We start from the raw sequence: 72,089 nt of genomic DNA on the forward strand, positions 1-72,089 counted from the left end.
ATTTTGCAACCATGAGAGGATAAACCTAGGAAAAGATCAACATGTTGAGTATAGTAAAGCAGAAACTGGGGTCTTGATGTCATTGTTGAACCACTGAATTAACCAACCCTGAAACTGTCCTACCTCTAGGTTTTTTATTATGTGAGATAATAAATCCTTCCTTATTTAAAAGACTTACAGTTTGTTTCCTGTGAACCCAAAGCATCCTCAATGACATGGTGCTATCCCTATCAGCATATATCCCAGGTTCTAAATTTTCAATAATAAGCTTATTTCACCAGCAGCAGCATCAAGCTCTTATCAGTTCCCAGTTATCTGTAGGAACACTGTGCAGCTCTTTGATAAGCTCAAGCTGATTTATCATCATACTCCATGCTGCCACATCAGCCTTAGCAGAACTAGATATATGAAGTTTACGTGGTCAGAAAATCCAACCTCAGTCGTGGTGAAAGAAGGCTTTGAGGCTGTTCAGATTCAGCACTTAAAGATTCTCTATTTCCCCTCAGCCACCCACAACATGCCTACAGTGAAGTGCCTCTCTAATTTTAAGAGAAGCCCCATACAGTGCTCCTAAAGTCACAGGCAAAGGGGCATCAGAAGCTTAAAGGAGTAGAGCTACGGAAATCATGAAATAGCTTGACAGAAAAAAAAAAAGAACTTTGTCTATTAAAAAAAAATGGCTATAATTTTGGACTTTTAATCTTATAAACTAAGATATGTCTTGTACTTAAATTATATGGCAAAATAAAAAAGCTACAAAAGATACAAAAATACATCCAGATAGAAATGTATATAAATTGGAAAAATAGTATTTGGTCCTATTATGGTTTATCATAATAAATGGTTTATTTATGATGGTTCATCATAAATTCTCATCTAAAATCTTTTTATAGAAAAGATTTTAAACGATTAAATGTCTAAAATGTCAACTAACACACACTTTCCAGAAGTTGTCATGCACAGCTGCATGCTTGTTATATAAAATCTTCCAAAAGAAAATCTTGTATCATTCTTATTACCCAGGACTCTCAGAGGTAATATATCTCTCCTGATGATCAGTGAGTGTGCCTTCTCTGAACCCCATTTCAGACTTGCTTTAAAAATGCCCTTTCACTTACTCCTTCTTGTATGACAGTACCTTAAAAGAGCTCTAAATAAACTTTCTACCTTGGCAGGGGAAAAGTACACGGCAAGTTTTTGTCCCAAGTTTGATATGCCTTAGCAGGACTTAGCATAAGAAGGACATAGGACCAGATTCCCAACTAGATGGGGCAAACCACTTTGTTTATACCTTTACAACATAGTTTTCCATGTACTTCTAAAACCTGAGCTTGAGGATACCTTTTTTTTTTTTTTTTTTTGCGGTACGCGGGCCTCTCACTGTTGTGGCCTCTCCTGTTGCGGAGCACAGGCTCTGGATGCGCAGGCTCAGCGGCCATGGCTCATGGGCCCAGCCGCCCCACGGCATGTGGGATCTTCCCGGACTGGGCACGAACCCATGTCCCCTGCATCAGCAGGCGGACTCTCAACCACTGCGCCACCAGGGAAGCCCTGAGAATATCTTAATAGAAATCTCCAAAACTGGGGCTTCCCTAGTGGCGCAGTGGTTAAAAATCTGCCTGCCAATGCAGGGGACATGGGTTTGAGCCCTGGTCTGGGAAGATCCCACATGCCGCGGAGCAACTAAGCCCGTGCGCCACAAATACTGAGCCCACGTGCCATAACTACTGAAGCCCACGCACCTAAAGCCTGTGCTCTGCAACAAGAGAAGCCACCACAATGAGAAGCCCACGCACCCCAACAAAGAGTAGCCCCCACTCGCTGCAACTAGAGAAAGCCTGTGCACAGCACAAAGACCCAGCAGCCAAAAATAAATAATTAATTAATTGATTAATTTTAAAGAAAAAAGACATCTCCAAAACTGAAAAGCAAAAAGAACAAAGACTGAAAACAAATAGAAGAGACTATCCAAGGACTGTGGGACAACTAAAAAGGTATAACATATGTGTGATGGGAATACCAGAAGGAGAAGAAAGAGAAAAGAAGCAGTATATGAAACAATGATAGAATTTCCCCAAATTAATGTCAGAAACAATGATAGAATTTCCCCAAATTAATGTCAGACACAGATTCAGGAAGCTCAGGGGACACCAAGAAGGATAAATATCAACAAAAAAACAAAAACTCCACATAGGCATTTCATTTTCAAACTACAGAAAATCAAAGATAAAGAAAAAAATCCTGAAAGAAGCCAGAGAGAAAAGACACCTTACCTACAGAGGAAAAAAGATAAGAATTACACCCAACTTCTTCTCAAAAACCATGCAAGCAACAAAGAGGGGAATGAAATATTTAAAGTGTTGAGAGAAAATACAGACAACCTAGCAACCTGTATCCTAAGAAATTATCCCTCAAAAATGAAAGAGAAACAAAGACTTTTTCAGACAAACAAAAATTGGGGGGAATTTGTTGCCACAGACCTGCCTTTCAAGAAACATTATATGAAGTTCTTCAGAGAGAATGAAAATATATAGGTCAGAAACTTGGATCTACATAAAGAAAGGAAGAGCATAAAAGAAGAAGTAAGTGAAGGTGATATAAGAACTTTTATTTTCCTTAATTAATCCAACAAATAAGTCTGTTCAGAATAATAATAGCAACAATGTATTTGACTATGTATGCTTATGTATATCATATATATATGCTTGTGTATGCTTATATAAAAGTGAAATGAAGTACAGCAATAATACGAGGGATGAGAGGGAGAAAATAGGATTATTTTGTTATTATAAGGTACTCACACTACCCATGAAGTGTTATAGTGTTATTTGAAAGTGGACTTGGATTAGCTGTGAATGTATACTGCAAACTCTACGGGAATCACTAAAAAAAGAAGTATCACTGATATGCTAAGAAAGGAGATAAAATGGAGTCATATAAAAATGCTCAATTAAAACCACAAAAGGCAGAAAAAGAGTAGAAAATAAAAATAGGAACAAAGGGCTTTCCTGCTGGCGCAATGGTTGAGAGTCCACCTGCCGATGCAAGGGACGCAGGTTCGTGCCCTGGTCCAGGAGGATCCCACATGCCGCGGAGCGGCTGGGCCCATGAGCCATGGCCGCTGAGCCTGCGCGCCCAAAGCCTGTGCTCCGCAACAGGAGAGGCCACAACAGTGAGAGGCCTGCGTACCGCAAAAAAAAAAAAAAAAAATAGGAACAAAGAACAAGAGCAATAAATTTTTAAAAAGTAACAAATATGGTAGATATTAATCCAACTATATCAATAATCACTTTGAACGTTAATGGTCTAAATGCACCAATTAGAAGACAGAGATTGTCAGAATGGTTCAAAAACAAGACCAACTAAATGTTGTCAAAAAAAACCCCACCTTAAATATAAAGACATATACAAATTAAAAGTAATTGGATGGGGCTTCCCTGGTGGCGCAGTGGTTGAGAGTCTGCCTGCTGACACAGACGACGCGGGTTCGTGCCCCGGTCCGGGAAGATCCCACATGCCACGGAGCGGCTGGGCCCGTGAGCCATGGCCGCGGAGCCTATGCGTCCAGAGCCTGTGCTCCACAACGGGAGAGGCCACAACAGTAAGAGGCCTGTGTTCTGCAAAAAAAAAAAAAAAAAAAGTAAATGGATGGAGAAAAATATACCATGCTAACACTAATCAAAAGACAGCAGAATAAACAAATGGGACCTAATGAAACTTAAAAGTTTTTGCACAGCAAAGGAAACCATAAACAAGATGAAAAGACAACCCTCAGAATGGGAGAAAATATTTGCAAATGAAGCAACTGACAAAGGATTAATCTCCAAAATTTACAAGCAGCTCATGCAACTCAATATCAAAAAAACAAACAACCCAATCCAAAAATGGGCAGAACACCTAAACAGACATTTCTCCAAAGAAGATATACAGATTGCCAACAAACACATAAAAGAATGCTCAACACCATTAATCATTAGAGAAATGCAAATCAAAACTACAATGAGATATCATCTCACACCAGTCAGAATGGCCATCATCAAAAAATCTACAAACAATAAATGCTGGAGAGGGTGTGGAGAAAAGGGAACCCTCTTGCACTGTTGGAGGGAATGTATATTGATAGAGGCACTATGGAGAACAGTATGGAGGTTCCTTAAAAAACTACAAATAGAACTACCATATGACCCAGCAATCCCACTACTGGGCATATACCCTGAGAAAATCATAATTCAAAAAGAGTCATGTACCAAAATGTTCATTGCAGCTCTATTTACAATAGCCAGGACATGGAAGCAACCTAAGTTTCCATTAACAGATGAATGGATAAATTAGATGTGGCACATATATACAATGGAATATTACTCAGCCATAAAAAGAAACAAAATTGAGTTATTTGTAGTGAGGGGGATGGACCTAGAGTCTGTCATACAGAGTGAAGTAAGTCAGAAAGAGTAAGACAAATACCGTATGCTAACACATATATATGGAATCTAAGAAAAAAAAAAAAAAGGTCATGAAGAACCTCGGGGCAAGACGGGAATAAAGACACAGACCTACTAGAGAATGGACTTGAGGATATGAGGAGGGGGAAGGGTAAGCTGTGACAAAGTGAGAGAGTGGCATGGACATATAAACACTACCAAACGTAAAATAGATAGCTAGTGGGAAGCAGCTGCACAGCACAGGGAGATCAGCTCGGTGTTTTGTGACCACCTAGAGGGCTGGTATAGGGAGGGTGGGAGGGAGGGAGATGCAAGAGGGAAGAGATATGGGAACATATGTATATGTATAACTGATTCACTTTGTTATAAAGCAGAAACTAACACACCATTGTAAAGCAATTATACTCCAATAAAGACGTTAAAAAATAAATAGATAAATAAATAAATGAATGAATGAATGAATGGTTAAAAAAAAGGAAGAAAGCAGGAATAGCTATATTAATTTCAGGCAGAGCAGACTTCAAAGCAACGAAAGTAAGCAGAGATAAAGTAGAGCATTACATTTAATAAAGGGGTCAATTCTCCAAGAAGACATAACAATCTTTAACATGTATATTCGTAACAACAGAATATCAAACTACATGAAGCAAGAACTGAGCAAGGAGAAACAGATAAACCCACTATCACTATTGGAAACTTCAACACCCCTCTATCAGAAATGGACAGATCCAGCAGGCAGAAAAACATAGTTGAACTCCATAACACCATCAATCACCTGGATGTAACAGACATCTATAGATTATTTCATCCAATAACAGCAAAATACACATTCTTCTTAATCTCACATAGATTATTCACCAAGACAGATCACATTATGTGCCATAAAAAGGCAAACAGTCTTAATCTGGAGTGAGTGACCCCATCCAGAGGATTATGTTCCATTCCCAGCCCTGCGTTTCATGAAGGACCTCCATAAACTAAGTCAGTCCAGAAAAAGACTGACAGTGACTAGAACACTGAGAGAAACATAAGGAGAAATGAAGTATCTGATATGCTTAGTATGCAGAAGAGAAAACTTAGAAGTTATAGGATGGTTAATTGTCTTCAAATATTTTTGGAATGGGTCGACAGAAAACATGTTGCATGTCAAAGGAAGAACTCTGGCTGCCAACGAGAGGAATGAAGTTTCATCTTGACATGGAGAAGTTTCTTACAAACTTTACTTTCCAGCCAAGGGATGATGGCCTCACCCACATATGGCCAACAGCGGGCACTCCAGCACCACAAGGGCTCGATGGAAGTCGAGTGACCATCAGTCAGCAAGCCCTTGAGAGACATTTCTGCAGCTGGGGCCAGAAAAAAACCAGATGATTTTCAAGAGCTCCTTCCACAGTTAGACTTGGGTTTTGTTCCCAAGTGATGTGACCATGAATTCTGAGACTGATTTTACCTCACAGATCATATACCATCTCTTTGGGTCATTTAAAATAAATGACCTGAGCAGAAGCAAAAAGAACTACAATTCTGCAGCCTGTGGAACAAAAACCACATTCACAGAAAGACAGACAAGATGAAAAGGCAGAGGGCTATATACCAGATGAAGGAACAAGATAAAACCCCAGAAAAACAACTAAATGAAGTGACATAGGCAACCTTCCAGAAAAAGAATTCAGAATAATGATAGTGAAGATGATCCAGGACCTCGGAAAAACAATGGAGGCAAAGATTGAGAAGATGCAAGAAAGGTTTAACAAAGACCTAGAAGAATTAAAGAACAAACAAACAGAGATGAACAATACAATAACTGAAATGAAAACTACACTAGAAGGAATCAATAGGAGAATAACTGAGGCAAAAGAAAGGATAAGTGACCTGGAAGACAGAAGAGTGGAATTCACTGCTGTGGAACAGACTAAAGAAAAAAGAATGAAAAGAAATGAAGACAGCCTAAGAGACCTCTGGGACAACATTAAATGCAACAACATTCGCATTATAGGGGTCCCAGAAGGAGAAGAGAGAAAGGACCCAAGAAAATATTTGAAGAGATTACAGTCGAAAACTTCCCTAACATGGGAAAGGAAATAGCCACCCAAGTCCAGGAAGTGCAGAGAGTCCCATACAGGATAAACCCAAGGAGAAACACGCCGAGACACAAAGTAATCAAACTGGCAAAAATTAAAGGCAAAGAAAAATTATTGAAAGCAGCAAGGGAAAAACAACAAATAACATATAAGGGAACTCCCATAAGGTTAACGGCTGATTTCCCAGCAGAAACTCTACAAGCCAGAAGGGAGTGGCATGCTATACTTAAAGTGATGAAAGAGAAGAACCTACAACCAAGATTACTCTACCCAGCAAGGATCTCATTCAGATTTGATGGAGAAATCAAAAGTTTTACAGCCAAGCAAAAGCTAAGAGAATTCAGCACTACCAAAGCAGCTCTACAACAAACGCTAAAGGAACTTCTCTAAGTGGGAAACACAAGAGAAGAAAAGGACCTACAAAAACAAACCCAAAACAATGAAGAAAATGGTAATAGGAACATACATATCAATAATTACCTTAAATGTGAATGGATTAAATGCTCCAACCAAAAGACACAGGCTTACTGAATGGATACAAAAACAAGACCCATATTTCTGCTGTCTACAAGAGACCCACTTCAGACCTAGGGACACATACAGACTGAAAGTGAGGGGATGGAAAAAGATATTCCATGCAAATGGAAATCAAAAGGAAGCTGGAGTAGCAATCTTCATATCAGATAAAAAAGACTTTAAAATAAAGAATGTTACAAGAGACAAGGAAGGACACTACATAATGATCAAGGGATCAATCCAAGAAGAAGATATAACAATTATAAATATATATGCACCCAACATAGGAGCACCTCAATATATAAGGCAATGGCTAACAGCTATAAAAGAGGAAATCGACAGTAACATAGTAATAGTGAGGGACTTGAACACCTCACTTAGACCAATGGACAGATCATCCAAACAGAAAATTAATAAGAAAACACTAGCTTTAAATGACACAATAGACCAGATAGAGTTAATTGATACTTATAGGACATTCCATCTAAAAACAGCAGATTACACTTTCTTCTCAAGTGCGCATGGAACATTCTCCAGGATAGATCACATCTTGGGTCACAAATCAAGCCTCAGTAAATTTAAGAAAATTGAAATCATATCAAGCATCTTTTCTGAGCACAACGCTATGAGACAAGAAATCAACTACAGGGAAAAAAACGTAAAAAACACAAAACACATGGAGCCTAAACAATGCATTACTAAATAACCAAGAGATCACTGAATAAATCAAAGAGGAAATCAAAAAATACCTAGAGACAAATTACAAGAAAACATGACGGGGCTTCCCTGGTGGTGCAGTGGTTGGGAGTCCGCTGGCCGATGCAGGGGACGTGGGTTTGGGCCCTGGTCGGGGAGGTTACTACATGCGGCGGAGCAGCTGAGCCCATGCGCTACAACTACTAGGGATGCGCTCTGGAGGCCACGAGCCACAACTAATGAAGCCTGCACACATAGAGCCCGTGCTCCGTGGCGGGGGAGGCCACCACAGTGGGAAGCATGCGCACCACAGCGGAGAGTGCCCCCCCCCCCCGCTCGTTGCAGCTAGGGAAGGCCCATGTGCAGTAACGGGGGCACAACTCAGCGAAAAATAAATAACAGAAAATAAATAAATTTAGTTAAAAAAAAAAAGAAAACACAACAATCCAAAACCTATGGGATGTAGCAAAAGCAGTTCTAACAGGGAAGTTTATAGCTATACAACCCTACCTCAAGAAACAAGAAAAATCTCATATAAATAATCTAACCTTACATCTAAAGGAACTAGAGAAAGAACAAACATAACCCAAAGAGAGCAGAAGGAAAGAAATCATAAAGATCAGAACAGAAATAAATGAAATAGAAACAAAGAAACAGTAGCAAAGATCAATAAAACTAAAAGCTGGTTCTTTGAGAAGATAAACAAAATTGATAAACCATTAGCCAGAATCATCAAGAAAAAGAGGGAGAGGACTCAAATCAATAAAATTAGAAATGAAAAAGGAGCAGTTACAACAGACACCGCAGAAATACAAAGCATCCTAAGAGACTACTACAAGCAACTCTATGCCAATAAAATGGACAACCTGGAAGAAATGGACAAATTCTTAGAAAGGTATAACCTTCCAAGACTGAACCAGGAGGAAATAGAAAATATGAACAGACCAATCACAAGGAATGAAACTGAAACTGTGATTAAAAATCTTCCAACAAACAAAACTTCAGGACCAGATGGCTTCACATGTGAATTCTATCAAACGTTTAGAGAAGAGCTAACACCCATCCTTCTCAAACTCTTCCAAAATATTGCAGAGCAAGGAACACTCCCAAACTCATTCTATGAGGTCACCATCACCCTGATACCAAAACCAGACAAAGATACTACAACAAAAGAAAATTACAGACCAATATCACTGATGAATATAGATGGAAAATCCTCAACAAAATACTAGCAAACAGAATCCAACAACATATTAAAAGGATCATACACTATGCTCAAGTGGGATTTATCCCAGGGATGCAAGGCTTCTTCAATATACGCAAATCAATCAATGTGATACACCATATGAACAAATTGAAGAAAAACCATATGATCATCTCAATAGATGCAGAAAAGGCTTTTGACAAAATTCAACACCCATTTATAATAAAAACTCTCCAGAAAGTGGGAATAGAGGGAACCTACTTCAACATAATAAAGGCCATATACGACAAACCCACAGGAAACATCATTCTCAATGGTAAAAAACTGAAAGCATTTCCTCTAAGATCAGGAACAAGATAAGGATGTCCACTCTCACCACTATTATTCAACATAGTTTTGGAAGCCCTAGCCATGACAATCAGAGAAGAAAAACAAATAAAAGGAATACAAATTGGAAAAGAAAAAGTAAAACTGTCACTGTTTGCAGACGACATGATGCTATACACAGAGAATCCTAAAGATGCCACCAGAAAACTACTAGAACCAATCAATGAATCTGGTAAAGTTGCAGGATACAAAATTAATGCACAGAAATCTCTTGCATTCGTATATACTAATGATGAAAAATCTGAAAGAGAAATTAAGGAAACACTCTCATTTACCATTGCAACAAAAAGAATAAAATACCTAGGGAGACAAAAGACTTGTATGCAGAAAACTATAAGATACTGATGAAAGAAATTAAAGATGATACCAACAGATGGAGAGATATATCATGTTCTTGGATTGGAAGAATCAATATTGTGAAAATAACTATACTACCCAAAGCAATCTACAGATTCAATGCAATTCCTATCAAATTACGAATGCCATTTTTTACAGAGCTAGAACAAAAAATCTTAAAATTTGTATGGAGACACAAAAGACCCCGAATAGCCAAAGCAGTCTTGAGGGAAAAAAACGGCACTGGAGGAATCAGACTCCCTGACTTCAGACTATACTACAAAGCTACAGTAATCAGGACAATATGGTACTGGCACAAAAACAGAAATATAGATCAATGGAACAAGATAGAAAGCTCAAAGATAAACCCACGCACCTATGGTCAACTAATCTATGACAAATGAGGCAAGGATATACAATGGAGAAAAGACAGTCTCTTCAGTAAGTGGTGCTGGGAAAACTGGACAGCTACATGTAAAAGAATGAAATAAGAACACTCCCTAACACCATACACAAAAATAAACTTAAAATGGATTCGAGACCTAAATGTAAGACCAGACACTATAAAACTCTTAGAGGAAAACAAAGGAAGAACACTCTTTGACATAAATCACAGCAAGATCTTTTTTGATCCACCTCCTAGAGTAATGTAAATAAAAACAAAAATAAACAAATGGGACCTAATGAAACTGAAAAGCTTTTGCACAGCAAAGGAAACCATAAACAAGACGAAAAGACAACCCTCAGAATGGGAGAAAATATTTGCAAATGAAGCAACTGACAAAGGATTAATCTCCAAAATAGATAAACAGCTCATGCAGCTCAATATTAAAAAAACAAACAACCCAATCCCAAAATAGGCAGAAGACCAAATAGACATTTCTCCAAAGAAGACATACAGATGGCCAAGAAGCACGTGAAAAGCTGCTCAACATCACCAATTATTAGAGAAATGCAAATCAAAGCTACAATGAGGTATCACCTCACACCAGTTACAATGGGCATCATCAGAAAATCTACAAACAACAAATGCTGGAGAGGGTGTTGAGAAAAGGGAACCCTCTTGTACTGTTGGTGGCAATGTAAATTGATACAGCCACTATGGAGAACAGTATGGAGGTTCCTTAAAAAACTAAAAATAGAATTACCATATGATCCAGCAATCCCACTACTAGGCATATACCCAAAGAAAACCATATTTCAAAAAGATACAGGCACCACAATGTTCAGTGCAGCACTATTTACAATAGCCAGGTCATGGAAGCAACCTAAATGCCCATCGACAGACGAATGGATAAAGAAGTCGTGGTACATATATACAATGGAATATTACTCAGCCATAAAAAGGAACAAAATTGGGTCATTTGTTGAGACGTGGATGGATCTAGAGACTGTCATACAGAGTGAAGTGAGTCAGAAAGAGAAAAACAAATATCGTATATTAACGCACACATGTGGAGCCTAGAAAAATGGTACAGATGAACAAGTTTGCAGGGCAGAAACTGAGACACAGATGTAGAGCACAAATACATGGACACCAAGGGGTAAAGTGGCGGGGGCGGGGGTGATGAATTGGGAGATTGGGATTGACATGTATACACTGATGTGTATAAAATTGATGACTAATAAGAACCTGCTGTATAAAAAAATAAATATAATAAAATTCAAAAAAAGAAAGATGAGTAAGTTCTAAATACTAACATACATCATGATGACTACACTTAAAAGTTATGTATTATATAAAAAAATAAAATAAATGACCTTATCTTCTCCGCAAAATTGTTACTCATACAATTCCCTTCCACATATGTGAACTAACATCTTTATCCAATTTCCATACTGCCTCATTCACTGATCCCCCTTCCTCTAAGATATTTTGTTTGTTTGGTTGATTGGTTGGTTGGTTTTGTTCTCTTTTTTTCAGTTATACATATACATGTATATTCTCGTTTTCAAATTATTTTCCCATTTAGGTTGTAACATAATATTGAACAGAGTTCCCTGTTGGTTATCCATTTTAAATATAGCAGTGTGTACATGTCAATCCCAAACTTCCTAACTATCCCTCTCCCCAACCCTTCCCCCTGGTAACCATAAGTTTGTTCTCTCAGTCTGTAAGTCTGTTTTTTTTCTAAGATATTGAGATGATTGTTAACTTGGTCAGACTGCCAGCTTTAGGTAGTATTTCCCTATATATGTCTCCTTCCTATAATTGTCTCTCTGTGGTTCCTTAGATTCTGAATCTTCTTAATGAGCTGCTGGGTCTAAAATTGGCTCTTTGCCCAGTGTGGGGTTTCCCCAGCCTAGATGTGTGAAAAGACACATCACAACCTGTGGCACTGGGGAAGTCCCAGGGCCCCCAGAGAGCTGAACTATTTTATGTTGAATATTAAATAGAAGAGAAGCTTGACTAGTGGGTGTGAAAGAGAGGGAGACTCAGTTGTGAAACAGTGACTAGATACTATTTTCACAATAAAAGATCATTTATCTTCACTGACTCACTCATACACACTTCCTTGACTGATCTGTTCTTTTATCAACTAATATTCTGGCAGCACCATCAAAAAAAGTCAGGGGCTTCCCTGGTGGCGCAGTGGTTGAGAGTCCGCCTGCTGATGCAGGGGACACGGGTTCGTGCCGCGGTCCGGGAAGATCCCACATGTCGCGGAGCGGCTGGGCCCCTGAGCCATGGCCGCTAAGCCTGCGCGTCTGGAGCCTGTGCTCTGCAATGGGAGAGGCCACAATGGTGAGAGGCCCGCGTACCGCAAAAAAAAATAAAAATAAAAAAATAAAAAGAGTCAGGTCCAGGGTATGAACATTACAACTAAATTACACATTAGCATCTGAACCAAGCAGAAAAACTGATTGCTTTTCTAAAATACTGAAGAAATCTTAGCTGTGGGCAATGCCTAAATGTTCACCACATACCAAAGATCTTGGACAAAGTTTTGAATACCTTTGATCCACTAACCTTCACTGGAAAATGCCAGTGAATTTTGGAATAAATTTGCTCACTTTCCATGGATTAAAATGTGATACTCCTCAAGTCATCCAGGTTCTTTTAAAATGTTTTCATAGTAACAGCCACCTTTAATAAACCAGAGGAAAATAAAAATCTAGGAGAGAGTCTATATCTAGTCAAGGCTATATCTACTCATAGTCTAAGTGCATGATATAATGAAACAAACAGTTTGCATGGGTCTACTCATCTTAACTGTTAACAACTTGGGACAAATAACCAGAATGAGTTCACTTTGGCATGTGGAGATGGAGGAGAGAGGAGGTGGAAGATGTTAATCCCAAGCATCTGGATCCACATCTGGGTGCTGAACTTTAAAATCCAGGCAAGGAGGAAGAAGTGGGGTCCATACAGGTTAGCACCCTATGAGCCCACAGCCTCCTCTTTGCTGCCCCATCCCTATTTGTAATGTGTGTGTAAGTGGAGTCTACTGATAACAACAAATTTGCCTATCTGCTTTGGTTCTTCCTAGGCTATACCATCACCAAAGGGATGGAGGGTTCTCTGGGGATGACCCACTATTCTGAGATAGTCAACAGAAAAAAGAATAACACCAGGAAAAGAGAGGATCTAAAGGATAGGAGGTATGAATTATCTCCTATTATTAAGATAATTAAAAAATTATCTTTAGTATACCCTAAAAATTAGCATGCCCCCAAAACTAGTTTATTCAAGCTACCAAGCTTATTCCTGCCTTAAAACCTCTTCCTGGAATGTTTACCCAGATCTTAACTGGATCTGGATCCTTCTTGTCTTTTAGGTCCAGCTCAAATGCTACATTCAGCAAGTAGATTTGTTCCCAGACTAGAGTAGTCATCCGGTCACATTCACTATGTTATTTTTATCCCAGTACTTGGGGCATTTTGAAATTATCTTGTTCCTTTGTTTTCTTTCTATTGTTTATTCCCCTCTTTTAGAGTAAGTTCCTTGCAAACAGGAATCTTGCCTGTCTTGTCACTATTATATCACTCACCCATAGACATGTACCTAATGCATGGAGAGGGTGTTTAATACACATTCACTGAATGAATGAACGACCAAGTCAATGGTGGAAAGTTCTGAGTTTCCAGTAACTCAGAACTAATAGGTTTTTTGTTTTTAGTGGATTTTCTAGCAAATTTTCTTGTGAGAACTCCATTCCCCGATAATACCAGGTAAATGAAGCATGTAAATGAGAAAGCCTGTTGTCATTGAGATTATCTAAGCAATTTAAAGAACAAAATTTCTAAGTATAAGCTATTATTAGAAAGCATGAACTACCAGACTATGAATCAGAATCATAAAACAAAATTCTCTATTACTGTTTCTGACAAATACACCATTACTTCATCTTTCTTCTGACCTCCAGGGAGCTGCTATACACAAGGACTGCCTCTTTATTTCAAAAGCAACTTGGTAAGAGTAAAATCAGTAACTTTTAAAAGTCTACAAGGCCCTTTTCTTTGCTCCCTGAGCATCTCTTTCACCACCTTCATTGTGTGAAATGATTCCTCTTTAACCTCTCCCCTCACCCCTGCTGAAATCTAAGCAGAGTTCCAAATCCTACATCCAGAAGTACCAAGAAGACTGGTGCTACAAAAATCTATTATCTCCACCAACAGCATTTCTTGCTGTACCAATGCAATTTTAACATACTACAACAGTCACGTGCTAAAATGTGAAAATTCCACAACCAGTAAGAAATACCAAAAAGATTTTTCTTCTCAGACAAAATAAACATTTCAGTATGAAGTGTACTTTGTGAATTAAATAATGAGACGCCAGATGCCAAAGGGCCAAAATAGTTGCATCCACCAGGCTTCCTACATTCTTCACCATAGACTAAGTCGTACAGTGGGATTATGGCTAAATGGAAAATTTATTTTCACTAATACTGTTCATTTAGGAATTAAATTCTCTTTGTTTTAGCTTTAGAGCAAAAATCTGCACCATTACCTAAAGTCCGTTTTGCACGTTTAAAAATAAAACGTGTCGACTAGGGACTTGCAGCCTGTCCCTGGCTTTCAGCTGCAGCGCGTAGCTGTGGGCTTTCCCGAGCAGGAGAACAAATGTCTGACAGGGAGAGAACACAGACTGTTGACTGTATCAGGGGAGAGGCCATAAAAGAGGACACGCTCTGGTGGGAAAGTTTAGGCAGGATTACCAGGATATTGGAGAGAATGCCATTAAGTAACCCAGACTGTGCCTCTATGGGCTACACAATGCACACAAGGCCAACAGAAAAATGTGTGACTCTTCCGTAGAAGCACAAGTGGGAGAATACGGGCTAAGCCTTTGCATCATGTTTTTCCACTGGAGTCCTCTGCTCTCTCCTTTCTATCAAGTTGCTCCCAATTCTTTAGTGGAGGTTAAGCTGCACAGCCTCAGAAAAGCTTCTTCTAACACATCTTGCTTAGGGTTGACTTCCATGTATTTTGTGAGCCTCTACTTGTCTTTATTAATATGTAATGATGCTACACAAATCCCCATAGCCTGTTTCTGTTCTCATTCTAGCCCCTCTGTGTCCTGTTTCAAGGTAGATAATAATCTCCCCACCAGCAGAAATGTATGCCCCCTACTCTCTCTCCACATAGTACAGTACTTTCACAAAACTGTTTTTTAATGAAAGCTGGAGGAATGACTTAGCAATTATATTCTTATAGGGATTCATTTCAAAAATCAGGGGGGGGTCCATGCATAGGAATTGGAGTTTACGGAACACTGAAATGTGATGGGAGGAAAAAAGATTAACCACATTAGGTTAAGGAGGAAGAGGTAAAGAACAGGAGAGGACAAAAAAGGCCCTCCGGACCAAACAGCAGCATTTAAGGACTGAGCAGAGGAGAGGAGGCGTGAAGGGGATCCAGAAGCAGCAAAGACTCAAGGTCAGGAGAGAATACTGGCACCAAAACCAAAACAAGAAGAGGGTTTCCAGAAGAAATGTGCCAAATACATAAGAAGTGTGAGATAAGAAATGTGAGATAAAGTGAGCATTTCTGGGTGTGTGTAAAGGGAGCACTAAGTAGAGGGAAGGTGGAAAGGGTGGCACAGACCACAGTTACAGCACAACCAAGTTCATCTGCAGAACATTGAAGGAGAATTGTTAGGCAGTTTGTCCCCAAACTGCTTTCTCGTACCAAAAGCAATCCCAGGGTGCTTATCTTCCCAAATCACACCCAGCTCTGAAGATGTGTGATAACTGAAACCTGAGAGCTTCTGAGGTCTCCACAGTGATTAATGTGCTTATTTCCATGGTAATACTTTTTGGCACTTCACCTAACTCTTTTTTTTTTTTTTTTTTTTGTGGTATGCGGGCCTCTCACCGTTGTGGCCTCTCCCGTTGCAGAGCACAGGCTCCGGACACGCAGGCTCAGCGGCCATGGCTCACGGGCCCAGCCGTTCCGCGGCATGTGGGATCTTCCCGGACCGGGGCACGAACCCGTGTCCCCTGCATTGGCAGGCGGACTCTCAACCACTGCGCCACCAGGGAAGCCCCACCTAACTCTCTTTTAAAGGTAGAATAAGAACTAAGTAGATAATTCCCTCTAGTTCAAAATCTCTCACGGAATCAAAGTTGTCATGACTGGGCTCAATTCCCTCAGCATCCACTGCTGGCCATTCCACAGCAGCCTTCCCAGACCACCTGACTAACCAGTAGAGGGGCCCAGGAAAGCGCCCGGCTTACCTGTGGAACCCAAAGGACCAGCAGAAGATGTGAGGCAGAGGCAATCTCTTCCTAGGACCCTTTCCAGGCCTCGGGTAAAGCTCATCCCGTAGGCAGTAACACACATGGGGCAAGATGCTCTCTTCTTAGTCAGTGTCTACATCCAGGGTCAGATGTGCTTCCTAAGATACACCCTTACCAGGGAAAGGAGAGGAGGGGAGTGATAGTGCCATCAGATTATTTATCTTCCCCCCACCCTTTTTTAATAGAAAGAGGAAAGCCATTCAGAATCCATCCTTCCATCACTTGGGCATATTATACATTAAATCAGTATCTCTGCACCAGATTTTCTTTCCCGCTGCAGTGCTGTCCTCATTTCCCCAGAACATTCCCCAATTACCATCTCTTCCAGGAGTATATTCCAGAATGTGCCTGCTTGAAAGAGTGCAAAAGGAATAAGCCTCTCAGTCACTAACACATGTTAAGATATTCATGGCATTATCCTGGATTCTGCTAAAAATATGTTAATTAGATGTAGTCTTTGTCCTCAAGAAATGTGTAATCCAATACATGAATTCCCTCTCCCATCCCTGCCCACAATAGTGAGGAAATGGCCCAGGGAGCACCATCTTGGATCCCCACAGTCTGCCTGAGCTGAGGGGAGGGGGGTGGCGGAGTGGGCTTCTGTCACTTTACCTCTTATAAGTTTGGTGACCATATTCATCAACCCCAGTAAGACGCACAGCCCGAAGCAGGAGTTTTTCAAGGAACTAAATAGTACAGGTTCATTTCTGCAAAATTTTAAAACAAATATATCCGTCCAGAGATGTCTTCTAAAACGTTTGTAGGAAGTTTTTTTGGTCAACAATTTATTAAGTAAAGTACTTTTTATCAGTAATATCGTTTAGGGAATTGCTGCAAAATCTATGGAGTTTCAAGATAGTAAGAGACCACTTGTTCCGGTTTATGGTATTTCATGACTGTTCTGTTGATGCCACCAGATAATTCCTGTAATACACACTGTGTATGTTTAGAGAAATATAATCTAAGAACAGTATAGCATGATTCTGACTGTCCTGGACATGGCTAAAATGGGTTTACTTAGTTTAGATCAGCAGTTTTCATATTCAGTACATGATTTCTATTCACCTTTTTTTATTGGTGGTTGGTTACAAACGTCTGTCTGAATAAATAAGGGCCAGGGTAGCTAACAATAAAGAAAAAAAGGTAATTTAAGTAAACATAATGTGAATTCAAAAATCATTAAAGATTTTTTTCCTAGTTACTATTTCTTTGGAACAATTTAAACTTCTATTCAGTGTTTTTACCTTATCTGTAAGTACCACTCTGTGAAGTAATGTGTATCTATTAGAATTGGAAACGCATATGTCTGTCTGATATTGTTAAAACAACAACAACCTTAAGGGGAACAAGGAAACTCAATATTTGAAAGCAGGATTGAGATCATTTTCATAGATTCCTACATTTTTAAGAAGACAAAAGGCTAAAGCAAATTATTAAAAGGTGAACATATATGGCCATCAGTATTAGGGTACTACTGTTACTATTATCAATAATAAAACACTATCTTCATGTGAAAGCTTGTGGGAAAATCTGAGTTGAGAGAATAAAGGTAAAAACATAATACTAAATTGGAAAAATTATGCTGAAAGGGATAAGTGTGAAATTTATCAGTCAGGTATAATATTAAGACAACTGCTTATATAATATGTGTAAGTCAAAACTAAAAAAGAGGAGCCATTTAGTCCAGTTTGAGGCAAAGAATCTAAAAAAAATAGTAAGGTCAAATGCAGAATGTTAAACTATAGCAAGAACTGGTGAAACAAACAAGAAAAAATATTTTATTTTACTTTGATGTTCAATTGGACTTTTGAATACAAGTTGGGTTAACCACTAGAAGGTATAAGATCAGTAATTAGTCAAGGAGTCCATAACTTTACATGGTGAGCAGTGAAATGGTCATAAATAAATCAGACTCTGCGAAGGTCCCTGTGAAGGAGATGCCTGTTGTCTAAATCTAGCTGTGATCTATTTTGGCTCCCTCATCTTAGGAAGAAATCAGGAAATGAAAAGGCAACTGACACTGGATAGAAAAAAGAAAAATAAACAGAACCTATACTTAAAGGTTTGGTCTTAGTCTGAGTGCCATGAAACAGTAATTCCATTAAAAAAAAAAAAAGTCAACCAGACAAAAACCCACTCTGAGTAACTGAAATCCTGTAACTACATGGAAACTCAGTGTGGAAGCTACTAAGGCATTTATGAAAATATCCTGGAACAGTCTTCAGCATGCTTGTCATCAGATCTCCATGTCTCCTATGTTTTAGACAGTTCCTTTTAATGGACCATTATTTTAATCTTCAGAAACTTTTTTAAATTGAATATAGCCTGAGCATCTACTTATGAGGGGTTGTGAGTTCCACAAGCAGTGCCATCCCTTATGGTACCCACTGAGTGATGCTAGAAGGTCCAGGAAGCCCTCTTATAGGCCTGAAACTGCCAGTCACTGACTGGCAACAATGCCAGACAACAATGGAGGAAAAGCAGGCTCGATATCTTTCACACCTCTTCCATCAGCGTGGATGATAGGTTTAAATGTCAGGTAATCTAGTCAATGTTTCTCTAGACTTTCAGATTTACTCATAACTTTAAAAAATTAACCTGGGATACCCAACACAGAGAGGCAAAGAAAGTACACAAAAAAACAACTATTGGGTTGGCCAAAAAGTTTGTTCGTATTTTTCCATAACATCTTACGAAAAACCCAAATGAACATTTTGGCCAACACAATACTTTACAATACTTTACAATAGAGTCTTTGCTGCTTAAAAAAAAAAAAAAGAATGGAATTTAAAGATACAGGGAGTAGTAGGAAAAAAACAAACACTGAAACATGGCAAGAGCAACTCAGGCTGACCCACTAAAAATGTGATCTAGAAGATCTTTTTTTAGTGTTTTCCACGTCCCTTTAATCATTCCTTTTCCCACACATGATGTTTGCTTCCCATTCACCCACTAACTCTCAATTCCCCAGGTAATTTTCTTCTGGGTCCTTTTCCTGAAGGACCTTGTCATAAGTAAAAAAGTAGATATATGTTAATAACATACTAGTATTTAGCTAAAAACTAAACTTTCAGTTTTAGTGTAAAGGGATGCTCCTCTCAGGAATATTTGCATTTTGACAGAAAGAACAAATTTCTAAGAATGCAAACTACCAACTCTATAGCAAGCCATTAGGGAAAGTCAAGAGGAATTTGGGAGCAGGAGTGTTCTTCCAGTGCCCCCCAAAACCACTCCAAACTGGAGGTCAGCAAAGCTCTGATTCATTTGTTCTATCTCTATTAAGACTTCACTGACTAAAGACTACCTAGACATCCAAATTCAACACACTTAATTTTTTTAATATTGAAATACCTTTAAAGAAAGAAGTTGCCAAGGTCTTATTCTATATTATTGATTATCAACCAGGGGTAATTTTGCCCCCCCCCAGCCAATATCTGGAGATATATATGGTTATCACAATGGGGGTGAAGTGGGGGGCAATTGGTGCTACTGTCATCTAGAAGGTAGAGGCCAGGGATGTTTCTAAGCATCCTACAATGCACAGGACAGCTCCAACAACGAAGAATTAGTCAATCCAAAATGTCAATGATGTCGAAGTTGAGAAACCCTGCTTTTACATGATTTAACTCCTATAAAGTTGATATTTAAATGATTAAAAACATTAATGCCAGTGAAATTACTGCACCCATGGTAAGACTAAAAATGACCATAATTGGAAGGATTTGCACTATTTTCTAAGCATTTCTGGAACATCTTAATTCTGGCTCTGAATTATTTAAATTACTTTTTCAAAACAGTCAATTGAATAAAATGAAGAGTCTTTATATAGTTCACAAAAGTTTTTCTATTTTGGAAATGAGAGTTTTGATTAAAATTGGCATTTCTGAAACTCTAATTGCTAGTTATTGCCGGGGGAAAAATATTTCTAAGACCAGCCAGATGGGACGCTTCAAGATAAGAAATTATAAGCCAATGTTCATATTCCAATCAGAAGAAAAATTCTGTTTATACATTTTTAATTCTACTTAAATAGTAAGCAATATATTTCTTCAATTAATTCCTAAACTGCTATTAACTGGCTAGCTAATTTTCTAACATTGGGTTTAACTCCCCCAAATCTTTTTAGATTATTAATAAGCAGAACAGCATCTTTATAAGAACACTCTGTATATTAGGGACTCTATAAATTCTAACAGAATCAGATTGGTTTCTAATTATGACAAATCATATCTCTTTGTAGACGTACAATGTGCCCATAGAAACTTAAAATGTCCGTTTTTCAAAACCCATTTCTGACTGAAATATAATGAAGTATTTCAGTTTACATGCCTAGAACCAGAACAACAGAAATGTCTTCTTGACATTAACACTTAGTAAGTCTTCGGAACATTACCTCCACCTCTTTGGTAACTTCTGCTCTCCCACATCAGAAAGCTCCCTCTCATCCCTTTGTCACTCCCCTCTCTTCTTCCTTTTCCTTTCTGCCATTTTGGATGGGAAAGACTTACAGTGGAGGAATGTGAGGAAAACCATAATGATTCCTTCTGCCATCCATGAGACTAAAATCTGTCCCCAAACAGGAAAAGATGGCCAAGTGAAGGCTTTCATTTACTGAATTCTATCTCAAGCCCTTCCAAACATAAGACTCTTCAAGCCATATACACACATACAAAACAAGTTGTTTTTTGAGGGTTTTGCTTTTGGTAGATTTATGGAACTGTTTCCTTTTATTCAAGTTTGCTGAAAGCCAACGAGAAAGAACTCTAAATTAAGGTACATCTCTTACTAGTTGCTTGGGTTTGACAAATAAAGCAATCGTCAAAATCAAGTAGTGTGCACTTCTTTTAAAAGCTCTATTTGTCTGACATAATATAACAGCAGGATGGCTAGGCAAATAAATGGCATTACTTAACATAATCACTTAATGTTGTGCAACCAACTTCAGGTCTCATTGCTTTATCGCTTGCAAAGAGTTTGATGATAATAAAGTTGATTGTTAGTGTGAAGAGATAAATTGTTCAGTAGTTAGAGTTGTTAATGAAAGCAAAAGAACACAGAAGAGGAAAAATAGGTTTTAGCAGCCCAAATTCATTGCTAATTGCTTGTGCGTTCATTATAGGCTGAACACAGCTAATTACCTAATTAAACTAAAGCTCTGCTACCTTAGGGGAATTTCTAGAGCTATGATGTTGGTTGTCAATTACCTCAGCAGGTCTGGTTGAAATGAGTAGTTAACTCAAGGCATGTTTTGCTTTTCCTGGTAGCAATACACGGCACTCTTGTTGCATAATATATGCTTAGAATGAAAAAAAAAAGTTTTCCTTAAAAAATACTAGGGAGGGCTTCCCTGGTGGCGCAGTGGTTGAGAGTCCGCCTGTCGATGCAGGGGATACAGGTTCGTGCCCCAGACCGGGAAGATCCCACATGCTGCGGAGCGGCTGGGTCCGTGAGCCATGGCCGCTGGGCCTGCGCGTCCTGAGCCTGTGCTCCGCAACGGGAGAGGCCACAACAGTGAGAGGCCCGCGTACCGCAAAAAAAAAAAAAAATACTATGGAAACTTAACAACGGTAAACCTTATATTAAACAAGAGCTCTTGCTCATTTTATTCAATAATTTATATTCAGGAAATGTCAAGATAATCTACTTTAGGCAGACAACACAGACACAAAGGAGAAATCAGGTATCACTGTATGCATGTTACTGAGTGTTCTCGTCGCATGCTGTTTTTAAAAATACATTTTAAAAAGTGTCTTTTGTGATGCTCTTCAGTATTTCACAGGATAAAATTATACTACTTAATTTTACATAATATTTTAGATTCATAAGTTTTTTTTTTTAAGCTGGAAGAAAAGTAGTAAATCATCTAGACTAAATTATTCATTTTATAAATAAGGGAACCAAGGTTCCAAGAAGTGAAATGACTTACCCAAAGTCATACACTGGGTTGCTAGAACCAGGAGTAGAACTGGTATCCTGTCAGTCTATTGTTCTTTCTTCCTTGATTCCTGCTTTCCATATTCAAATTGTACCGTCATTTCTCAGGCTTCCTCTAAATGCTGTAACAGAGCATCTAGTTGGACAAGGTTTTTAGTTTGTTTGCTTATTTTCAAAAGGCTTTGATTAGTAGCATTTTACTCCTCCAAAAAAACACATGTAATACTGTCCCTATTTATTTCAAGTCAGTCAAATGTCTCAGGACGTATTCTAAGGTGAACACTCAAGGGAGCAGATTTTTTAAAAAAGTTATGATAAACTTATGGTGGATTTTATTAATCAGATTGTTCAAGCAATTGAATTGCACCCTGATATTTTGTTCCTAGGGAATTTGATCCTAAATCAATGGACCATAAATCATCAAGCAATATTTACTAAGCATCCCTTGAGAAAGGTATTTCCCAAGAAAGTATGATTTCATTCTCAAGAGTTTTCCCACTTCCCTTGATTCTGGGCTATGGTGCCTATTCCTTGCAAGGACAGAGAATTCTGGAACCCTCCTCTGCCCCTTTCACAGCCATTTTTCAGGTAGGCACCAGCAATGAACATCCAGTTCTTTTCTGCTAAGTTAAAGAGGATGATTTTCCCTTTCACTGCCTCTTGAAGATGAACATCAACTGTTTCACTACTTGCGATTCAAATCCATTAATTAAAATAAATATAAAGTAAAAAACATCTCTCTTTCAGCCAAGAGGAAAAGGACAGATGGGGAAGCGGAGGAGGTGGAGATACCTCATGTCTTCTTAAAGGGAAAAAAAAAAGGGAAAGAAAAACAAGAAGCATGAAATTGGGGGGAAAAGTTAATTAAGAGAGGTAAAGAGTGTTTAGATTTAATTTACAGTTCAGAACTATTCTGGGTCTTATAATAATTGCACTACTTAAAGGAGAAGAGGAAAACCTCTCTAATATCAAATTGGTAAGGGGAGTGTTTAATCACCTCCAAAAATGGTGACTCCTGGCCTTTGGCTATGCTTCACACTGAGCATCACAAAAACTTTTCTACATTATTGACTTGCAAAAGCCACACCTTATTTTGCTTCCTCCTCAACCTCTCTCTGCATGCTCCCAATTTTTAATTTCTTTCTCCCTTGCCTCCCATTGCCTGAAAAAAGACACTGGCAAGGAAGAGAAAAAGGAGTTAGTTTAAGTCCTTCTCCATCCCAACCCTACATTCATCAGTATGTAGAACCACACAGAAAACAAAGCTATATCACACAAAACAACCTCTGCAATTTTTTTGTGCAACGTGAACACCTAAAGTCTGACCTGAACACTACAAACTACTGGGCCTGGCATACTTAACGGAACAGCCCATATACCAAAGTGATCTAATTTCAGATAACCACGCAAAGTTAAATCAGAGTAGAGTGGAGCAGAGTTACTTTATAAGACCTTAGTGGAGATGGACAGAGCTAAGAAGAGTTACGCTGTAATAATTTTAGATAAATGAGACGAAAGAAAATACGGATGTTTGCCATGCCTAGAACTAGTTCTTCTGCCTTCAGAACTATTTATTTTTTCTTACAACTTGACATTCATTCATGATAATGGATGAAAACATATGATAATTTCTTAAAAACTGAAAGGAAAGCTACAATAGAAACCCAAAATATTTCAAATATAAATAAGTACAACTGAGTCCAAAAGTAGAAAAAAATTTTATCAATTTTTATCATGTTCTATAGCAAATTAAAAGGCAGATATAGTAGTAAGTTGGCAAGAGGTACTGGGAAACAAGAAACCTTCCTGCCCACTTTAAAAAAACTACCAGCCTACTGTAGGCTAGCAACACTGAGCATTTGAGAATGTCAGTACTTTTGTACTCTTTTGACTGGGTCCAAGCATGATCAAAAGAGATGGACAAAACGAATTCTGAAAAATGATTTGAGGGCTTCCCTGGTGGTGCAGCAGTTAAGAATCCGCCTGCCAGTGCAGCGGACACGGGTTCGAGCCCTGGTCCGGGAAGATCCCACATGCCACAGAGCAACTAAACCCGTGTGCCACAACTACTAAGCCTGTGCTCCAGAGCCTGCGAGCCACAACTACTGAAGCCCATGCATCTAGAACCCGTGCTCCGCAACAAGAGAAGCCACCGCAGTGAGAAGCCTGCGCACCACAACGAACAGTAGCCCCCGCTCACCGCGCGCAGCAACGAACCCAACGCAGCCAAAAAAATTAAATTTTTTTAAAAAAGAAAGAAAAATGATTTGAGAAAAAGTCAGAAGATGATCTATCCCATGAATTAAGGAAAAGTCCTCATAAAGAAGAGGGCCAGGGGAAGAAAAATGAAAGATAAAATATAAGCCAAGTTCCCAAAGAATGAATAGATCATATAAATAAGCAGGTAGAATTAAGAAAAGATGTGTGTGTGTGTGTGTGTGTGTGTGTGTGTGTGTGTGTGTGTGTGTGTGTGCATGCGTGCTGGGGGCTCTTCCAATTCTTCTTGCTTCCTGATTAATTAAGCAACTGTTAAAAAAAAATCTCAGCTTTACTCATGCTTCTGTGTGCTTCCCTCATTCCTAAATTTAATAGTTAGATGTGGGCAGGAGGTGAGATTTAAGCTTTATCAGTCTTACCTATCACCACATAGCTGTCAACTCATGAAAAAGAATATGCGAAAAAAATATACTTTAAGAAATAGATTGCCAAAGCAACAGCTCATCAGCAAGCCCTGCAGCTCCACCTACAAAGTAGATTGCTAATCTTTACACTAGTTTTCTTTTCTCTAGATTTCTGCCTTCAACTGGGCTTCTACGCTGTTACATCGCCCGCCCACCAATCTCTGAACAGTGTAAAACAGATCAAGTCATTCTCCTGCCCAGTACTCTCTGAAAGCTTCTTACAACACTTATAATCCAACTCCCTACCATGGCCCTCAACTCCCTGTAACACCCCAATCAGGGCCTATAAGGCCTGTGGAATATGTCCCTTGCCTACCTCCCCAACTTCATCTCCCTCCAGGAACTCTGAAGGTCACTACATAGCCTATCCCCACCAGCCTTTGTTCTTGTTCCCAATTATACCAAGTTCCTTTACATCTGGTCAAAGTCATGGTCTCCAATACTCTGTTTGACATCCTTAGGGCTATTTTCCTAGTCTTGGAATGCTGACCCCAGATTTTTCCACAGCTGACTCCTTAATATTCAGAACCAAATATTATCTTCTGGTCACACCTGACAACTCAATAACACACACACACACACACACACATCACACCGCCATCCTGTTTGTCTTTATAAACTCATCTCTGAAATTATGTTGCTCATTTATTTGTATTGTGTAACAACCTCCAACCCCAAAGTACACACACACAGAGAGAGACACACACACACGTAAATTCCTTGAATTCCAATATTCTTTGCCAAATCCTCAAAGCCTAGAACAATGCCTGGTACCTAATAAATACTCACTATTTATCGAATGATAGATTGCATCTGTCCCAAACTTTTCCCAAATCTTGTTTCTGTCTTGTATTTCTAGCACTTGTTCACTATCACTTCTCTTTTGTCTGTTCTCCTTTCTGAATGTCTTTTGGTATTCATTCTGCTTACTGCAACACAAAGGAAAACAGAACAAGGAGCATAAAAAGAAGGACGTTATTGGTAATAGAAACCCAGTCAGCCTATGCTACTGGCAGTGGGGCAGAAGGCCAAATATTGTAAAATGCTTCTTCAGGGCAAAAGCCATTAGGATGGATCTCATCCATTAGAACAGCTCTTAAGGACAGTTTCAAAAAGGAATTACGGGGCTCCCCTGGTGGCGCAGTGGTTGAGAGTCCGCAGAGCTGCTGGGCCCGTGAGCCATGGCCGCTGAGCCTGCGCGTCCAGAGCCTGTGCTCCACAACGGGAGAGGCCAGAACAGCGAGAGGTCCGTGTACCGCAAAAAAAAAAAAAAAAAAAAAAAAAGGAATTATGGAGGTAGCCTGTCTGTGGCCTAAAAAAAGTACCATATGCCTTATGGACACTCAGCAGTTCTTAAAAACTTTAATGTGCAAAAGATACAGATGAAGATTTTGAGATGATCTGAGAAGCTGCACTTTCAACAAATACTCCCAGGTGATTCTGATAAAGGCAGTCTTAGGAAACTTTGCACTCTCAGGCCAAACAATGAACAGCAAGGACCTGAGGGATGGTATTACCAGGTGAATAATTAACCAGTAAAAATAATCTTTTTTTAAAAAATCTCTACCTTGAACCTAATTCTCAAGACAAGCAAATCCCATTTCAATATTTGCTCAATATTATTTAAATTCATTGGTCCTTACAGCTTTTAACAATTTTGAAAGTATAATAATAACTACTATTATGAGACAGCTACTATGGTATCATCAGTGTTTTAAACATGTATCTTAATATCTCATTTTATAGATGAGCTTCAGTTAAATAAGTACGGACAACTATTAAGAAGTAACAGATGTGTTAATAAAGTCTGTGATCTATGGAGTCTACACCTCCCACTAATTATACCTTAATAGAAATAAAATCAATAAATAAAAATCCAGATTTTTAAATGAAGAGAGGGTATTTTTTTCTCTTAAATATTCCTCACTTTAGAAAAAGATTGCATGGGATTTCATTACGTGAACTTTGACAGTACATTTAAGTACTTTAACAATGGCATGGCAACCTCTGAAAATGAGTAAAACTTAAGAGTCCTTTTCTAAAACAATCACCCTCTCAATTGAAATCACCAAATATTAAGAACTGGTTCATTATTTACAGATCTAGCAGTGGTTTTCAAACTGGGCTGATAATTAAGAATCACTTAAGGAGCATCTTAAAAATAAAAATTCTGGGCTTCACATCAGTTCTTCTGAATCAGAATCTCTTGGGTTTGACCCCCAAATCTTTATTTTTATAATGCTCCCCAGGGTCTTCTGATGAGTAAGGAGAGTTCAGAATAACTGTTACCCTAACTCCAGATTCTACAAGTAAATAAACTGAGGATATAAAAGGGTAGAGTCTGCTAAAGACAGACAACTTTAAGTAGCAGTAAGTAGCACAGTAGGCTGGAAAAACAATATCCTAACTCCACATTTAGTGCTTTTAACACCAATTCAAGCTGCCGGTTTTGGTAAAACTGTACTTATTTCTGCTCTGCTTAAGCCCTGTCAATTATTCGCTATCCTCTTGCAACTTATTTCCTCATCTGCAAACTGGGAATAATAATAATGCCTACCTCTTAAGAGATGCTGTGAGGATTAGTATAATATTCATCAGGTAATGTACTTAACACAATACCTGACCAATACTGAGTGCTCCTTGGATAGGTTACATAGCCCACTAAAAAAGCATGCCTTTTTTTAACTGGAGAGAATTTACTGCACCACTCCAATTACAAAATTGAGTAAGAAACCCTTGTTTAGCTTTGGAAATCCAAAAGGACTCTAAACTCAGGGTAAGGTTAAGGTCAAGAGTTTGCCTTTTTCTCCCACAACAAGGTTTCTCACAGGATGCTTCAGAATCATCTAATGAACCAATCTCTGGATGAAGACCAGGCATCTGTATTTTTAAAAAGCTCCCCTCCTCCCCTAACCAAGTGCTTCTTGGGCAATCTAAGGTTTGATAACCATTAGTATACAGAATCGGTGACCACAGCAAATAGCCTCTCAAGTTCCACCAAAAAACTATCGTACTCTGTAACGAGAAGAGCAGCGTCATCAGACCCTGATGCAGACAACAGCTGGGGAAGGCTGGGTACAGTATCTGTGGCGCTCACCCCGGACAGTCTCGACCCTCTCATCTCCTCAGAAACTTAGGAAATTACGAAAGCGCGGTCCCGTAACTCCTGTGGCAGACAGTGCCGCCTGGACGGCCACAAGGAGCTCAAGTTAACTCAACAGCCTCATTCCCAAGGCTAAGGCCACAGGAAAAAGACCTTGTAACGCTGACCGGGCCCAAGCGGCGTCAGAAGGTTAACGACCCTCTTGCCTTGGTTCCTTGAGACTGCCAAGAGCCTCCACCACACCACAGGCCAGACGCCGGAAGTGCGTCACCCCAACTTGCTGAGGAATGCCGGGAGTTGTAGTTAACTGGCTACTTCTCTGGTGCCCCAGTTCGCCTTTCTTCAAACAAGCAAACACCTTGGGACCGTACTAAAGGTCGCTTTATGACACACATATCTAATCCTTCCCTTTTCCAGCTGACAAAGGGAACTCTCTGAGCGCGCATGCGGAATACCGGACTACAAGTCCCAGCATGCTCTGAAAGGCGCCGGGAACGCCTGACCGCCGCCGTAGGTGCGGGCCGCATGAATGGAGCTTCGGGCGTAAGGCAAAGCCTACCGCCGTCCGCGCGGCCGGTACCTGCTCCCGGAGCGTGAGTGCGGGGTGTGGGCCGTGCGCGTGCGCGCTCAAAGGGAGCGCGAGGCGGGCGCGTGGCCGTTGAGGTGGGCGGCTGTAGTGTCGCGCGCCCGACTGGCCGGTAGTTGCGGGGCCTCCTGCCTCGCCGGGGGCTGCGGGCAGCCGTGGCGGCCGCCGGGGACCGCAAGGGGCGGAGGAAAGCTGGGGGCGGAGGGGGCCGGCCTCGGCACGCAGAGGAACAGCAGGGCATGCCCCGAGACAACATGGCCTCCCTGATCCAACGGATCGCCCGCCAGGCGTGCCTCACCTTCCGGGGCAGCGGGGGCAGCCGCAGCTCTTCCGACCGCGGCGAGGCGCCAGGCCCCGAGGCGCCGATGTCGCAGGGCTTCCCGGAGAACCTGAGCAAGCTGAAGAGCCTGCTGACCCAGGTCCGCGCGGAGGACCTGAACATCTCCCCGCGCAAGGCCACGCTGCAGCCGCTGAGGCCCAACCTGCCGCCAGTCACCTATATGCACATCTGCGAGACAGACGGCTTCAGCCTCGGCGTGTTCCTGCTGAAGAGCGGCACCTCCATCCCGCTGCACGACCACCCGGGCATGCACGGCATCCTCAAGGTGCTCTACGGCACCGTGCGCATCAGCTGCATGGACAAGCTGGAGGTGGGCAGCGGGCAACGGCCGCGGGCCCCGCCACCAGAGCAGCAGTTTGAGCCGCCTCTGCAGCCGAGGGAGCGGGAAGCGCTAAGGCCGGGTGTGCTGCGCTCGCGCGCGGAGTACACGGCGGCCAGCGGCCCCTGCGTCCTCACGCCACACCGGGACAACCTGCACCAGATCGACGCTGTGGAGGGGCCCGCCGCCTTCCTAGACATCCTGGCCCCGCCCTACGACCCCGACGACGGCCGGGACTGTCACTATTACCGGGTGCTGGAGCCTGTCAGGGCCAGGGAGGCCTCCGGCTCGGCCTGTGACCTGCCCCGAGAGGTGTGGCTCCTGGAGACCCCGCAGGCCGATGACTTCTGGTGCGAGGGGGAGCCCTATCCAGGTCCCAAGGTCTTCCCTTGAAGCCGCCGGCGCCCGGGATTGGTGGGCCAAAGACATGCCCTACTCGTATCTGGGCTTGGCTGACCGCGACCCATCACAAGGGCTCTCTTCCTTCCCCCAGGCCTGGGCGTTGGATCTACTGGAATGGGCTGTAGCCGCTTCCTCGGGAGCCTTGCGAAGCGCGACGACTGGACTGCAGCCACCGGGCACCGTTTGGGGGGCGGAGCAGGCGGGGAAGCTAGGTTGTTTCCTGGCTCTGTCACTGCCACTGAGGTTTTGATTTGTGGGGAGGGGGCAGGGGTCTTATATGAAGCGCTTCCATCCTCAAGCCATAATGAAAATTTCCTTTCCTCTGTGCCCCGTCCTATACAAAATACACTAAGTGGTTTTCTCCGCCCCCCTTTTTGGGTAAATAGGATTTGTTTTCCACTTACGTCCTTATGCCCTTTTACTCCTCATTATTATAGTTCTAACTTACTGACTTTGCATGACCTAGTGGTTTGAATTGTTTTTAGTTCAAGGCATTGATAAAAACTAGGTTTAAAGAGATGAGCTATTATTTAAAGTGAGCTGTCCGGCCTAATGAAGTCGTTGTGAAAATTAAATCCATTTTTCCAGAGTTGGGGGATTACCCCCAAACGTAACTATGCATGTAGAGGGCAAGATTTATTTTCTTTCCTCCCCTTGCCCAGTAACCACATCTGGGTTACTCTGGCAGCATCTAATAAGAAATACAAGCACCTGCATATCTCAGTGACAAATGGACACTTAGAGCTTCCCGATGAGTCTCCAGATCTCTGAGTTGAGCAGATTTCTTGTTGCAGATTCACCTTTAATGCAAAAACTATATTATCCTCAAGTGACTTTTTTTGTCTTAGCGTACTTTAAGAAGTAATAGGGTTATTCTGTATTTTCTAACCATAAGATTCAGAGGAGCTGAATCGGTATGCTTCCAAACAACGGAATGTAAAACACCCTTAGCCAGCTGTTGAATTCTGTGCCCATATTTACTTCCAGTATTTTCCTGCAAAAGTAGAGGAAAATGTTCATGACTGTTTCAAATTCTCTCAGGAGTTCTAACGTTCCAGGGGGCTTGATGATTCCAGCTGTGTTGTTGGTGTCAGTGTTCTCAGAACCTTGTCCCTCAAATAGGAGAGAGCCAGTGCTTGCTTCATCTAGGGTGAGTTTTCTGCAGGAAGAGAGAGAGGCACAGATGATCAAGGCTAGAAAATTGAGAATTAACTATACTGCTGGCCACTTTAGGGCACCAAAACTTGGGACAAAACACTTCCCATTCCCAACCGCTTGAAATGAACAGCTGTGTTGTGACTAGTTTTATTTTTGTCCTTTTAATTGGCTGAGCTTTACCTTGTTTACAAATGTATTGACACCATTTGCTTCAGGCCAAGGAACACTCCTGTTTCCCCCTTTTTACTATTTATAGGACTCTTTTTTTCACAAAACTTTTAATAAAAAAAACTGTAGAAATAAACACATTAAAATTTGTCCAGCTGTTGTCTAAGCCCTCTTGATTGACTTGCCCATGTGGCAGTTGAGTTCTAATATCTGTAATAAAGGGAGATTTGCTATTGGTGGGAAGTGATGACCCTGTAGGGAAGCAGTATGTGCCTTTGCCTCTTTTTGCACACTGTGTTACAGAGGCCCAGAGTGAAGGAATATTTGTTCCCAAATTTAAAAATAGAATGAAAAAGCAAATTCTTAATGACTTTTCTTAAAAAACAAATTACAAAAAAGATGCTACTAAACATGATATGCCACTATGTTGTAAAACCTGACACAAGCATAATGCATTTCTTCCAAGTTTGCTAAAATTGTTTTATGGTAGTGTCACATTCTGGTGTGGTTTAGTATACCTTAGGGGCAGTTTGAAGCAGTTCTTCAGGCCATTCAGTTTGAAATTAAATTCTGGATATGCAAATGATGATTTTCTTTAAAATTGTTCACAAAATGGGTTTTTTTCATAGCACAATGATGAATGTGTATGGTTATCACATACCTACCTGTTTTGAATTATATTGTAGCAAAAAGTTGATCAACTTACAATGATTGTTGATAATGATATATAGGTTATAATACAATCTGGAGTACATTAAACTAACCTACAAAAACTCATTCTGGCAACAGGACAGTAATAAAAGAGAAATTGTTTTTTCAAACTTCATTATGAAAAATTTTTAAGTTCTCAAGTACAAGCAAGTTAAATGAAGAAGACTAAGGTGCTTTTCAAAAGAGTAACTGAAATTATCACAGGCCAAAACAGCATTATATCTCTCTAGTTCAATAAGAACAGTGAAACTTTCGTTTCACTAATAATTCTGAGTAAATTAATGGTGAAAACAAAATTAACTTGTTTTAATGAGCCACTAAGGAAAGAATATTCTTAATACAGAGACAAAATGTGGTGCAGAAAAGCCTTGCACCTTTCTGCATAAACTGTTAGAGGTGACTTAATGTGCTGCTGTTGTGTTTCCATATATTCCTGCAATATGGGTAACAACTGTGGGAAAAAAGTTGTCTTCTACAAAGACTAATGAGCACAATGATACTAATCACTTAACTTTCTGTTGAATAACAAATGCAATAATTGCCTCTCATGGGTGAGAAGTTGTCTAATACTTCTAAAGCTTTTTAATTCTCTGGTTATATCAATTCAGAGTGTTGTATGTCTACCTACTACTTTATGAGAATTGATTTTTTTATTAAGCCTAATTTGCATGGATTGAGTTTAGACCAACTGCTGTTTATCAGTGAAAATGATGAACCTTTTTTCAAAGTAATGTGTGTTTGTCAACAGGAGTGGGTTACCTGATCTTTTAATGCTAACAGCCCTTAACTTCTCCGAAAACTCACAATTTATGTTCCTTCTTTTGCATTGTTCCCTTGTAGGTGCCTTAGTCTAGGCATCTCAGGAGGACTCTCATCACTCATTTATTCCAAATGACTTGGAGTCTTGTGCTCTAGCTCTACTGTTAAACGAAAAAGCAATATATCTTTAATTCAGGGCTCTGCCCATTGCTATTCAACTATAACCTGAGGGCAGTGCCACTCCTGTAACTCTCCTGTTCTGAATTCAGAACTTCACATCACAAACAGAAGCTGACCATTGATTATTCGCGTTCAATGAGTGGCAAAGAAGGAAATCATTTGTTAAGCCCCATATAGATACTGAATCTTCTGATCCAGCGATGTTTACATTTCTAGATTAAAATCAGTGTACTTGTGGAAAATAAAGTCATTTTTGAAATTGTTGAGAGGTAAATCTTATTTGATTATTGCAAAAGGGAAAAGGAAAATATTACTTGCTATGATGCCTACATTTGAATTGCTGTTAAACATTCACAGTCTGTATGGTAAGATTATGTTGTACTAAAAACTGGGGGCCTTCTGCAGATTCTAAAGTCCAAGTAATAATATAAACTTAAAATTAATAGTTTATTTCCCTGAGTGTGATGTTTGAAACAGCCTGATTGATAAAACATCTGAAATTATTTAACATGCAATCATAACTCTTTTGCTGCAACGAAAACACTCCTTTTATATTTAACCTGAGGAAAATAAGCTAGTGTAAGAAAACAAAAATACTTACGTTCACGGAGGAAAGAACCTTTGGACTTAAATATTTTCTTGTCTTTCTTTTTTCTGTAAAGTTTATTTAATTGTAGTTTGGATTGGCAGCATTTTAGGCACTTGTGATGATAGTGACCATTCTTTCCCACCACCACCACCCCTCAAAGTAGTATCGAACTGTTAAAGCATCACTACAGCCATTTCTAATATATGCCAAACAATTTGCCTTCATTAGCAGTTAGGATATTGAAATTAAATAGCCTGGTTTATGAATAATTGGAAACCTTATTTAGGTTTAACAGACCTATTTTTAATGTGTACTGAACCATCTCAACTGCATTATGATCTTTAAGGAATTACTCTCCAGAAGTTTATTTTTAATAATTCCCAGTAACAGCTGAAACATCAATAATATTATTTAATAAAGCATATTGAACAAAAGAAAGCAGACAGCTTTATATGCTTTATTTCTTGAGCAAAGTAAAAAATGAGACACCTGTGAACAGTACCCTGAATGTTTCAAGCAGATAAAATCTGATTAAAGATAGACCTAACCTATTGAAATCAAGGAGTAAAATCCACAAGGTTGGCTCTGAAAAAACACCAAGGTGTGTTCCTTATGGTATGTATGTTATGCCACTTCACCAAGCCCACATCAAGGCAAATCACCAATATGTATTTCATCTTATTGAAAAGAGATTTTTAGTCTGTTGCTTTGTTAACGATTGTTTACATTGTCTTAATTGAAGGTGCTCTGAAATTAAAATTTGGCAAGACAATTATAAATAACATAAAACTTAGGTGTATTATATTTTAATATAATGACATTTTGGTAGGAGAGTAGTATCATTAAAAACAATTACCAAAATGTGGCATTGTTTTATACATACTTCTTTAAGAAAATTGGCCAAGCAAGGATGATAGTAGGCTGACAAGCTAGGAAATATGAATCTAATGGAATGACACCAGTCACTAGAACAATCTGACACTGAAGTTTAGAAACTTCCATTTAGTAGTTATTAGAGGTATTGTGCATCTTTGAAATAAGGACAGGAAGGAAATAAGGGTTAGTTACCTTCACAAATTAGATTTCGAATTCTAGTGCTGGTAAGGGCAAAAAGTAGTTTCCAGGAGAAGCTGCCACTGCTGTTCTAAAATACAGGCCATCTGTTATCAACCACGCCTGAGAGAGTCTAACAGTGCCAAAGGACAAACAGATGACAGGGTTTTCAGATGATGTAGCTAAACACTGGGCACTCCAGTGTGTTACATTTGTGTAAGGATCCAGAGGCAGCAAGTTATGTTAAATGATATTTAGGTCCAATTTTAGAGTAAAGAAAGATAACTTCACAAATACAATCTGCATTGTATGATACATAGATAACTATTGGGGGGGGTGAATTTATATTTTAAAATCACTACAAAAGGCTTGCAGTAAAATGACCCCTATAGTGTATTGTTTTGCAAACCGTTATCCAGTGCCATGGAGGACCACTTTTGCCTATTTGATTCAGATTGTCTTTGAGGTTTTCTTAAGGCTGGTATACACTTATCTAAAAAGGTGAACGTTTTAATAGTCTCCAGACCCACCAAACCTATGGCAGTGTAATGATCCTTCTGAATAGGTGTAATTGGGGAGACAAGGCTGGAGAGAAATGAGTCCTGGGGTAATTCCTTTGGCAGCCTATTAATGCTGTCATCAGCAGTGTCTGAGTGCATTTTTGATCTGAAGAGGTGATAGCGCTTTTCAAAAAGTTTTCTGCGGTCATGAGAGTAATCCTGGAACCTGAAAGTCATTTCCAGCTTGACCACGCCACCACACTTTCCACAAAGCCACATCTCGTCTGAGTTCCTGGCCCTGGTCAGGGTTCTGAAAACAGCCGCAAATGTGTAGTCTCCGAGTGGGCACTTGTTTGTAAGTATTTATTTTCCGGAGCCCACTCAGGAGCAGAGAGAAGTTATAGGCTGTTATAGAGGACGGAACAATGAGTCAAAACAACGCCTCCCCACTTTTACACTAATGCATGGGGGAAATCCCCAGAACACTAGCGTTTGATTGTGAATGGAGATTGCTTTGGGGTGAGAGGGCTGGCGTCAGAAAGGCTAGCAAAGAAGACTTGGAGATCCTGGCTTGGTCAAAGTACTAAAACCCACTGAGTACTGTTGAAGTCCCACCCAATAAATCTTTCATAAGTAATTTCTGCAGCAAAAATATTGTTGAAAAGTATTTATTTACACCATAGTCATAAACCATTCCTTATCTGAACTTTAGTTAGTGGTTTTGTGTTAGAATAAATCATTTATATTTCCACAACTATTAAGAGCTAATAACCAAACAAGTCAGCTCCAGTAGCATTATTTACATTCCCATCTGCAATTTGACTACAAAGGTAACACTTTTAAGTCACAAAACAGAGCATACAAAAATAGACTTTCTAAAAAAAATTCCAAATATTAATAGGCAGAAATATACAGCCATACTAAACCCAGGGAATGATGGTTTTTTTTTCCATAGTAAGGCAATCCATTTACATGCAGACCCTGTAACATTGTCTACATCACACAAGGCACCAAGGACACTTCCAACACAATTGCATGCATCCTAGTTTCAGAGAATATATGTACATCCCCCTTTAAATAAGTTAACCTCTGACTCATTTTGAGATCATAAATGCTTTACTTTTTTTCCCAAAGGTTCAGAACTTGGAGAACAGTGCACATCAAAAATACACAAAATCTGAATGGATATACACTGAAAAAATAGTCTTTACATTTCTCAAGCCACTCAAAAAGGAGCAGATATTGCTATGTCCCTCCCATCACATTGCACTTCTGTTCTCGGAGTTTATAATACATATTGCTTAAAGGGTTGAGATGACTAGATAAGCTTTGATTCACTGTTCTAGGGCCACAGAATGCAGCTTTATAAAGGCCATGCTTCACCCACTGTACAGCATCCCCCAAATCAGTCCCAAGCCATAAAGTGCACATCAGTTTTGCTTCTGCCTTTTTTGCTATCCCCACCTGAAGGGATGAGCATCTCCCAACCTACTGTAGAAAAAGTCTCAGATCATTTCTGACATCCAGAGTCAAAAACCTGTAACCAGTCAAAGTAAGAGAGCGGAAAAAAACCTAGCCAAACAACCCTTTAAAGTAGGGTCATGCCTCAGCCCTCTAGGCCAGGGACCCCCACCCAACCCCCTTCTGAGCCTCCCCATTACCTTGGGGTGACAGTCAACTCACCTAAGAGAGACTAAGGTGGGCTAACTTTTAGGAAGGACCTGCTTCTAAGTGGAAAGGGGAGGGGGCAGTGCTAGGCTCCTAAGGCCCTTTGCCCAAGGAAATGAGGGAAGGGCAGGAATGGGTGGTAGTGTTTGTCGTGCAGCTCCAGTGGATGAAGGGCCTCAAGGAGCTGGTGTGTCAACCTGAGTCTCATCTCAAGGTGTCCGGGTCCGAGATGAGCAAGGGCCGAGGGACCCTCCACCAATAGTGCTGCTGTTGCTGCCGCACAGGGTGCCCCCAGCCTGCGCGCCCCCAGTGCAGGAGGTGGTAGAGGCGGCCGGCACCGACGAGGAGGGGCCACCGCTCTTGCGTTCCTTCTGCCTCAGGTGGATCTTGGTGTGGCGCTTCCTCTCATCACTCCGGGCAAACTTGCGGCCACAGTAATCACAGGCAAAGGGCTTCTCGCCAGTGTGGGTGCGGATGTGGGTAGTGAGGTGATCACTGCGGCTGAAGTTGCGCATGCAGATCCGACACTGGAAGGGCTTGTGCCCCGTGTGGATTCGGATGTGCCGTGTTAGCTCGTCGGAGCGGGAGAAGCGCCGGTCACAGCCTTCTGCTGGGCACGGGTAGGGCCTCTCATGCACTGGGGTCTTGCTAGGCCTGTTGGGGTACTTTCGAGGCCTCAAAATAGGCCGCAGCGGCAGATGGTGTGGGTTATAGGCGGCAGCAGCAGCAGCTGCGGAGCCGCTGCCAGGTAGCCGGGGTCCCTCGCTGCCTCCACTGGCCCCTGGCCCTGTGGCCCCAGCACTGGGCCCTCCCAGGGTAAAGTTGCGGATGGTGGAAAGTGGAGTGAGTGGAGGGGGGACTCGCAGGGAGTCCAGGGGGCAGGGAAAGGGCTTGCGGTCTGGGCCAGCTGCACCATGTAGGTCTCTCTGGCACTGTGATGGGAAAAATCCAGGATAGTCTGGGATCATGGGGAAGAAACCTGGGTCCGTGGCTGGCTTGGGGGACGGGTAGGAAGGAGGTGGTGGGTAGGCCAGAGAGGAGGAGGTGGAGGTTGTGGCTGCCGACAGGAACGCCGAGGGGTCCTGGTAGAGGTCTCCTGCACAGCCAGAATAAGGAGGAGGCGGCGGTGGAGAGTAGAGGTGGTCCAGGTCAGGCTGGGTCTGGGACATGGCGCACACACCCAAGGGTCCAGTGGCCAGTGGGTTGGGGGAGGCAGAGGTGACGCTGGATGAGGCTGTGGTGGAAGCTGGGGAGGTGACCCCTTGCAGGATGCCTGCACTCACAATGTTGATGATGCCTTCTGGGTAGCAGCTAGCACCGGGGTACTGGGGGTCGATGGAGAACTTGCCCATGTAAGTGAAGGTCTGGTTTCGGGGTGCAGAGACAGGAGCAAAGCTGCTGGGATATGGGAGATCCAAGGACCTCTTCTCTCCAGTCATGTCAATGTTGATCATGCCATCTGGGGAGGGGAAAGGAAGAATGGAGGTGGAGTAATGAGAATGCAGCCAAGAATCCCTTCTCACCCCCGTCTCACATGAGTCCAACCCCAAGGCCCAGGATCTTACACTGTAGAGCTGAGGCGGAGTTCAACAGGTGAGGAAATTGTGGCTCAAAGACAGAAGAGGCTAGCCCAATATCCTACTGTGGCAGCCAGTGACAGTCTAGGACGCAAACTACCTCCAGGAAAGCAGATGAGCTACTCCCAACCCCCATATACAGCCATCTGTGGCTCTAGTCCCCAATAAAAATACCCAAAAATAGCAACAAGAGTATTAAAAATTCCCCATCTGCCTGGAACTTCTCTCCCTCTCCTTTGCCTGGGGGGGTCCCACGGCTGGGGCAGACACCACCCAGAAGACTGATCCCAGCCACTGCCGCGAAGGTGTCAGCCTGAGAGGTGAGCCAAAGAAGGGGGTCAATGATTTCCCAGCTGCTCCCCATCCCAGGTGCCTTCCTTTCCTCCCTCTCCCACTGCTGGAGGGAATCGGGCTCTGCGATGGAAGGAGTCTATAGGTTCCTTTCCCCTCCCAACCTTTTCAGCCTTGCCCGACACCCGCGCGTCCTCGCCCCAGCCCAAAGACAGTGGCAGGGCTTCGGGGGAGGCGCGGGGGTTGCGGGAGACCACTTTCCACCGCATCGCCAAGGAGACTCGCGGCACCGGTGCCCGATGGGCTTCCCTCGGCAGCCAGGGGGCCGCTTCCCGCCGTTGCCCGCCCTCCACCTCCTCCTCCCCGAGTGGTCAACCCCCTCAATTTCGCGGGCGGCGCGCAGGTGGGGGCGCTCCTGCAGGCCGCAGGGGGAGCGCGCTCCGAGATTTTCCCCGGGTCTCCTTTGCCGAGGAGGGAGCGGCGGACGCTTTCCTCTGGGGCTTCTCCGCCGCTCGGCTCTCCAGACGCGCAGCTTTCCTCCAGAGCCCCGAACTTTCCCGTCACTTTGCCCCTACCCCGGGAGAGGGGAGACTGGGGTGCGGCCAGCGGAAAGGCCCGCACAAGCCCAGAAGCCTGATGGGGCACCTCTCCTACTCTCACCCCTCGCCCGCCGGGGGCTGGGCGCGCCGCGGCGCACGCACGCTCGCTCGCTGGCAACCTGGTGCATCTGCCCGCGCGTCCAGCTCCAACGCCCGGATCCCCGCTCACGCGGGCTCCTCCTGCACCCCCTTCCATTCTTCAAAGCCAGTTCAGTCAACGCCGTCCACCTCGCGCCCCGACCCTCTCCTCCAAGTCCTGCACATGCACCGAACCCCCCCCCCCCACCATCTCCGAGCTGCGTGGGTCCCGGTCCGCGAAGGGGGCAAGCGGCTTACCTCCGGCCACTCCGTTCATCTGGTCAAAGGGGCCTCCCAGTTCGGCATTGGGGAAGATGGTCACCGACGTCGCGGCGAGGTCCTCCACCGGGTAGATGTTGTCAGACAGCTGGTGCACAAAACCACTGAGAGTTACTGGGATTTTGTCTACGGCCTTGGCGGTCATCATTTGCTCCTCGCACAACCTGGAGACCCAACTCCCTCGCTACCTGGAGTGTCAGAGAAGCCGTTTTGGAGAGGGATTGGACTGAGCCTAGGCAGGTATCTCCTTTTGCCCTCCACACTTAAAGGCAACTACCCACCTCAAAAAAAAAATCTAACAAATAAAACTAGCAAACAAGTTGCTTTTTTTTTTTAAGAAGAAAAATGGCTATTTGCCACTGACTCTCTCCTGTGTTCCGGCTGGGAAGCCAGGAGTTGCTGGTGTAGTGTTATTATAACAGTCAGTGTGTCCCCTCGCCGAGCTATTAATCAATTGCTGCTCTCCGGGTTAGACGGAAAGTGTTGCTCTAAGTATTTATGGGCAGGTCCTCAATGCCCGTGACGTCACTGCCCATATATGGACTGAGGAACAGGGCTGGGCCAGGCGGCTTTTGCCGTCACATGGCCGATTTGCATAGGGGCTCGGCTGCGCGGGCTCCTCCGGGCTCGCGACTCCCGGCTGGCAGCCCGCGAGGATCCATGGGGGTCTGGGGCGCGGGGCCCGAGCCGCAGGCCGGATCCAGAGCGCAGGGCCGGACGCGGATAGGGCGCGCCACGGGTCCGGCTTAGACCACTGTGGGAGAGCGATCGGTCCGGGCTGCGGCGCGGCCTCCCGGGCGGGGAGGAATTCCGGTTCTCCGGGACTTTCCAAAAAAGGCGAAGATCCGGTGCCGGCAGCTCCGCCTCCCCAGCCCTTGTTTGGGAGCCATTCCGGAAAATTAAACTTCGGAAAGAAACCGAGCGGAGCCGAGACACTACAGTCAAACCCCTACTCACTTTCTTGGCAGCTCAAAACCGCAAGCAAAAGGAGGCAGAGAAGAAAAAAAAAAAAGCTGCATGCATTCACGGAAGCTGACTGCTTTTTTCTGAATTACTTGGTGGAAAGAAGTAGCTGGTGATAAGAGTGAATGCGGTATTGCTTTTTTGGAAAGTCTGTTCTATTTATACAGGAGCGAAAACGGAACAGGTTTGGGGTTGTTTGTTTGTTTAAGTATTTTGGGCACCTTGGGGCGGGGGGGAGCTCCCTAGGAGGAGCAGATAACTGCGGGGAGCTTCGAGAGAAATCCTCAGCCGGAGACACCCCCCCCTTCCTCTGCCCGCGCGCTCCCCGCCCCCCTTCAGCTGCTGCACGGAGCGGGCGCCCTTCCCGGCGCGTCTGGGCGGTCGGCAGTGTGGGGGCGTCCAGATGGAGGCTTGGACACTCACCCTGCCCCGCCACACACGCGCACACACTCTTACACTCACACACGCTCCACTTCCGCTGCACACACTCCTGCCCCCGCCACCTTCTTCACACACCCACTCGCACACCTTACGCTACACACCTCCCTGTTGACAGCGAGCTCGTGCGCTCGCCTCGCCAACAGAATGCCTGGTCGGCAGAGTGGGCGCCTGGGTTTGCTGAACAGGCTGCTCTGCGAAGACACCCATCCTCACCTTCACTGCCTGTACCTGCCGCCACCGCAGTCATCCACCCCCGAAAGCCTACCCTCCGGAGGTGCGCTCTGCCCGCACCCGAGCGCTACTCCAGAACACACACATGAGGAGGAATATTCTTCCTATCCCTGGCCAAGAGCCACCTCGGGGAGCCGAGCGAGGTCCAGAGTGATAGCAAACGGTGACGCTAACGCCAGTTTCGAGTAGCCATCACCGTACGCGCTTTTCCCTTTGCGTGTAAAAAAAAAAAAAAAAAACTGGCCCCGATGGGAACCTTTCTGCTTAGTTCCCAAAGCAATTTTTAAAAACTTTTCAGAGGTCCAGATAGCGGTGGGTTCTGACTGGCTGCACAGACCGCTTCTATCTCCCGGCGCGCCCTGGCCCACCCCACCCCCACCCCCCCGGAGCGCTCCTGGCCTGGCCGGGGCTCCGTAGGAGGTTGGTCTCAATTGCTCAAACCTGGCGAGTGGACGCCTGCCAGACCCTTTCCCGCCCCCAAAGCAGCCAAGGCCTGGCGTAGGGCGCGGGACAGCCTCTAGGGCCCAGCCCTGCCCTTTCCCGCGGCGGGCCAGGACGGCCCCATCCTCGTGGGGGCCCGGGCGGCCGAGAGCCACGGCGCCACGCCGTGGAAGAAGCGCGGCGCTGCAGGCGGCTTCCCGGCCGCTCACCTGCCACGGCCCCAGCCGCTGCGAGTCCGCTCCCGCCCGGCCCCGCGCGCGGCAGTCAGGACCCCGGGGCAGCGGTGAGCTGCCTCTGCTTCTCCTCCGGCGCTCCGGTTCTCCCCCTGCCCGCCGCGAAATTGGTTCTCCCGCGGACGGCCATCTTCCTGACTTCAAACGCCCAGAGAAAATTTGGGAAAGTTTCTCGCTTGCGCTGCGCACTCTTTTCCAATTGGAGATAAAAATTAAAGGGGAAAGGAAGGAAATCGCAGCAAAATTAGCACCCTTGTAGGTACCCCACCCTCGGCAAAAACGTGGAAAGTCCCGTTTCTGAAAAAAGAAAAGAAAGCTGCACTCTTACCACGTGCGCCGGCCCGCTCCGCCTGCGCTCCGGCCCGTCCTGCGGCCCCCGCGCTGACCACCGGCAAGACGACGCCTCGGAGGGGAGCCCGACTCGCATCTCCAGCCCTGAGTCTGAAAGAAGGGGGGGGGGACCGAATTATGCAAATATGGGTCGTGGCAGCGGGGCTCGGGTTACGGCCCCCGGCGGCCTCCGAGGTAAGACACCCACCGGTGGCAAGCGCAGGCGGCGCGACTGGTTGCGCTTCGCTCCTCTCCACGCACGTGGGCGGGCGGGTGAGTCGCCCGGGCCGCCGGGCGGTGGGCGCCGCTGCCAACCCCGCCGGCGGCCACAGCGCGCTTCCCGGAGGGGGAGCTCCTGGACGCCCGAGTACGGGGCGAGCTGGGCGCAGAGGGCAGGGCGCAGGCTGGGGGCGGCCCGGGAGAGGGTGAGCCGCGCGCTCTTCGCCTTCTGCTCTTCCCGAAGGAGGAGGCTGAGTGGGGGTCAGATTGGGACCCCAACGAGGAGAGGCGGGATTACCTGGCCGGTCAGAGAAGCACGTTAGAGTAAATGGGAGTGACTGACCCTGGAATAATTCGCAGTTTTCCAACAACTCACACCTACTTAAGAGCTGCGCTACGTCAAGCCAGCCGTGAGCCGGGGGTGGGTTGGGGGCAGGGGCAAGCAACAGTTGCAGGGAGGCTATGCAGGCTACCGGGAAGGTGCCTGGGGCCAGTCCTGGGAGGGCTTCCCTGAATCTCCGCTGGAAACGGGTCAGTAGATTCCCTCTCTCTCCCTCTTAAGAGTGATAATGGAACAAAGTCTAGGCATACTCATTTCAAGCCAGCCATCCGGAGGATGGGTAATAAGTTCAGAAAGCTGAAGTAACTTGCCTAAGTCACGCAGCTGATAAGGGGTGGTGTCCAAAATTGGAACCGGGTCTTCTGACTCCAGGTACAATGCGCTGGATGCTACATCATTCATATGGGAAAACCCAGTTCCGGAAACTGAATGGCTCTTTGAGGACTGGGAGCGTGGCTTAGCCACTAGGAAAGAAACAGGTCACCTTAGACAACCTCATTTCTTTTCTCTGGCATTTCGGAAAGGAGGAAAGCTGAGATCAGGGGTTTCAAAAGGAAGGAACAAGGGACTGTCATGGACATACCCCCCTCCCCAAATGAGGAAGAATTTGAGTTCTTGGCCTTTCGCAGCCTGTGCTATGGATGGAGTGACCAGGTTCGCACAAAACCACCATACGAATAGTCTCTGTAATAAAATAAGCCAATCCCACGGTATCCTTCCTGGAGTGAAGAAGTGAGGAAAAAAAAAGAGGTAGAGACAAATAAAAAATCACAAAGGTGTTTACAGAGGAAGATGCTGTGCTGGGGAGGGGAGGAAGGGGGGAAGGGGGAAGGTGGCAGCTGAATACAGAGATGTACCATGGTCTCTACTTTTAGGCACTTGAGCTTATTCTGATCAAAAGCTGAACAAATAAATGCTTTTCTTTAAAATAGATTGGTCAAAATGCTCAAGTAAATGGAGTGCTCCAAGATGTATTAGGGTTATTAAAAGAGTAACAAATCGATGCCAGATGCTGATCTGCTTTGTCCTGATTCCAGACCCAGAAAGTAAAAGAGGAAGGAAGCAGAGGTGCCCCTAAGTGGGCTTGCCCTGTGGTGGGGGTGAGGAGGAGGGAAGGCAGCCTGCGGCTCCTGGCTGGCTCTCAGGGTCCACTCTCTGAGTGCTTTTCAGCTTTTTTTCCACAGTGTGGACTTGAGAATCACAATCAGCCATGAGGCATGTCACAAATAATTTGGTAACATTTGCGTTTTGATTTATTAAGAAACATTTTTGAACATCATTATAGACTATTGCTATTAACATGTCATTTTCACTCACTTCCATTCTAATACTGCCACTGGAGTGAGAAAGAAGGGTCAGAATTGCTCTTAACCGTGGACACACACAAGGGTGTGGATCCTGAACTCAAATGGCATAGGACATGTGAACCTCAGTGATAAACAGGCTAATTTCCAACTCTGCCACATGGCGAAGCCTTCCTTAAAGGTGCCCCGTGTGCTGAGGAAACTGATAAATGCCTCCCTACATTCAGCATCTCACTACAAATCTGGTAATCCCAGAGGCTATAAACCAAACCGAGATTATGCCAGTCAAAGTTGTTGGGAAGCCTGAGAGAATGATTACTTCACACCAGTGCAACCAAAGTCTTGTTTTGTCGGCACAAATAATCTGGACGGGAGAAGTAAGACCCCTGTGATCTTATTTTGTAGCGGCGGCAGCACTGGCCTAAACAGAAGGTGCTCAGGTTCCCTTTAGGGTGAACTATTGTAGGTCAACAGATATTTCTTGAGCATCTACTATGTGTCAAGACTGTGCCAAACCCTGGGCTACAGTGGTGCCTAAAACCAGGCCTGGTTCCCACCCTCCACGGAGCTTGCAGTCAATCACACAAATATACAGTTGTAAAGAATGACAATGTTTGACCCCAATGAAGAAAAAGAACAAAGGATCCAACTGAATCGAGGAGGTTGAGGAAGGCTTCTCTAATCTAAGCAGAGATCTGAAGAATGTGCAAGGATTAGGGGAAGGTCAGTGGATAGAGCATTCCAGGGAGAAAAAGCCCATGCGGAAAGGCCCCGAGGTGGGGGGAAGCAAAGTACATTTGTGGAATAAAGAAAGTTCAGTGTGGGTGGAAACCTCCAGTCAGACTTCCGTGCCTAGTGTACTGGAGCTGAGGGTAGCCAATACAGTCAGGCTCCTTGAAAGCCCCTTCCCTTTTCCCACCCCTAAGAGATTTTAACCTCTACGACTCTCCTTTTTCTCTGCCATTATCTTTTCTGGATAATGACAATGGCATTATAAGTTTTACATTTGAGATTTTTTTTTTTTAACCACTCAGCTTCTGCAACATGCCAACAAGATTTCAGCAAGAAAAGAACATATACAGAAATGCTTATTGGCATCAGCATTCTGCTTCAGTGACAGTCTTAATGAAATAACATTCCTTAGTTGTCTATTTCTCAATACGGAAATGACAGACAATGCGAATTTTGTCCCATTTAAAATGAATAGAGGGGAGAAGTGCAGTCTTTCTAGTAGAAACACATCATGTCAAATCTACAGATCACTTTAGCATTGCTGGCAAATAATAAAAGGTAAATTAATGCATTACTTATCACCATTAAGACAAGGTGCATATCAACTTAAGGTCCAGGTTAATAAGTGGTAGTCTGTCAGTCCAGTCATTAAGGCTCAAAGCAAAATCTCCATTCCAAATCACACCTTTTTATGCCCTTAAATTTAAAATCTTTCAGCTTATATATTTAATTGTACAAAAAATGAAGTTCACTACAACTAGGGTATTCCTGGATTTTTTAAAAGCACATATCACTAGCCTGCTTACATTACCAGATTACAGGAAGCAATTTTTCTTTTTCCAAATAATGCCAGACATCCTATAGAAGCTTTGTTTTTATATTGAGAAAAGGACGGAGCAAATCGGTGCACCTAGTTGTCAGAGCAGTTCTTTTTCAGCATTTAAACCAAAAAAGAAAAAAAAAACCCAAACATTTCATTTTTCAACTGAATAATCTTGATAAGAATGGTCACTATTTCTTGTGGTTATTAAATGAGCTCTGGAGGCCCATCTGGTCTGGGTTCAGATCCTAGGTCCTGCGTTCAAATCCTAGATCCTGGGTTCAAATCCCAACTGACAGTACCTGGCTGTGTGTTCTTAACTAAGTCATATAACTTTTCTGTGCCTCAGTTTCCTCAACTATAAAGTGGACAAAATGATTATACGTATCTCATGGGTGTACTGAGGATTAAATACAGTGATATACATAAAGCACAGAGCATACTGTTTAGTACATACTACGTATTCACTGATCGTTAGCTATTAAATTATTACTATTATGGAACACCCACTTGGCAAACAGACACTGAACTCTGTTCTTCTCAGTTTACTGTCTTATTCCTCACACCCACCTCGAAAAATAAGGCCGTTTATTCCTATTTTACAGATGAGGGAACTAAGGCTCAAAGGAGATACCCAAGTTCGCACAGATAGGAAGTGGCAGAGCCAGAATATGAACTCAGTTCTCTCACTTGCCAGAGCCCACGTCTCTCAAGTACATCATGTGATGCAGAGCAGCCTATAGTAGACAAAGATAAAGCAGGTAAAGCATAAGAGTAGCTATACTTCAAATATTGACATATGAAGTATTCATAATATTTATGCTTGAATTCTGAGTTTCCTCTTCCAAGAATAATGATTCTAGGGTTACTGAGGAGGTCCAGGTTTAGGTTGTAAGGAGAAAAGCTAACCCAGAAATCAGCACTTATTTGCATGTAACTTATAATAAGCTGTACCCTTGTGGAAAACGTCATCTAAACTTGGAAAGCCAAGTTCCACGTTAATAATTATCGAATTGACATAACACCCTTTTTTTCCAGGGAGATCAAAATGACTAACGATAACACTATCACTTTTCCAAGGAGGTTTGGAAATGTGGAATCGAAATTTTAGATTTAGGAAGAGTGGGTTAGTGAGTGACCTGCAAAATCTGGAGATGGTGTTAGAAGGGAGACATTCTTAGCCTTGGTGTCACCCACGTAGAGGACTTGCCTTGTGCTGGTGTCTCACATATTCTCTATGCTGTTACTTTTTCAACTCCCTTATAAATCCCCTGAAGGCAGGGGCCTTGAAAGGTGTTCTCCCTGTCTGTACTCCAGTAAGCAGAGTTCTGCATAGAAACCCAAGATACACCTTCCCAGCAGTGAGAGGGGATGAAGCCTGGCCATCTGTGATTTTCATATGCTATCTTGCCAGAGAACTCCTAATTAACTAATTCTACCCAGTCCACAGCATGTTATGTCTAATGGTTTCTCCAGGAGATGTTGGATTTCAGAGCAAGGACATGGACCCCAGAAAACATCCTCTGGGGCTGTTAAGGGTTTGTCCTCAGATATTCCCTTTATTGGAGATTTAAATCATGAAGTTCTGAGCGCCGCCCTCTGATGTCAGCATAGGGAGTGCCACTGATGGGGTGGCGGCCAGCAGTGAAAACCACTTCACAGATGTCTACCCAGAGCCCTGTTCAAGCCCTCCCACCCTCCTTCCTGACTCTTCCCTTCCCTGTGTACAGCTCGTCACAGATGCAGGGCGATGCAAGGAGCTGGTGAATGGAAAGGACTCAGGGCAAGGAAGCCCACGACTCCCTTAGCAGTTCTGCCTGTGCCATTTGACTGATGGTATTCCCCTGGGTTGGTGGTTGATGCTGGGAGGAACCAGCTATGCTTGCTCCACTCACACCACTCAAGCCTTTGGTGGCAGCCTTTCCCCGTGTCTGATGATAACGTCTTAACTATGTGCCACAAAGATATAGAAACATCACATCCCCTCATGCCTCTCACTGTTGTGGCCTCTCCCGTTGCGGAGCACAGGCTCCGGACGCGCAGGCTCAGCGGCCATGGCTCACAGGCCCAGCCACTCTGCAGCATGTGGGATCTTCCCGGACCGGGACACGAACCCGTCTCCCCTGCATTGGCAGACGGACTCTCAACCACTGCGCCACCAGGGAAGCCTGCTCAGCCACATCTTAAACAGCTCAAGCTGCCTCCCATCTCAGAACCTGTGTGCTCACTCCTCCCTTTGTCTAGGACGATTCCTGCCCCAACCCTTTGATCATCCCATGTCTAGTCCTTCTGCTATAGAAGAAATGTTTGTGTCCCCCCACCCAAATTCCTATGTTGAAACCCAATGCCCAATGTGATGGTATTAGGAGGTAGGGGCTTTGGGTGGGGCTTAGGTCATGAAGGTAGAGTCCTCATGAATGGGATTAGCGCTCTTATAAAAGAAACCCCAGAGAGCTCCCTTGCCCCTTCCGCCATGTAAGGACACAGTGAAAAGACAGCCATCTGTGAACCAGAAAGTGGTCTCTCACCAGACAATCTGTTGGTGCCTTGATCGTGGACTTCCCAGCCTCTAGTACTGTGAGAAAAAAAATTTCCTGTTGTGTATCAACTACCCAGTTTACGGTATTTTGTTAAGGCAGCCCAAAAAGACATCTTCTTGTTTAGATCTCAGCATAAGCCTTCCCTTCCTGACCCTCTCCACTCTTCCCCAGTCACCCTGTCCATTACGTGCACTGTTCTTGGTGCTGAGCATACAAGAGGGTAAGGACCATAGCCTTCTTGACCATCACTGTGTGCCCAGAACCAAGAACAGTGCTAGCAGAGAGGAGTGTGAAGTAAGCACTTGCTGAATGAATGAGCGATGATCAGCCAGGTTTGGGATCCAGTGACTTAGTATGGTCCCTTTCCCTCCCTGCATGCCAGTTGCCTCGTTTGTAGAAAGGGGGTATTAGCCTATGTGACGTCTGAAGCGCCATGCAGCTTCGGCTGTATGGGCAGCACGAGGGCTGTAGCCTCAGCATCACCCCACACCGGACTGTGCTTTCCTAGGTAAGGCAGCATCTCAAATCATGATAAAGCAAAGCAGATTAGGCCCATAGAAGAGACCTCCCTCTTTCTACAAAGAAAAAAAAAATCAGTCTCTGCTTTTCCTAGGAATTCTGACAGGAATTGTTCTCCATGAAATCTTTTTGATTGAATCCTGTTGCCTTGCTCATGCCAAGGCATTTGCAAATGGATGGAACAAATCCATTTTCAGATATATACATGAGCTATGCTAGAAGGTAGACTTAACTGAGTTGCAACTGCTGGGATCTTTTTTTACTTTTATAAATAATGGTGATTTATCTTTTTTTGATCTTCAGGTAAGACCTTAGGATTCCATTAACTCTTTTAAGTGGTTGTTCTGTTTAAAATGATATAGAATATAATGGAAAGGGGGCAGTTAATAAGGGGAAACGAAATTATTTTCTGCCTAATTAGAGCACAGAAACTTAGAGCGACTTGTATTCTTTGGTCTAAGGCACTTAGGACTGCATGTTGTTTTTGAATGAATACTCCTAAATTTCAGTAAGTAAATACCATTATTATCAACATTTGGCTTTGAATACACTAATGGAACTCCTGTAGGATTACTTTAATTTCAATGATGTATTTGAATTTGGGCTATAGAAATGAAACTACAGCTTATATAATTTTTTAAGAATCAAGAAAAAGTTGATCAAGAATAGGTTGGCTTAATTAGGGCCTGGTTACTTAAAAACACACACACAAATGAAAAAACGGATGTGCAAAGAAAGAAGTCAATGTTTGTATCGTCATGTTCCAAAAGAATCAGAAGTGTCAGGTGTGAATTATATTGTAACTGACAGTTTTACAAATGTCATCTGTTAGAATTGGGGGGCCAGTGCTGGCAAAATAATCCACTAAATATTTTTGAGACCTAGTGGGTGCTAGGCCCTGTGCCAGAAGTTAGGGAATGGGAGATGAATTAGGCGGTATCCCTGTCTCTTGGAACAAATGGTCCAGGGAAGAAGTAAGGCAAGTGCACAAAGAAAAAGAATGCAAGAAGTTCATGGTAGGTATTATCAGACAAACATTCAAAATGTTCAAAAATTTTGCTATGGGGTCCCAGGAAGGGTAAGAACAGTCACGCGTGTGGTAGTGGGGATCAGATAAGGCAAAACACTTGAAGGTCACTCATTTTCCAGACTTAGCCATGTCCTTCAAAGCTCAGTACACCTTTCTACCCTACACCTACTACTGTGGCATGGCTGTGAGAGATGACCAATAAACACTGACAGATCGATTGATCGATTGATTGATTGATACTCAATAAAAGGTAAAGAAACATACTCCAAACATATGCTGTAGCAGCCAGTTGGTAGAATTAGTGGATCCTGGAGACTTAAAGATGGATAAAAAGTTTGGCTACTGTAGTTGCAGACCCATAAATGCAAGTTCTGTACGTATTTACCATCTTTAGTTTTCTGGCCAAAGATTATTGAACACAATCAAGAAAGGAGAAGTATGCATTTGTGCAGCCTACTCAGAAATGAAGGAGGTTGCATTTAGCAGCAGCTAAACTTTCTTTTCCGTCAGAATATGCTGAGAATTACTTCACAGATACCTCACCAAAAAATGGTTATGTGGTCTGTGAGGGGAGAAGATGGGCCCTGAATTGTGCTGGCTTGGTTTTATAAAGTAGATAGATAGCAATAAAAGTTTAGCCTGGGCTTCCCTGGTGGCGCAGTGGTTGAGAGTCTGCCTGCCGATGCAGGGGACACGGGTTCGTGCCCCGGTCCAGGAGGATCCCACATGCCGCGGAGCGGCTGGGCCTGTGAGCCATGGCCGCTGAGCCTGTGCGTCTGAAGCCTGTGCTCCACAACGGGAGAGGCCACAACAGTGAGAGGCCCGTGTACCGAAAAAAAAAAAAAAAAAAGTTTAGCCTTATGCGCAGGGCTGGCAGTCCAGAAGACCCCCCAGGATGCGCCAGGCCCTTAAGGACAGGGTTTTCTCACCCACCCCAAACACTGGCCCCCGGACTCTCCACAGTTGCTCCCCCATCAGCTGATCAGCTTTTACCTGCACACACTGTGCAGACAGCTCTCCCCTGGGATCCAGAGCCCCTGTTAGAAATGAGCCATGAGGAACTTTCAACCTGCACATTTTAGTTTATCACCTCCGCTTGCACATCCACAGGGCTCCTGGATGGAATGGGAACCCAGAACTCACTTGAGCTGCAGCTGGGGGAGGGGGGAAAGCCCATTCTATAGTGGGTGGTCTTTGGCATTAGGCTGCGGGACCAGAAATCAGAAACTTGGGGGACACAGTGACTTAACCCTTACCCTACCACTGCCTTTTACTCTGCCTCAATGAGAACCAGGGGAAGTTTAGCAATGAGAGTCTCATGATACGGCAGTTGACAGGAAAGAAAAAAACCTGTCTCTGACCCTGGATCTCAAAGTTTCCATTTGGAGTAAATTTTCAGAATGGAAAATTGATTATTTAAACTTCAATGAATTTTTTAAAAAAGAATGGACTTTTGTTGGTTCTGTCTCAGTGATTTTAATTAACTTTCAGAAGTCTACAATAATAACTGTTACCCATGATGCTATTATAGATAAAATGTGATGGGCATAGATAAAATTAAATGTTAATTGGCATAATTACCCAGCTAATATTTTAAGATTTGTTATCTATATGTCTCTTCTTTTACCTTATTGTACATTCTAGTTCAATATGAAGATTAAGAAAAAGAACTTTCTCTTCATCTGCACTGAGTTATTTTTCACTTTGAGTTTGCTAGTTATTAGTCAGAGATGATAATAATAATTCTTCTTAAAGTTCAGGCTGCAGCTGAGAATTTCCAAATTTCTGTGAGTCACCTCTGGAGCAGACAAGTCATTTATCCTCAAACCTCAGACTCAGACACTGTGCCAGGAAGGGGATCCAGGATTCCCCACCTTTAACACCAAACACCGGTACCATGACCTCCTCACCATGTGAGATGGCTATCCTTGGCTAGTCAGTGTGAGCTGCTGGGTCCCTTTAAGCAGGGCTCTGAGAGGGTTCTAATTTTCATGTTCCTCAAATAAGTAGCTTCCATGTTCCTACCTCAGCATCACTGGACACCTGATGCCCCCAACCTATGTCCTACTGCCCAGCAGTGACAGACATTCATCAGCTGCACAGGAAAATATGTACAGGTTACTATGCAGAAAATGCCCAGTGTAAGAGCTTGGACCATTAGGAGATCCAGCTTCTATTCCCTATTCCTCCAATAGCATTTGAATCATGGAATCTCAGTGTGGCTTAGTGCTAGGTCATTCAAATGTCAGTCATTTTTATTTTATTCTACCCTATTATTAACTTTGTACTTTTCTTTAAATGATTTATTTTAATAAATAAATATACTTTTAAAAGAAAGCTTTATGTTCTACTGCAAAACAGAAATTTGTCTTGTTTGGTGTAAATTTTTAAAACGTCATAAGAATAAATATATTGGAGTTTCCAGCCAACACAGTAAAATGGCTATTGAAGTTCGGCCTCTGGGAGTAAAAAGGATTAAATATGGTGAACAGGAACTGACTCACTACTTAAAACCCAGGTGCTGAGGTAGGGTCTTCACTACCATTTTATATAATGTATATCTTTTTAAAAGTTGCTGACTTACTGTCTGAGGTTTTGACTTAAAGAAACATGTAAAGATAGATACAACCTAAAGACTAGGACTTTAACCAAGCCACCAGCTGACTAGTGGATCTGATAAATGAATGAAATAGCAATAGAAAGAGAGAAAAAAATAACTGATTAAAAATCTTGGAAATGAAAAATATGCTAGTGGAAGTTATAAAACAACTTAATAACATAAAAGTCAGGGCCAGAGACCATCAGAGAGAGTATTATTAAAGGGAAACATACTAATGAGGAATTCAGCAGAACACAGCACAGACAAAAAAGATGAAGAAGAGGTAGAAAAGGAGGAAACAAAACAAAAGAAGAAAGGAAGCTCACATGAAGGATAGATTGAGACCCTTTAACAAACTTTTTATAAGTTCCAGTAGAAAAGAATGGAAAGAATAATGGAGAAGCACTATATGAAGAGTTAATACTTACAAATTTTAGCAAGACAACCTAAGATTAAAAGTATATTGTAGAGCACCCCAGATCTTGGTTTCTAATACCATTCTCCAATAAAAGGACTCAGGGGTCCTCAGAGAAATTGCTGATTCTAAGACTGGAGCAGGAAAGATACAAGATGAGCATGGAGTATCTTGTAGTTCAAGAAAGTAAGAAAATAATCAAACAACAACAAAAAAAAAACCACGTTGGTGGAGGTATGTCAAAGGGATACACAGGGCACCAACTGAAAGAGCTGCTCCCAAGGACCAAAGTTGGAACAGCTCAAACAACAAAATAAAAAGTATTGGTTTATAACCCAAAGTATAAAAATACCTGTGAGTCCATATTAATATGAACAAATTATTGAATAAATAAACAAATGGGGGAGAATAGACAAATCTCCCATGCAGAAGAATTCCAAATAATTTATGTAGATACTTTGCCCCGAGGAGGTGGAGCATAACTCATTACTTAAGTGTGGGCGGCACATAGTGACTTCCTTCCAAACAGAACAGTGTGGAAGGGAAGGGGGAAGAAAGAGTAACTTTAGTGGAGAAACCTGCAAACACTTTCTCAAGTCAGGTGGTCAAGGTTAATATCAACAGTGATAAGTCATGTTGATAGTATGTACCTTTGATATGATATAATGAGAATGGCACTTTATCTGTGTGATCTTCTTCCAAAAAACATATTACTCCAGGCTAATTATGAGGAAAACATCAGACAAATCCCTTTTGAGGCCCGTTCTTTAAAACTGTCAAAGTTATAAAAAATGAGATGAGCCTGAGAGATTGTCACAACCAAAAGAAACCTAAGGAGACATTTGACTAAACATAATGTGGTATCCTGGAAGAGAGAGAAAAGGACAAGGGGGAAATTTGAGAAAATCTGAATAAAGTATGGATTTTAGTTAATGCTAATAATATATCAATATTGGTTCATTGTTGGGGACAAATGAACCATAACAATGTAAGAATTCATAATAGGGAAGACTTGGTATGGGATATATGGGAACTCTCTATATCATGTTCTCAATAGCTCTGTAAATAAAACGCTGTTCTAAAATTTTAAGTTTTTTTTTTTAAGTGTTAGTGACCAAGTGCAAGGATAAATAAGGGAATAAAACTTGTAGAACATCAAGGATAATGAGACCATCGTAACAGCAACCAGAGTAAAAAGACAGATTATCTATGACTATAAGTGAGTTACAGTGAAACTTACTTTAATCAGCAGTACTAATAGAAGCCACACAACTATGGAGATAAATCTTAAAAGTGCTGGTGGAAAACAAAATAACAGTCAACTTAAAATTTTATACCCACATAAACTATTTTCAGATAAATGATAAAATTAAGCCGTTTTCAACATAATGTTTACTATTTACATAACTTAAAGAACAACTAAAAGGTGCATTTCATAAAAGACAATTTTGAAGACAAATTTAGTTGGAGGACCTGCACTCCCAGATATCAAGACTTATAAAACTGCACTATGTTAAAAAAGAAAAAAACAGTAGTATTAGTAGAAAGATAGGCAAACAGACCAGTGGAACAGAATGGGATCTAAAAACAGATTCACATACATATGGTCACCTGAATTATGAAAAAGACATCACTGCAATATAATGGGAAAGTGATAGTCTTCAATCAGTGGTACTAGATCAATTAGTTATCATATGTCAAAAAGGAATCTTGACCCTGCTTCACACCATATACAAAGATCAATTCAAAATGGATCATAGAACTAAACGTGAAAGGTAAGACAATAAAGATAACAAGCAATTTTTTAATGAACTTGGAGTAGGCACAGAATTCTTAGATAACCCATAAAAACACTAACCACAAAGGAAAATATTGATTATTTAAACTCTGTTAAAATGGAAAACTTGGGAATTCCCTGGTGGTCCAGTGGTTAGGACTCCGAGCTTCCACTGCAGGGAACGTGGGTTTGATCCCTGATCAAGGACGATCCTGCATGTCAGGTGGCAATTTAAAAAATTAAAAACAAAATTTAAAAAAGGAAAACTTGTGTTTATCAAGGACACTTTAAGAGAATGAAAAGATGGGCCACAAAGTGGGAGACGACATTTGTCATATATATATCTAACAAAACATTTGTAACTAATATATGTTACTTTCTAGTGGAAAATCACTCCACTAGAGTGATTTTCCACTAGAAAACCACTCATTACAATAAAGTTTAATGAGCACTAAACAAGGGAAGTTCCAGGGTACTTTGGGAATCAGTAGTCTAATTAATTCCTGGCATGACAAATCCCTTCTAAATCCTATTATGTTTATATGTTAGACAGAGTAGGGCACAGTTTGGGTGATCAATGAGCATTCCACATATCCACCTCATGAGAGAAACAATCTCTAGTTGTTTCTTATTCAGTGGTTGTCATAGCCAGCTACCTCGGCCAAAGATTGGACGAGGACCTGCCAAAAGTAGCTATCTTATGCAGTGGTTGTCATGCCCCTGGTACCCTGAGGGAGAGAAAAAGAGGGAGATGGGGCTGAGGATTCAAGTAGGAATAATCTAGAAAAAGAGAACTAAAGGAAATCCACCAAAATGCCACTTCAAGATAATTTGATTGGTTAAATAAACTCCTTCCAGATAGAAGGAGTTAGGTAATGTTATTTTCTTTTTGTATTTTTATATTTTCCACATTTTCTACAGTGGATAATGTGCTGCATTTGTATTTTACAAATTTTCTGTAGTTGATAATGTTTTGCATATGTAGGTTTCAAAATTGCAGACCACTTGTACAATGACAGCAACTTGTAGAAAAGATAAACTAACCAGTTAAACAGATTTAGGATCTTTCTAACTAGAGGAACCAAAATACTATATCCTGCTTTTTTTTTTTTAACTGTGGTAAATCCGCATAGTATAAAATGTACCATCTTAACCATCTTCGTACAGTTCAGTGGCATTACATATACATATTCACATTGTTGTGCAACCATCACCACTTTCTAAGTCCAGAACATTTTTCATCTCCCCAAACTGAAACCCCCATTCCCCTTCCCCTAGCCCCTGACATCCATCATTCTATTTTCTGTCTCTGAATTTTACTAATCTATACCTCATGTAAGTGGTACCTCATACAAAATTCATCCTTTTGTGACTGGCTTATTTCATTTAGCATAATGCCTTTAATGTTTATCCACATTGTAGCATGTGTCTGAATTTCCTTCCTTTTTAAAGCTGAATAATATTCGATCGTATACGTATACTATATTGTGTTTACCCACTCATCCTTCAATGAACACTTGGGTTGCTTCTACCTCTTGTTTATTGTGAATAATGCTTCTATGAACATGGGGGTACAAATACCTCTTTGAGTTTCTGCTTTCAGGTCTTTTGGATATATACCCAGAAGTGGAATTGCTGGACCATAACATAATTCTATACTTAATTTTTCGAGAAACTGCCATACCATTTTCCACATTCTCACCAACACCTGTTATTTTTGTTTTGCTTGATGATAGCCACCATAATGGGTGTGAGACAATATCTCCTTGTAGTTTTGATTTGCATTTCCCTGATGATTAGTGATGTTGAGCATCCCTTCATGTGCTTATTGGCCATTTGTATACCTGCTTTGGAGAAACGTCTGTTCAAGTTCTTTACCCATTATTTTTTTATGTGTGTGTTGAGCTATATAGTTTTTTTAAAATATATTCTGGATATAAACCTATTATCAGATATATTATTTGCAAATATTTTCTCCCATTTCGTGGGTTGTCTTTTCATTCTGTTGATTGTGTTACATCCCATTTTTTTGTTTGTTTGTTTGTTTGTTTTTTTGTTTTTTTTGCGGTACGCGGGCCTCTCACTGTTGTGGCCTCTCCCGTTGTGGAGCACAGGCTCCGGACACACAGGCTCAGCGGCCACGGCTCACGGGCCCAGCCGCTCCGTGGCATGTGGGATCCTCCCGGACCAGGGCACGAACCTGTGTCCCCTGCATTGGCAGGGGGACTCTCAACCACTGTGCCACCAGGGAAGCCCTACATCCCATTTTTAATTAAATATTTTCATGATGGGTTGGGGTATGAAGGGAACTGTAATTTGTTGTTCCAGGCCAGCAATCTATGCTGGGCCCACTGAAACAGGGATGGCCTCAGTGTGTGTGACCAAGCATTCAGAGGGCTAGATCTGATACTTATGATTTTTGGTATGAAGGAATATAGCAGAAGTAAGTAAATCTCAGACTAGTCTTTGGCATCTCTCTCTGTCTGACCCCACAACCAAACAGCATGCCAAGCCCTCACTATTCTTCCTTCTCCAGTATGGTTGCGTCTATCCTTCCTTTCCATTGTTCTACTGCCACCCTCATTCAGACTTCTACAATTCTGCTGTAGATTTCCAAAGAGCTTGCTGTTGTTTAGAATGCCATTGTGAAAAACATAGACTTTAAACTAAATGTTCCATGTTCCAACAAATTTGAGAAATGCTGGGTTAATAAAACTTAAACACATTTTTCTTGCAGGACTTCTCAGAGCATATACTATGCAAGGAGTATTGCAAATCTTCAAGAAGAGATTTAGTGTGCAGGTATTCCAAGATTATTTAGCTGCTGAACACATTTAGGGAGGTGGGTAGGGAAAGCACTATAAGCTTTGAATAGGACCTAGAAAAATGCTAATATATGGCAATCGCTTCCTAAATGTTCTCTCTGCCTCCAGTCTCATTGTCCCTCAACCTTCTGATCCCATCACAGTTGAATTAATCTACATAAGGTGTCACCCAGAGGTATTTCCTCTGGGCTACCAAAAGAAGGACATCAGAGCTTTAGGCCCAACTTATCTTTCTAGACTTTTGCTGACTGTGCCTCACACAGACCTTACACTTCCAACAAACTAGACTGAATGTTCTACCCAGAGTAGGTGCAGCCTTTCCCACCTTTTTATAAAACCCCCCTCATGCCATCCCCTGTCAAAACCTTGCTATCCACTGGGTCTCCTTTTTGACCTTCTCTCCTCTCTCCAGGCAGAGGGAGTCTCTCCTTCATGCATATTCCCCAACACTTTCCATGGTATCAGACCATCATTATCTGTATGTTGCATTATTCCTCCTATTGGATTTTACTTTATTTTGAGGGAAGGAGACTGTGCCTTCTCCATCTTTGAATTCTTTGTCTTTCCTAATATTTACTTAGGGTGTATTTCCTCTGTCTTCTAGAAAACTTTTCAAAATCACACAAGCAAAAAAAAAAAAAAAAAAAGAGTACATGCTTGTAAAAATTCAAATACCACCAATATATGTGGAAGAAAAACATAAAAACCATCCTCTACTCTTACCCTCTCTTTCTAGCTCTTCTAATGGGAAACTTCCATTAATAGTTGACGGTGTATGTTTCAAACCCATATTTACATTTAAATATATATTTAAATATAAATACTTTTTAATTTTATTTTATTCATTTATTTATTTTTATTTTTTTGCCGTACGCGGGTCTCTCACTGTTGTGGCCTCTCCCTTTGCGGAGCACAGGCTCCGGACGCACAGGCTCAGCGGCCATGGCTCACGGGCCCAGCCACTCTGCGGCATGTGGGATCTTCCCGGACCGGGGCATGAACCCGTGTCCCCTGCATCGGCAGGCGGACTCTCAACCACTGCACCACCAGGGAAGCCCAATACAAATACTTTTTGAATGTAATTTAGTCTATTAGAACACAGATGAGATTATAGTATTCCCACTCTGCTATGACTTGCATTTTTCCATTTACAGTAGGTCTTGGAGATCTTCCTGTGTCATCACATATAGAACTAGCTCATAGTTTTAATGGCTTCACAACATTCCATTTATGAGGTACTGTACTAAATTTAACCATTCCCTTTGGAAATTCAGTTTGCTTATTTTTCATAATTAAAATTAATGCTGTAATCAACATCCTTGTGCATATATCTATATAATATATCTATTATATGAGTGATCTGATCTGTAAAATAAGAGTAGAAAGTTGGACAAATGCTAAGAACATATGAAATTTTGATGCTGACAAATTGTCCACTAAAAAACCAGTACTCATGATAAGCATGTGTTGAATAAATACATTTCACATTATAATTCTCTAAAGGAATGATCTCTCTGGTCCAGTGCCCAGCACAAGACCACATACAAATAGATAGTCAACATACATTCCCGTTTAGCCACAGTGGTAACCAGTTTTACAAATTCTCATCAGTTGAATACAGGATGGGTAGTAGCTAATGTGAAAGGAATCTAAGGGTCTTAGTTGATTACAAGCTTAACACAAGGCAAGATAAAGCAGCATCTTAAAAACAACAACTCTGGTTACATAAACAGAAGGGTAATTAATTTCCAGATCACAGGATCAAATCATTAATTTAATTCCACAAGCATCCATCCCCTAGACTTGTACAAGTCAGACTACATGTATTTCAATTTGGAGCACTGGTCATAACACAGTCACTGGCAACCTGGGGTTTACTCAGGATCATAAAAGCTCTAGTGCCAGTCACATGAGGCAGAGGCAAAAAACTGAGACCTTTAGCCTAGAGAAAAGACTTGGGAGGCCCATGATAGGCATCTTAAACAACTTGAAAGGCTGACATGAGGGAAGAGGAAGCAGACATGCTCTATGAACCAGCACTGATGGGTGGACTTGTCAAGCAGAGAGATTTCAACTCAGTGTGAGCTGACCACTTTCTAACCACTGAGGTCATTCAACAATGAAACGAGGTGCCTCATGAGGTAATGAGGTTCCCATCACCGAAGAGCTTACAGAAGAGGGGTGTGGACTTTTCAGGATCTTGCAAAGACTATCCTGAAGAATGAGGCATCTCCAGGTGTCCTGTAAGCATGGACAGAAACCAGCTTCCTCAGGGCAAAGGTATGACCTCTTGCTCTGCTTTCCAATTATTCCAGCACCTCAATCTGTAGTACCCTGAAAAATTCTCTCCTAACATTCTGACTCCTGGTGGGAAAAGACTCAGAATGACAGAATTTAAGGATGAAGGAAGCTCTGAGAAACTGAAGGGAGAGTTACAAAGAAGATAAAACAAATAATACTGATAACAGGCATTGTCTTTGCAAGATTCTCTTATCTCCCTGTTCTCTGCCTCTTCACAGCTTTCATGATCCCCCATAACTCCCTCTTCCACCTTCTCCCAGGACTTTCCTGTCCAAAAGGAAAAGGTCTGATAGTTCACCTTAAGTTAGGGGTGACAAACAGGGTCCATCTCAAGAGCTAATTCCAATCAATTGGTAGTGCCTGCCTAAAGCCCTGAAGTGAGAGAGATTCTGGTGATGCATCTGGATTCAACAGGAAAGAGCACAGCAATTGATTAGTAGTGTCTGCCCTGAACTTAGTGGGGTGAGTAATGGAGCACATGCCATAGAGATGATAAGCTTGCACTAAGATGTCAGTAGTTGCAAATCCCTGGGAAGGAATGAGATATTATTTTTATAAAAGATCTGTGGGAAGAGGGCAATGCTTAAAAAAAAAAAAAAAGAGGGGGCTTAAATCAGAGGAGATTACAAACACAGTAACATTTTAGTGAGGCCACATCTGAGGGCAAAGAAGTAATTCCTGGTACCCCTATAATCCTACCACAGAGGTAGCCTCCAGTTCTGTTCCCTGTTGGGCAGACTCTAAAGGCCAGAGAGAGAAGGTGGACATCAACATCTGCTGCATCAAGTGTTTACAATGTAAGGTCCAGGAGTAAGGGTGAATGGATTTTTGCCTAGAGATGACCATGCTCGTTTTTCCCTTCCATCTTCTATTCCAAGACCCAAATCGAGGAACAGAGTGGAGAAATGATTTCCCAAATTCTACACATTTTCCTCCTGCCTTCAGGTCCATGGCTGCTTATCCCTGATCCTATGAGTGTCCTTTCAAGTGTCCCTGCTGCTCCCGGGCCAGACTCAGGTAACTCTGCCCACTCCCTGAGCCTCCCACCCACCTCTCAGAGGTCTATTCCAAGTCTTACGGTGATTTCAGTAGTTGCTCGCTCCCTGCCTGCAGCCCACACTTACCTCCACAACGAAAATGCTTTCATTCTTCTGCCCCCATCACCTTTCAAGTTGTCGGTCCCCAGAGGGCCACAAAGGGCTCTGTTCTCCTCCTGGTGTCTCCTCATTGTGGACTCAAGACTGCCCCAGGGCATGGGTTGGGGTTGGTGGAGGATGGGTGATGAGACACTCAGGGCCTCTACATACACCTTTCACTGCATGCTGAGGAAACTGAGGCCCAGAGAGGAAAGGAGACTCCCTCAAGGTGACACGGAGTCAGTGGTGGAGGTGAGACTGGAACCCAAGTTTCTTTGCATGGTGTCCAGTCTCTTCACCCCATGAGCCTCTGTGTGGCAGCTCAGGCTGGGTTACTTGAGTTGGTCTACACTTTATACCTTTAAAAACAAAGCTCGGGCTTCCCTGGTGGCGCCGTGGTTGAGAGTCCACCTGCCGATGCAGGGGACACGGGTTCGTGCCCCGGTCCGGGAAGATCCCACATGCCGCGGAGCGGCTGGGCCTGTGAGCCATGGCCGCTGAGCCTGCGTGTCCAGAGCCTGTGCTCCGCAACGGGAGAGGCCACAACAGTGAGAGACCCGCGTACCGCAAAACAAAACAAAACAAAACAAAAAACAAAAAAACCCAAAGTTCCCTCTCCTCTTCCTCTCTCTGCTTCCCTCCTTCTTGTCCCTCTTTCTGGCTCTCCCCCACTTTTCCCTGTCTCTCATCTCCATCTCTCTTCCTGTTCTCTCTGCCTCAGTCTCCTCCCCTCTTCTCTTCTCCTCACCCCTTCCCTTCCCTTCCTTCCTTCTCTCCCTCCTTCCCTCCATTCTCTCTCTCTCTCCCCCCTGCCTCCCTCCCTCTGAAAGGATGGAGGAGGACTGCTTTCTGGTACAAGCTGTGTGTCCTCCACAGGCTGGGGAGGGAGCGTTGAGGAGGGCCAGAGGAAGAAGACTGAGGTACCTGCCCCCACCTCGGTTAACGGGGTCACATTCCTCCAAACTCCATTCTCCAGCCCTGCAACCTGGGTAGTCTGCCTATTTTCTTTTGAAGGGGTGCAATTTTATTTCCCTTCATTTTTTTTCCTTGACTGGATAGAGGAGCAGTCATATCAAGTAAAGGAGGGGTGATTTGCTGCTAATTGAAGTGTTTCCCCTCTTGGATTTCTGGGGGAGTGAGGAGAGGGGTCACCAAGAGAGAGAGTGGAAGTCACCTGGAAAGGGCGCACCTGCTGAAATGCCGATGCTATCTGATGAAGCAGATCGGTGTGTTCTGCTTCAAACGTGGTTAACAATGAGAGAAGAGTAGGAGTGCAGATTTTGCAACCAGATACCTGGATAATGTGTAATAAATAAGGAACACAGATAAGATGGCCTTTTATTATTTTTCTAATCTATGCTGTCAGGTTTCACTTATGAAATGGAGGAGAGACAAAGCAGACCTATTTCTCTATGGGGTCCCCAGCATGTCCTCTCAGGTGGGCCTGGGGTACTCCTCCCCCTGAAGATTCACATTTTAGACTAGGCTGGGTCACTGGGGAGTTGAGAGAGAAACTTCCCCAAACTCACAAGTGTTGGTCTCCTGGAAAGAACACCCGAGGACGAGTTAGGAGATGGCAGTTCCTCTCCCTAGCACAGCTCACCTATTCTGTGTGATCCTGAATAAGCCATTTTACTTTCCAATGTCTGGATTTTCTCATATCTGAACTGAAGGAATTGAACTAGATAAGTGGTTTTCAAGTAATATGCCACACATCTCCAGGACTCACTACAAATGTGTTTCAGATCTTCTCCACACAGAAAAGTAGTGCAAACGACAAAGATTGAGACTTCCAGAGAAATCTGCCCATTGCTTTTATTTGTTTAATGCATTAGGGTTTCAGGTAAGACTTAGTTTGAAAAAAAGAGTTCTCCTAAAGTATGAAAATCACTAAAATAGGGAATTCCCTGGCTGTCCAGTGGTTAGGACCCAGCACTTTCACTGCCGCAGGTCTGGGTTCGATCCCTGGTCAGGGAACTAGGATCCCACAAGCTGTGCGAAGCGGCCAAAAAAAAAAAAAAAAAAAAACCAAATCACTAAAATGAATTATTCTGCTCCTTAGACAAAGGCTGCAGGGAGGGGTCTAGATCTGGTGTATAAGATTGTCCTCTGAGAGTGAAAAGATAAGCCAGCCCCAAATGGTTGAGAGCAGAATTACACAGTCGTGTCAAATACACCAGCCTGCTCTCTGACCCACAACACTTAACTCTCACCTGACTGAACATATCCACAGACAGGATGCGCTGGTCAGAAGAAAGATCTATCACATAAGCAAGACCTGAAAAAGGATGCTGGTGGTTGCCAACGAAGCACTGCCCAGGGTGCCTGAGCCCCCAGTTCTAATGATATGTGTACGTGTGTGTGCATGCGTGCATGCATGTCTGTGTGTCTAAGAATTCATAAGGCTATCTTTGTCTGATGTTTTTACACTAGGGATGGCTCAAGTATAGCGCACTTGTCACTTCCTCCTGATCCTGTGCCCATGGCAGACATGACTAATCAACTCTTGCTTTCCCACCAAGTCTAAATGTGGCCTTATACTCCTTCTCAACACCCCAGACAGTCCTTAACAATCAGTAAGAGTTTCATGAAACGAAATCTATCTTTCATCCCTGCATTTAAACATTTGAATCATGTAAGTAACTCCTTTTGTTTAGATCTCTGACTCACCAAGCAACCTTCTGATTATAACATAGTTTCCCATGGAAGTAACAGATACCAAATGGGCTTTTCAGAAGACAGGAGTGCTAGTCCTCTTGAAAGTTATATTCTTCACTAGATTTATAATAAGCCTTATTAATTCAGTCATTGAGAATCTTTTCTCTAAAGCAAATTATCTTTCTTTCAGTATGATGACAAATTAGGTGTCTTGACACCTTAAGGTCTGAAGACCAGACCGTGGACTCTGGCAGATCCACCAAGATAATGTACTTCAGTGGAGCACTATCTGGACCACCAACCTTCTCCAGATAACTTACTCATCAACTCGGTACAATATAATAACATGTGTCATTTTTCCTTTCAAATCTATGTGATGAGTCCTACAGTAACTTCAAACTGAGGATTCTATGACTTAGATATTTGCCATTGCAGAGTGAGTTGAGGTCAGAGAACAGCAGAGTGGTTGCTTAGTATTCATTAGAATATGTCTGGCCAGCTTGATGGAAAACGGGTGAGAGTGTGGAATTCTAGAAACAAACCCATTCCCCTCCTGCAGCTCTTGTCTGTCTCATGTTCAAACTCTAAATCAAAATTCCTACACACCAGCAGCCACAGGGCATCTGGCCATGAATGTCTTCTTTCCTTGCCTGGTTTCTGAGATCATCTCAGAGTCATCATTAGAAAATAAGAACTAAATGCTTACCAAGTGAGGCCCTTTCAGAATATACCATAGATTGCCAGATGACCACTTGTCCTTCAATCACAGTTTTCCCACTTGGCTTTGTTTCTTGAGTCAGTTAGTCAGAGAACCACACTAAGGCCAAGGTTGGCTCAGTCTCCAGTGCAAATGAGTTCTGTAGCCATAGCCTGCACCCAAGAGGCTTAAACGAAAGGGTACACAATGCCATTCCTTCTCTTGGAAAACTAACTCAGACTTGGGTCTTGCCTACAGCAGGTCTCATATTTTTGCACAGAAAATCAGCTCCAAAGCATATAAGCTTCCCTTGTGGAAATGCCTAAATGTTCCTGAGATTTATACTCGAACAATGAAACTATCCCATCTGCCATGGGCTGAATTTCTGCCGCCAGCCCCCCACCCCCTGTCAATTCATATATATTGAAGTCCTCACCCACAGCACCTCAGAATGTGACCGTATTTGCAGAAAAGTGTGATTAAGTTAAAAAGAGGCCGTAGAGGTGGGCTCTACTCCAATCTGACTGGGGTCTTTATGAGAAGACAGAATATGGCCATACAGAGAGACATCAGGATACATGTGCATAGAGGAAAGACCATGCGAGGGTTCAGGGGGAAGATACCATATGCAAACCAAGAAGAGAAGCCCAGGAGAAATCAAGCCTGCCAACAACTTCATTTTGGACTTCTAGCCTCCAGAACTGTGTGAAAATGAATTTCTTTTGTTTAAACTATCTGCTATGTGGTTATAGCAGGCATTAGAAAACTAATATACTATCTGATTCTCTTTCTTTTTGAGGTGGGTTATACCAACCCTACAAAAAGTCTTGGCTCTCCAGATCCCCAGGAATGCCTTTTGATGCTCTGAGCAACACAGAGCACGCTCAGGTTTGACTTTGCTTTTTAGGTGTAGACATAATGGATTGAAAACCTTAAATTTTCTGTTCAGCTACCACCATCTTCCATCCTCTCCCCTACCTACATCCCTCTCGGAGGATGATAAGTTGAGAACCCAGCACTTTATAGAAATGACAATTTAGAGTTCATCTGCTCATCACACAGTGACCAGAACAAACTGAACTCTGCTCCAAGCAAGGGTCATGCTACCGCCAATGTAGCTTTGTTTGAGTTCTTACAAAGATTTCATCCCTAAAAAAATGGAATATCTTGAGAAAAGAAGCGAGCATCTGACATACATCAAGGAGGTCTATCATCTTGAGATGAAGGATCTAAATTTTGGAGGGAGGACTAGAGGAGAGGTTAGAGACCACATCTTGCCCCCCTTTGTATCCTTGACTCTCATGCTCTGTGACTAGCATAAGACTTGGCATGAGAAGACAACTTTTTATTTTAGTGCAGCCGGTGAAGGAGAACAACTCCAAGGGATTCTGGAGGAACGGTGATGTCTGTTACAAGTGTGGATAGAATGGTTATTTCAATCAAGCTGCATGGTAGCACACCCACAGTGACGTTCTGGAAGTAGAATCCAACTTTACCCTTGAAAATATCTCAGGGAGACACCCCCTGGGGGCCAGCAGACTCCCTCTCAGTAAGTCCAACCCAGCCAGTTTTTCCATCTAATGTTGGAAAGATGTGCTACCTTTTCAGCTGAGCACAGATAAATTATTTAGCTTATGTCTAGGGGCTGTGCTGGATGAAAAATACCTATCTCGTAAAATCAAACCCAGGCAGGGAGGACTGTAGCTACTGCAGGACCAAGAGCTGCAACCCCAGTTCTCCTAACCACACAGGAACCACGTTGCCTTCCTTCTTCTCAAGGCAGTTCCATTCTTTGCCTCAGTCACATTTCACCTTTGCAAGATTTCCTGCAGAACCTCTGTAGACTCAGCCTTTCCCCTTTCTGTGGTCCCCATTACTCATACTTTTAGATTCTGTTTCTGGTACATCTTCATCAAAGTATTTAAAAATATTTCCACATAATCTGAGCACGTAGAGTCATATGTATTACCAAAGCAGTGTATGAATTTGGAAGTATAAAGGAAAGAGAACTAGACAGGAGTCAGAACACCTGGATTCCAACGTGTGTGCCCAGAGTCCAGGTAAGAAACCCATGATATATTCATTGACTTAAAGAAAAAGAGACTATGTGCAAAGACATTGGCAGGGTTAAGGGGAGCCAGCAAAATCTGAGGAAGCACTCTGATGTGAGCGACAACTGGAAGCCTTATCACCCCTGGGTCTGAAAAGACAAGGGGAGGAAATGGTTACTAGAATTGGAGAGAAGGCAGCCAACAAGAGCCTTCCATGGAAGAATGTAGCCCTAACCAGTAGCCCAATACGGAGGTTGTTGAGGGAATAAATGCCCCAGCCTCGCCTCCCCTCCCCCTCTCACCTCTTGCCCCTGCTTCCCACCCCAGAACCACAGGGGAAAGCCAGAGGCAAGAGGGAGTTCACAGAGCAGGGTGGAGAAGTGGGAGAAGCAAATCTTGGGGGAAAAGGAAATATCCAGCCCGGGACGTGAGTTCAGCCCCGTTAGATGAGTCTCCTTACTCTCGGATCCTCATAATATTTAATAGTAAAAATTAATGGGTTGATTATTAGACAGTCTCTGTGTTCCCTCTCTGTATAACACCCAATGATGCTATGAGTCTAGATAAAATAATGATCACATATTTATATTTTACAGTTCCAAAGGCGGATGGTCTCAATAGACCAGGGAACAGCGGCTGCTATAAAATACTTCTTGAAGTAGTATGTGGAATTAGAAATCCATGGCTTTGTGACATAATTCAATGTTAAATAAATTTCTAAGAAAAACAAGCTATTACTATTCATCATTTCTTAGTTTTAAGAAATGTTACCTTAGGCAGCCCTGTTTATGCAACATACTAAGGTATGTCCTGGGAAATTACTCAGTTCTCTTTTATGGTGAGGCCTCTGCTTGGCCCTTGGTCTCTAAAAGATCTCAGTTACCTTAACTGACCTCTGTGGGGCTTCTTTTAATCAGCTGTAAAAAAGATATAATTTACCTGAAGCCATCTATTTTGCTGTGGGAGTCAGGAGGCAACCCTTTCCAAAAAGTGTTAGCACCCAGAGATGGTGGAACTTTAAGAGAGATCCTAAGACACCTCGGCATCTCCCAAGCAAGGGTCCTTCGTGGATGGCCTAATGCTGGAGATGGGGAATGACCATCACAGCTTGTCAGGTTTATTTCTTTCTTTCAGCCAATCTGTACTGAGTTGGTGCCGGCCCTGTTCTAGACATCCAGGAAGAGCTGTGAACAAAACAAAGCCCCTGTTTCTGAAGTGAGAAGAATCATGTAAAAACACATACATACAAAACACATAGATATGTAAGATACATTTATATAATGATAAGTGTAATGAAGAACATACTACAGGATAATGGGATACAATGACGGGGGTAGGGGGTGGGGTGGACTGGGGGTGGCACTTGAGACTGTATACACAGCCTTGGGAGGAAGTTGACTTTTTTTTTTTTTTTTGGCTGCGTTGGGTCTTCATTGCTGCGTGCAGGCTTTCTCTAGTTGTGGCGAGCGGGGGTTACTCTTTGTTGTAGCACACGGGCTTAGTTGCTCTGCGGCATGTGGGATCTTCCCGGACCAGGGATCGAACTCATGTCCCCTGCATTGGCAGGTGGATTCTTAACCACTGTGCCATCACTGCGCCACTCAAGCCCCAGGAGGTTGAGTTTTGATAAAAACTTTTATTTCAACTATTTTGTTCCTTTTTTTGCATAAATATAAAAATGTTCCAAAACTTTCAAGATCTTAGAAGAATCAATCTGAAAGAATTCATTAATTCTTCTAAGAATCAATGACTGAAAGAAACAATCAGTGACATTCATTTTAAAGGATTAAGAAAAAGTCCAAGAACTACAAAAGATGAAGCAGCCTAAGCTGAATAATTTATTACAACAACTTGTAAGTGTTCGTGTAAAATGTCTTATAAAGGTTTCATTGCTGGGTCTGTGGGCACCCAGGGGTGAGGGGTGGGGGCAGGGAAGCAAGGGGCCAGACATCTCTCAGGAAAAGAAAAACAGCGTGAGGATGTTGAGGGAGAAAGAGGAAGAAAGAGGGAGAAGCTGTCTCCGGGGGGGCACTGAGGCAGGTATTGGTCCATGTTATGTAAATCTGAAGCTATGCACATATTTCTAAGTGTGGAGTAGTTATCAGGCAAAACAGATTCTTGTCATATGGGATGATGATTACAGTGGCTGTATCTGCTGTTGCCTGTAGTTCAGAGATATCTGAGGTATGCTTAATATTATGTTATCTGCTTGATTTTAGTATCAAAATGATTGTAAAGGTGGGGTCAACAAGGAAAAAGAAACATTTAATGAGGTTTGCAAAAGGAAAGCTCTTGTATAAAATAAAGTATCAATCCACTCAAAATATTTTGCTTCTTATGTGGTAGTGAGATAAATGTTGAGGCCAAATCGGCTATCTTTTTGCACTTTCAATTTAAGGAAATGGCCCTTGTCTGTCAGATCTGGAGCTACCATGACTCAATGATAAATAGCTCAGAAAAGAAGCAGTAATTCCATATAATACTACAGAACAGAGTCATGGCTGCAGATCTTTAAACTGCATCTCCTTTTTTTTTTTTTGAATTTTTGAATTTTATTTTATTTATTTTTTTATACAGCAGGTTCTGATTAGTTATCTATTTTATACATATTGGTGTATAGATGTCAATCCTAATCTCCCAATTCATCCCACCACCACCACACCCCTGCCGCCACTTTCCCTCCTTGGTGTCCATGCATTTGTTCTCTACATCTGTGTCTCTATATCTGTCCTGAAAACCAGTTCATCTGTACTATTTTTCTAGGTTCCACATATATGCATTAATATACAATATTTGTTTTCTCTTTCTGACTTACTTCACTCTGTACGACAGTCTCCAGATCCATTCATGTCTCTACAAATGACCCAATTTTGTTCCTTTTTATGGCTGAGTAATATTCCATTGTATATATGTAACCACATCTTCTTTATCCATTCGTCTGTCGATGGGCATTTAGGTTGCTTCCATGAGCTGGGTATAGTAAATAGTGCTGCAATGAACATTAGGGTGCATGTGTCTTTTTGAATTATGGTTTTCTCTGGGTATATGCCCAGTAGTGGGATTGCTGGGTCCTATGGTAACTCTATTTTTAGTTTTTTAGGGAACCTACATACTGTTCTCCATAGTGGCTATATCAATTTACATTGCCACCAACAGTACAAGAGGGTTCCTTTATCTCCACACCCTCTCCAGCATTTGTTGTTTGTAGATTTTCTGATGATGCCCATTCTAACTGGTGTGAGGTGATACCTCACAAAATTACAATTTTTTTTTTTTTTGCGGTACGCGGGCCTCTCACTGTTGTGGCCTCTCCCGCTGCGGAGCACAGGCTCCGGACACGCAGGTTCAGCGGCCATGGCTCATGGGCCCAGCCGCTCCGCGACATGTGGGATCTTCCCGGATCGGGGCATGAACCCGCGTCCCCTGCATCGGCAGGTGGACTCTGAACCACTGCCACCAGGGAAGCCCAAAATTACAATATTTTGATTTGCATTTCTCTAATAATTAGTGATGTTGAGCAGCTTTTCATATGCTTCTTGGCCTACTGTATGTCTTCTTTGGAGAAATGTCTATTTAGATCTTCTGCCCATTTTGGGATTGGGTTGTTTGTTTTTTTTAATATTGAGCTGCATGAGCTGTTTATATATTTTGGACATTAATCCTTTGTCCATTGATTCATTTGCAAATTTTCTCCCATTCTGAGGATTGTCTTTTCGTCTTGTTTGTAGTTTCCTTTGCTTTGCAAAAGCTTTTCAGTTTCATTAGGTCCCATTTGTTTATTTTTGTTTTTATTTCCATTCCTCTAGGAGGTGGGTCAAAAAGGATCTTGCTGTGATTTATGTCATAGAGTGTTCTGCCTTTGTTTTCCTCTAAGAGTTTTATAGTGTCCTGTCTTACATTTCAGTCTCTAATCCATTTTGAGTTTATTTTGTGTATGGTGTTAGGGAGTGTTCTAATTTCATTCTTTTACATGTAGCTGTCCAGTTTTCCCAGCGTCACTTATTGAAGAGACTGTCTTTTCTCCGCTGTATATCCTTGCCTCCTTTGTCATAGATTAGTTGACCATAGGTGCGTGGGTTTATTTCTGGGCTTTCTATCCTGTTCCATTGATCTATATTTCTGCTTTTGTGCCAGTACCATATTGTCTGGATTACTGTAGCATTGTAGTATATTCTGAAGTCAGGGAGTCTGATTCCTCTAGCCCTGTTTTTTTCCCTCCAGATGGCTTCGGCTATTCGGGGTCTTTTGTGTCTCCATACATATTTTAAGAATTTTTGTTCTAGTTCTGTAAAAATGCCACTAGTAATTTGATAGGGATTGCATTGAATCCATAGATTACTTTGTGTAGTATAGTCATTTTCACAATATCGATTCTTCCAATCCAAGAACATGGTATATCTCTCCATCTGTTTGTGTCACCTTTGATTTCTTTCATCAGTGTTTTATAGCTTTCTGAGTACAGGTCTTTTACCTCCTTAGGTAGGTTTATTCCTAAACCTACCTAAGGAGGTAAACCTACCTAAAGTTTATTCCAGCTTTTAGTTTTATTGATCTTTCCTATTGTTTTCTTTGTTTCTATTTCCTTTATTTCTGCTCTAATCTTTATGATTTCTTTCCTTCTACTAACTTTGGATTTTGTTTGTTCTTATTTCTCTAGTTCCTTTAGGTGTAAGGTTAGATTGTTTATTTGAGATTTTTCCTGTTTCTTGAGGTAGGTTTGTATAGCTATAAACTTCCCTCTTAGAACTGCTTTTGCTGCATCCCATAGGTTTTGGATCATTGTGTTTTCATTGTCATTTGTCTCTAGGTATTTTTTGATTTCCTCTTTGATTTCTTCAGTGATCTCTTGGTTATTTAGTAACATATTGTTTAGCCTCTATGTGTTCGTGTTTTTTACATTTTTTTCCTCGTAATTAATTTCTAATCTCATAGCGTTGTGCTCAGAAAAGATGCTTGATATGATTTCAATTTTCTTAAATTTACTGAGGCTTGGTTTGTGACCCAAGATGTGATCTATCCTGGAGAATGTTCCATGTGCCCTTGAGAAGAAAGTGTAATCTGCTGTTTTTGGATGGAATGTCCTATAAATATCAGTTAAATCTATCTGGTCTATTGTGTCATTTAAAGCTTGTGTTTCCATATTAATTTTCTGTCTGGATGATCTATCCATTGGTGTAAGTGAGGTGTTAAAGTCCCCCACTATTATTGTGTTACTGTCGATTTCCACTTTTATAGTTGTTAGCAGTTGCCTTATGTATTGACGTGCTTCTATGTTGGGTGCATATATATTTATAATTGTTATATCTTCTTCTTGGATTGATCCCTTGATCATTATGTAGTGTCCTTCCTTGTCTCTTATAACATTCTTTATTTTACAGTCTATTTTATCTGATATGAAGATTGCTACTCCAGCTTCCTTTTGATTTCCATTTGCATGGAATATCTTTTTTCATCCCCTCACTTTCAGTCGGTATGTGTCCCTAGGTCTGAAGTGGGTCTCTCATAGACAGCATATAGATGGGTCTTGTTTTTGTATCCATTCAGCAAGCCTGCGTCTTTTGGTTGGAGCATTTAGTCCATTCATGTTTAAGGTAATTATCGATATGTATGTTCTTATGACCATTTTCTTCATTGTTTTGGGTTGTTTTTGTAGATCCTTTTCTTCTCTTGTGTTTCCCACTTAGAGAAGTTCCTTTAGCATTTGTTGTAGAGCTGGTTTGGTGCTGCTGAATTCTCTTAGCTTTTGCTTGTCTGTAAAGCTTTTGATTTCTCATCAAATCTGAATGAGATCCTTGCCGGGTTGAGTAATCTTGATTGTAGGTTCTTCCCTTTCATCACTTTAAATATATTGTGCCACTCCCTTCTGGCTTGTAGAGTTTCTACTGAGAAATCAGCTGTTAAGCTTATGGGAGTTCCCTTGTATGTTTTTTGTCATTTTTCCCTTGTTGCTTTCAATAATTTTTCTTTGTCTTTAATTTTTTTTTTTTGTCTTTAATTTTTGTCAGTTTGATTGCTATATGTCTCGGCATGTTTCTCATTGGGTTTATCCTACCTGGGACTCTCTGCGCTTCCTGGACTTGGATGGCTATTTCCTTTCTCATGTT

At 42.4% G+C, this 72,089-nt stretch overlaps 2 protein-coding genes across 2 annotated transcripts; one reads left to right on the forward strand and one right to left on the reverse strand.

The window, feature by feature from the left end:
- The first annotated feature begins 28,778 nt into the window (after positions 1–28,778).
- ADO (2-aminoethanethiol dioxygenase) lies at positions 28,779–31,823 on the forward strand. Its single transcript, XM_082674036.1, has one exon. It carries the CDS (start codon positions 28,952–28,954, stop codon positions 29,762–29,764), a length of 813 nt encoding a protein of 270 aa, XP_082530162.1. The 5' UTR covers positions 28,779–28,951; the 3' UTR covers positions 29,765–31,823.
- A 4,945-nt stretch (positions 31,824–36,768) lies between these two features.
- Positions 36,769–42,119, reverse strand: EGR2 (early growth response 2; the record flags this gene model as incomplete). Its single annotated transcript, XM_082673422.1, has 3 exons — positions 36,769–38,018; positions 39,363–39,471; positions 42,021–42,119. The coding sequence occupies 3 exons, from the start codon at positions 42,117–42,119 to the stop codon at positions 36,769–36,771; spliced, it is 1,458 nt and encodes a 485-aa protein (XP_082529548.1).
- Positions 42,120–72,089: the final 29,970 nt, after the last annotated feature.

This window comes from Grampus griseus (assembly GCF_964374135.1).
Source record: "Grampus griseus genome assembly, chromosome: 16".
Classification (NCBI taxonomy): domain Eukaryota; kingdom Metazoa; phylum Chordata; class Mammalia; order Artiodactyla; family Delphinidae; genus Grampus; species Grampus griseus.

Coding starts and splice junctions, on each gene's coding strand:
- ADO (XM_082674036.1), top strand. CDS start 28,952: ATGCCCCGAGACAACATGGCCTCCCTGATCCAACGGATCGCCCGCCAG.